The sequence below is a fragment of the Saccostrea cucullata genome, unplaced genomic scaffold, assembly GCF_032062105.1.
Source record: "Saccostrea cucullata isolate Sc308-1 unplaced genomic scaffold, CSIRO_AGI_Scuc_v1 ctg356, whole genome shotgun sequence".
Classification (NCBI taxonomy): domain Eukaryota; kingdom Metazoa; phylum Mollusca; class Bivalvia; order Ostreida; family Ostreidae; genus Saccostrea; species Saccostrea cuccullata.
This window is the reverse complement of record NW_026918279.1, coordinates 388,195-460,283: the sequence shown is the minus strand read 5'-3', so window position 1 is coordinate 460,283 and position 72,089 is coordinate 388,195. Positions and strand designations below refer to the sequence as shown.

The window sequence follows — 72,089 nt, the reverse complement described above, 5'->3', positions numbered from 1 at the left end:
TCAAGAAAATTCAAAGAAGAATTGTCCTTGTTTACGAACATTTACTCACATATTAAAATGATTCAAAAGTATTATAAAATCAGCGGTGACTTCATAGGGAGTTTTCAAGTCCCTTTTTCATATCAATTTATTTCGCTTCCATAAAAGAAATATAAGTTTTTGTTGAGATTAAAACATTGCCATATAATATAAATGTTGATGACATCATTGAGTAATACAGAAATGTATTCCTCAGTGTTCTAAAATTAAACAAAATGTTAATAAAAATAACCTTTATTAAGTATTGATTTTGATATAGGACCTAAATCTATTACTTATGCAAATGATTTCATATTTAAGAACTCTTTCATATAAATAATTAAGCAATCATTTTCATTCTGAATTTACAACCAATTTCCCGATAGACTCGATCGTGACGAAGGGTCTACGGCTGGTGTGACTTGTTGACAGGGAATGGTTACTCCTCCATGGCACCTAATCCCCCTTATGATTTCAGGAGTTTACTCTACTCATATTAGTTTATTGAGCAAGTTCACTGTTTGTTGTATTCACTTTCACAAAGTTACTCACTTAGAATTTTTACTGCAGATATTGAAAAATATTTTGTGATATTTTCAGGATGAGAAAAATCAAATTTTGACGACAAACTGTTGGTTAAATCAGGTAAGTTGATACATCGCATGCAATACTGCTATCATTTTAAAGTATTAAATCCCATTCTACATATGAAGTGCTGAAGTGTTAAGTTGCTAAGCGCCAAATAAAGTAACAAAAAGCAATAACAGGATCCATAAATAATGGTTAGAGATGATTAAATTTTCATCTCCTATGTCGATCCCATAAACCAGTACAGTCTGGATATATATCAAATAGACATGCTTACCAAGTGCTCCAGGTTAACATTTCATTCCACATCAATGTTAACAATTTTAACCGAGATGCCCATTCATATAAATACTTCTTTAATGTAAAAGGTGTGCTGTTAATTCTTGTGCTTTCAATTCTATGAATCATATTACCGGTAAATAAAATGCTTAGGATTGTTGCGACGTCTAAAAATCTAAAGATTGCCTATGATAGGACAGGAAATCTTTGGTAGATAAGTAAATGATTCAAGGAAAACAGTAGGGGGTAGCCATTCAAAGTAATTTTGAATATAATTGCATTCATAAAAAAGTAATATTACACCAAATATCGTCTCACATTTTAATTTTTTCGATGAATGTTTGCTCCTCATATATTTTATTATCTTTTGTATAAGTAGATGTGGACAGACTACGGTTTGAGGTGGAATCCAAAGGACTATGGTGGCATTAAGGTTGTTCGTCTTCCGTATGACTCTATTTGGAGACCGGACATTTTTCTTTATAATAAGTAAGCACTATCTGGGGGAATAATTTGAATATTTCAAAAGCAAGAGCTCTCACAGGTAATTAGAATATGGTTCATGATGATGAACGATGGTATGCAGAATGGCTTTTTAAAATAATACAAGATGTATTTTTACTGAAATAGAAGAGTTCAAACAGTATATTCTTCAATGTTGCATTACTCTGCACTATATGATTTGAATTAAAATCTTTTTTTCAGTGCCGATGTATCAACGTACTTTTCGTCTATAAGTTCAAACGTCATTTTGACGTCACAAGGCAATGTAACATGGCTCTCCATGGTGATATTCAAAAGTTCATGCTCCATAAACGTTCGCTTCTTTCCATTTGATGAGCAGAATTGTTCTATGACTTTTGCCTCGTGGACCTACGATGGGTACCAACTTAATCTGGTTCTCAACACTGACGAGGGAGACTTATCTAATTACAAATCTAACAGTGAATGGCATCTTCACAGACTTTATGTCCAGAAAAATGTTGTATACTACTCCTGCTGTGCCGAGCCTTATCCGGATATAACATTTTACATCCATATCCAAAGAAGACCTCTATTTTATATCTTTAACATGGTTATGCCTTGCGTTATGATTACACTAGTTGCCCTTCTTGGATTCTACATACCATCTGATTCAGGTATACTATACACCTTAACTTTAATGGATACCATGTGATTCATGTATGTCATACTCTTTCATTTTGACATATACCAATTCAGGTATGAAATACTCTTTTTTCTTCAACATTTTCGTCCGATTGGACTTTAAATGGTATCCCGTGTCAAGGATTACAACCCCCTTAGCACGTATAAGATCGTTTTTTTTTCTGGTTTATAATTCGGAAAAGGGTAGGCTCAGTGGGGTTGACTAGAGAAACCAATACAACCTAAGAAAATCCAAACATATGTATATACTTAATTTTTCGCCGAAATATTGCCAACTTAGCATTAAACACTCATCAATAAATGAATCAATATTTACCGTCTGTTTCACGTTGGTCATACTTTTTCACTTTAACAAATGCCATTTAAGGGTACTAAACACAAACAAAAAAGGATGCATGGATTGATATAATTATATATATATATATATATATATATATATATATATATATATATATATATATATATATATATATATATATATATATATATATATATATTTTACTGATTCAGATTTGAAATGACATAAATATTAAATCGCTTTCTTTGTAACATTTATATAAACCACCTGATCCAGGTATGTAATACTCTTATTTTCGGTATACATGTACTTTCTGATACAGTATGTGTATCAGAAAGTATATCGAAAATAAGAGTATTACATACCTGGATCAGGTGGTTAATATAACTACTTGTATTACTTGACTGTATACTTTTGCAGCAAAGTAAATGAGCCAATTATTTTCAATACTGTAGATTTCTTATTTTTCGCGTGTACTTTTTATTCCAATTGGGCTCTTCAATGTCAAATCTAGAGAAAAATAATTCGCAAATGGACGGTTAAACAGGAGATTTTACATAGATTTCATCACAATAAAAAGACGAGTAATTATTTATTTCACGTGTGGTTTTTCTTGCGCAATTACGAGATTCATTCCACGCGTATATTTCGGAATTTACAGTATGTTTTGGTACATCATACCGGTAATTGCTACATAAGGTTGTCTGTAATTATGATGATGCATTTTAACCACCTTCATACCCCATGACGTGTTAATGTTAAAAATGAATGTAAAAAGGAATCATTAAGTCAAATGCTGACTGACATTTTTCATACTAATTGTTATAGGCCATTATTTGCACACTGAATTTTTTTAGTTTTCCCGATTATAACAAGGAACACACGGTGGATGTGACCGATCGCCAGGAGATGCTCACTCCTCCATGGCACGTGCGTTTTGCTACGCTCCCCACATGCAATGAACTTTGATCTTTTACTTTACTGTACCTTCATATTTCATTCATTTGAAAACAGAAATGTAAACTAGAATTTCATTTATCAATAAAGGCATTAAAACAGCAGCCATTAGTACAAAACACAAATCATCTGATTTTCATTTCATACGAACGTTTTGCATGATTGTTAACATCATTATGAATCTGCTTATTGAAGAAACTTACAAAGGCATAGTCGATAATGTTACTAATTTCTTGAGGTTGTAAGAATTGATAACACTTCACATACTAGGTCAGTTATGGCATCAACCAGAATTGGAACTCACCTATTTTGTTTGATAATTGCTATCTAAATGGCTTGGATAAAGAATGGTTATAAATGAACTTCTAGTTCTCTGAAAAGGAAAATAATTGGCCTTAAAGTCGCGTTACATATATACAAGATTGGCAGATATGGTCAAAAGATGAACCCTTTCATTTGCCAAGAATAATTTTATAGAAACATGAAACGGTCTGCTGTAAAAGTTATCTGTCTGCGTGTCAATATAAATGTAGATCATGTGTAAATGAATTGAATATATATTTCTTTTCCCTGTGTTGTTAAGCATTATCGGTTCAGTCTTACAACCTTATCATCAATAAATTAGCTATTACGCCGTGGTATCTAAGCACTATAATGCACAGTAGTAAATATAGATACTTTCCTTTTTATCAAAATGGGTCGGCTATTCTTTATCCTTCTTTCTGTAATTATGTTATTTAATCATATCATTAAATAATTTCGTCTATAAATGTACAAGTATATATTAGGATATTATTTAAAGGTACACGGACAAGGATTTGAAATTAATAAACTTAAATATTTCCATGAAAATCCTTAACGTATTGACATACTGAAAAAAAGGTTAAGACCTTTGTATTATAAAAAAAAAAACCTTGTTTTCAACCTTATCTCGAAAAACAGCGATCTTTTTTTAACTTTTTTGATGACCATATATATAACTGCATCTGGAGGCATTAAAATTTTGAAGGAAAGGTTTGGATATTAAAATATTGATAAAGAAAACTTTAAAAAAAATAAGAAAGTAAAGGAAACCTAAAAAATAACGTAGATCATATAACAGGTGTTTGATTATGTTTTGAAAAAATATTCCACTGTTATTGATTCAAAAGAATATTCAATAGCTAGTCATAAGATGAAAGAAGAAAAGAGAGAATTAATTCAAAAATACAGATACATGTACAGTGGTTATACATGCTTATCTAATTTTTGCAGTCATTTCCTTCAATTTGGAGGCCTTGTATAAACAAATGAGTCAATTCGTAGAGTTTTTTGTTGATTATTAACATGTTTGAAGTAGATAGGATCAGATTTCAATTGCTTACATTAATTTTCATATTCTTTAAGACCATGTATTTGTAAATAACTATAATTTTTTTTATACGATTTTCTCAAAGAGAAAATGTATTTTGCATTTTCTTGTATGAAGAAAGAGGAGAAAATCAATTATCCTTTGTTTGCTGAAAGAATTTATTCAGATTTTTCTTTCATTAAGAACATAATAAAATATGGAGATAGCAAAGAATATTCAAGCTCCATTTAACAATACAAATAAGGTGAAGAGCAAACCTCAAAAACATTATATGTGGGATGAGTTGCCATGAAGTACAAGTATTATGCATACCCTGACAACCGGTCTCACCTGACATACACTGTATGCTCCTTGTTATGATAGGGAAAACGGACAATATCCGTGGGTTAATAATGGCCTGACACTGATAGATACATTTTGTTAAAGTCAAAAAGGTTTTCAAAAGGTTATTGCATCATTTTATTACATAAATAGGGTACTTATAGGATAGAATTACTCTTTAAAACAATTACAGATAATTATATTCGAGGTGAAAGAATATTTGAAAACAAAACATCCAGAAGTACGTTATACGTGTAGTATGTTAAATTCATTTGATTTTTATACTGGTATTCGGAACCTTTCTACGAATTTCTTTTTTTTTTTTAATTCTTTTGTTTATGGAAATAGTCAAAACTTGAATATCGTCACGGTGTAATTTTTTGCCTTTATCTCTACATGTATCTGATTTTCTGTTTATAAAAACGGCTGAGTTTCCTCTTGAATTTCTCTTTGAAACCTAAATAAAGTTCCTATCTCTGGAGGCTATCTGATTAATATCCATCATAGAGGGCTAATATTGGCTTTGTCTGCTGCCCAATCCCATTCACTTTTGTGTATAAAATTTTGTATGAAAAAAAAAATATCCATTACGGAACGCTTGCATGGTTTTTTTCTTGGTATTACATGTACGAGAAGTGACTTTGGTGAGGGAATGTTATGGTGTCGCCTATTGTTGAATATTACATAACTGATTGATTCTAACATCATTCACAAGGGATATAATAAAACCCCTTTTTTGAACAAACGCCTCCTTTTATCAGAAATTAAGTAATGATGAATTTTAAAAATTAAATCAACAGAATATTACTGCAGATGTGCAGCGTAAAAAATGTGTTAGTTATGATAGATCTCAGACAGACATCAAAGTTATGTTAAAGTACAAATGGGTATGTAGACAGATTTCTTCAAAAACAATGCACAATAAACTGTAAGATAGTTGCAAAATATTAAAAATGAGAATTTCCAACAAGGATATGGGTCTGTAACCTGTTTTAAGGACAAATGATACAAACATAAATACGGTGCTTGATTAGGTACATGATTATATTTTTAATATACTTATTTTGATTGTAAATTATTTATTATTCGTATATCATTAATTTCTTAAATATGAAATAAAGGTTGTGACTGTTCCTTCATCAAGGCTCGGCACTAGAAGTGAAAGTTATGGGTCTTTCCGATATGACCTTAAAAACGTAGGTCCCGTGTCACGGTAGGTGTTGGCACGGTAACGAACCCTCACTGCTCAATGGCCCTGAGTGCCGAGTATAAGTCTAAATTTGAAGCCCTTCAACGGCATACGGTGACGTCTCCATATGAGTGAAAAATTCTCGAGAGGGACGTTAAACAATATACAATCAATCTTAAATATGAAAAAAGTATATTGTAAATTTTCGTCGATTAAAAAATTTCACCTTCATGAGCATTTCCTTATTAAATTTTTCGTCATTCAAGATGTAATTATATTGTGACACTTCAAATAAAAAATAATAATTTCAGCGTTAAACAAATCATTTTATTTATATATACATAATTTTAATCGTTATTTTTAAGATTTTTAAATTAAAGTTTGCATCATTTGTCCTTTGGGTACACGAGTTCTTTATCTTATTTCAGGTGAGCAAATGAGTTTAGATTTATTTTAATTTAAGTCTTCTGTATTACAGGTGAAAAAGTAACAATGGGAATCACCACACTCCTGTCTATGACGGTGTTTATGATGTTAGTTGCAGAGAACATGCCTCCAACCTCCAATGTCTTACCTTTAATAGGTTTGTTTGTTCCTTAGTTCGATGTTTTATTGTCCCTCTTACTCTAAAGTATTTTTCACTCATATAGAGACGCCACCACTTGCTGGTGGAGAGTTGCCAATTTAGACCTCGGCACTTAGAGCCTTTGAGCATTAATGTCTTTTGTCTTCTTCATACCATCACCTACTGAGACACGGGCGGTAGGTTTATTCGGTCTCGTGCGAATAACCAGTCTCCACGTCCCACAGTGAGAATCGAACCTGCAACTTAACTTACGAGTATTCAGATAAAACCTAATGAGGCAATTATTAGTATAATATTGTTTAACACACGTTTGAATGTATAAAAAATTCAGTTAAGAAAACCTAACTCTATTCTACCAAATTAAATACTGAGGATTTGGAAACCATGTAAGAGTGACATGTATTTGAAGATCGGCAAAAAGTAACTTGTTTTTAGACATAGTATTAAAACCATCATTCTACTTCCGGTTTAGGCATCTATTATGGAATAACGATAATTATCGTCTCCTTGGCGACAGCAATGACAGTATTTACACTAAACATCCATCATAAAGGTCACAGGGGGCATCCCATATCTCCAGTACTCAAGAAAATTTTCTTTGGAGTGTTCGCCAAGTTGATGTGTGTGAAAATGGACACTTACGGGAAAGGATCTAAAGTCACGGTGAGTTCTACGAAGTATAGGTCAAAAATATGTTTTGTATACTTCAGTATGGTATCAAAAAGTATTCATTATTGTCATTCTAAATTTATTTTAAAGCGGCATGGACACAGTTTCAAATGAATTTCTTTTTTACCAATTTTAATGTTTGCAATTCCTAACTAAGGCAATTCTAATGATCAGCAAAAATTTGAACATCATTTGTTGATTTACAAAGGAGATACAGAACTTAGAATTCTTCATATTGTAAACAAGGCTCGTACCTTGTTTTTGTTTATGTATAGAAAATATCATGTTTATAACAAAACGCGATACAGCACATCACTAGACACTGTCGAATTGTATTTAGAATAAACTTCTTTATTGAAAAAATCTGATTTGAACTAACATACATCAGCATGTTTAACCTATGTAAGCAAAACATAGCACGGGCCTTGTTACATAACAAAGGTTTGATGCTGTAAATCTCTCTTATATCTCGACATCTGGAATTCAAAATTTTGATGATCATAAGAAATACCATAGTTAAGTATTTTTAAACATAAAAAATGGAGTGAAAGTTTTTGGCTGAAACTGTTTCCATGCCTCTTTAATATGTGTATACGTAATAAGTAATCTTACATGGTATATTGCCCAAATGCCTAAAGAACCATAATTTTTATGAGGAACTTGTTGCAGTATCTATACTATAATGATAAATACTTGAAACAAATATTATATTTTCGAGGAACGTATTGTTTTAATTCAAAGAAACATATTTGTAAGTTGTCGTAAGCAATCCTTAGAATTTTGAAAGATAATTTTAAAAGATCATATCATTCAGGGTTTAGTTCCAATATCATAGAATCAAGGCTAGAAACACAAAAGAACTCTGTACGTGTACATTTGTATACATTGTTTAAAGATTTTATTTAATTTCCCCTTCCTACATTTTCCAATCATTAGAGAAAATCAAATTCACATTATTTTAAACTATATATATCAAAGTTTAAAAAGTATAATAAGTTTAATCTCCGTATATATCGTACAAACCAGAACTAAGACATACCTATGCAAAGGTAATCAAAATGATATGATAATTTTTTTTTCCAGTTTACCCCAGATTTTACAACCAACATGACTAATAACTATTCACCAGTATCAAAAATATCTGAAGTAGAGAGGACTAAACTGCTAGAGGTATAAAATAGATTATATATATTTATACATTGTATCTTACATTTAATTCGTAGTCCTCAGATTGAATTATCTTAGAAGACTGATTTGTACAAAAAAGAAAAAAGAAAACTTGTATATTAAATTTTTCATGAGAATTTTTTGCAATTGTCAAGAAGTCTGCTAAAATCGGAAAGTTTTGCCACTTTTTAAAGTTCATTACTGAATTTGCTTATTTGAACCCATGTTTGAAAAAACTTTTACATTGTTATAACACTGAATACAAGTTTTAATTACATGTTTGTCAGCAGTTAATCTGAATTGCCTACATTTCATTTTGGTTATTCAGAGAAAAAAAAACTAAAAAATTGTTTAATTTGTTAATTTTCATTTGTGTGTTGTAGGATGGTGCTCGACCATGTTGTTGTCATAGTGAGAGACAAACGGTGAAGCATAGCTATGAAATGAAACCAGAAAACAACGCCCGTAAAAACCACACGCCCGATCTCCACAATAATCAAACGTTCGCTACTCCGAGCAGTGAGGCGACTAGTACATTAGAACTCAATTTCTCCAAAGTGCTTAGCAAGGTTTGCCATACTATTGACAACAACGAGTCTCGTCAGCGAGAACAGGATGTGCGAGATTCTGTGAGATATGAATGGCAACAGCTTGCTCTTGTTGTGGACCGAATGCTTTTGACGGTGTTTATGCTTGTGACTTTAATTATGACCTCTGCAATCATGATGCAAGGTCCTTTAAATCAGGCATGAATAAGTGATAATTAATTTTTTCTCGGCGCACACTGTGAACTGGATTTCGCCACTGTTCACCAAATGTTTGAAAATATTGAACTCTTTGTACAACCCATGTCATATCGAAAAAATGTTATCCTTTCCTTGTGTATATTGCTGGAGAGAGAAAGTTACATTTTAGAAATAATTGTGCTGAACTGACCACGAAAAATTTAAAGCCAAAAATTAATGGTGCAGAAACTGTTGCTTCTCTGAACAGTGAACTTTTTTGTGATCAAGATTTTGTGTACAAAGTTTGAAAACATTAAACGGAATGATTTATTTGTTCTTAACATTCTCCTTCTAGAATTTTTCACTTATTTCGACGTCACAACTTCCTGGCAAAGGGCTGCAAATTTATACTGTACTCGCCACTTGTGGCTTTTGATCATCCAAGGAACTTTTAGTATGTACACCATAACATATGCTTTTTTCGCTTCCAAACTTATTTGACACTCAAAAGAATCTAAGAACGAGAAAAATGTTTAAACCGAGACAGGCTACTGACAGGCAAGTTGATGACACAGTGATCTCAATAACCTCGTTCATGGTCAGCATATAGGAATTCTATGGCCGTTATAATGACCTTGTTTGCAAACATAACCTATCATCTGTTGTAATTTTGGCTGACTGGTTTCATACCAATTGTTACTATTTGTTGGACTCATGGCGGATGGGACCACTAGACCTAGACTGATTAATCCTTCTAAACATCTGATATTAGTAGTGTTGAACTGTGGTTTGGGGCTTTTTATGCCCTGTTCGCAGATAGTACATTGTTTGTTGATATTTTTAATGATCGATCGGTCACTATATTCGTTAGGTTAACCGTTTTCATTATCTTAAAAATTCACACAACGTCTTTTTAAAAGTGAGCAATTCTCGAATGGGACCTTAAAAAGCATACAGTCTATCAATCAATCATATCTTTTCAATATGCATTTTTGTACTAACTTTATCTTTTCTAAGTGTTACAACCAATGTAGATGTTTCGATATTTTTTTTCAATTAGAAAATTGAAATTTTTTATTTTCTTAATTTTTTTTAAATTATGCATTTTAAACAGAGTAAAATGTCAACTTCCGTAGCTAAATTGTGATTCAATTTGTAGATGATCTAATTCTTTTTTTTCAAATGTTTAATAATAAACAATGTACAAAGAAACAACGTGGATTAACCAGATCACTCTAAATGCAGATGTGTCACAATATTCTATCCATACATTAATTGTTACATGTGCCGGCCTGACATCTGGAAATAATTCATCAGAAATAAATGTTGACATTCATTACAGGAAATTGTTTAGATACACTGCACTTGCACAGATTTAGTTATAATATTTACTATAGAATGTGGTAACATTAAATATTCAATGCAAACACGCATTTTATGGATTATTATAAATTTCCGGCAATCTTGACATAGAGCTGTGATTGTTTTCTATATTCATTATTTGCTCAGCAGATTCATTTGATTTAATCTGTTTCGTATTTGGATGGTTTACTTGAAAAAGACATGAAAGGTAATCTAACAACCAAGCTCTTTGATAAACATGATGACTTTATTTTTTTCTATCTCAACTCCCCTTACCTATTCAGCAATATACATGTACCTTCATCACCTGCATACGGAGTTTATATATCTCAGTTGATTCGATGAGCAAGAGCATGTTCTACGTATGAACAATTTCTAAAACGAGGTAAAATATTGACATACAAGTTGATGAAACAAGAATATCAGCAGTATCGTTTAAAGTCATCATTTCGTAAGTTCTATGGTCGATACAATGACATTGTCAGCAAATACATTAAAATAAATACACAGCAAATTCGTTATCTCTGTATGTTTCATTCCTCAAGCTTGTTTTTTTCTGGAGGTCGTTTGGACTTGACGCTGTGTTTCTTTCATTCCATGATGATGCAGGATTTTCAGATCGCACTATATTATTTTTATCAGTATTTTTTCTATAAATGGAATAGACTATCCAACTTAACGAGGAATGATCAAGAAGTTTGCGAACTTTCACGTATTTACACGACCGGAACTCAAGTAAGAGTAAATTATTTGGCATACATATAATCATTAACTGATATATTAATTACATTGTAGCACGTGTTTAGAAATATTTTGCTCCATGTTTTGACGTCACAATGTGAAAGTGGCTTCATAATGTGGAGCCTGTCTTATAACGAAAGATGATTGACTCCAACGTTGTCAACCTTGAAGAACTGCTGTAAAATTTCTTGGAAAATCCTTTTCAGTAATGACAAGCTTTATGAAGAAACAAGCCTAGGACATGCCAAAAGTTCAATTGGTGATTGAAATGAATGTTTTAATATAAACATTACTGAATTCTTTCCCCAGTAAGTTTCTTTTCAAAAAAGAAAAAGTTCATGTTCTCATGAACTTACGTGGGATAAGTATGACTATTTCCTATATATGTCCTATGTTATGTTTTTTTTATAACTAAAGTAAAATGTATAGTGCAAGCTTTTTTTTTAAATGATCGTTGAATGAGAGAAATATGTGGCAAATCTTCAGAAAATAAATGTAAATATAAGAAATGAATGATTTTTTGAGGATTCAAGAGGAATATGTACTACAACGCTTCACGTTTGAATATTTATCATGAAGCGGTAACTCATTCATGAAATAGACAGGCACGAAGCCTCGTAGTTCAGTCGTGAAGCGTCGAAGTTCATATGTCCTCATGAATTCTTAAGAAAAATTAAATTCATTTCTTAAGTGAAGGAAGGGAGGTAGTTATAAGTTAAAAAAAAGTTACTTTCGTTCTTGGCTTGCCGGTTTTCTTCGTTAAAGACTTGGATGATTCTGTAGTTGAGGATCTGTAATAAAAGATTGTTAAAAGTTGGTTTGATATGATACCTCGATCCATGTAAACATGGTAAATGCTGGGATTCAAAAAATCACTCAAACCTGAGATTTCGCAATTTTTAACGAATGTGCTGTTCCTTTAATAAAGATGAATTGCTTGGTAAAAATATAAGACACGGAAAAATCTATGGGTTGTGAACAGAACGCTTCGGAGAGCCTGGACCACGTGATTTGCGCATTATCATAACAATATCATGCAAGTTATAAAACCGGAGGAACTTGCTTTGATAAACTATAAACACCGAAACCAAGTTTTATCTCTTTCATGAAATACTGTAGACGTACTTTTTTCCACGGGGTCATAATTCCGCGGAATCTCAATTTCTGTTTAATCCGCGGGTAGAAAATTACGCGGATATTCTAGATTGTCACTATATGCCTTACATTTATATTAAGTACACTTGGACAAATTTCCGCGGAAAATTTCTGACCGCGTACATAGCGTAAATTAATACCACGCGGAAAAAAGTACTTCTACAGTACATTCAAGAAGTTTCCGAGCATATTTTGATCACCCATCGTATAAAAAGACAATTATCTAGTAGACCAGGCCAGAATTTTTTTACGTAATGTTTTATTTATGGATTAAATACAGGGGATAGAATACTACAATTAATCGAAAGCTTCAAGATTAATGTGACCTGTGCCCAAAACGCTCAAAGCACCAACACATAGTCTTCCGTAATTAATCATTTTGAATTACTTTTATTAGAATCTAGATGAAAATCGTTCTGGCATTGACAATCTAGGTCTTTTTAAATTAATTACAGTCTGAAAAACTGACTTCAGCACAAAGGTCGAAACTGGTACGATCTATCATTGAGTATGGTCCATGGTTTGATCAGTGAATGAAGAAAATGTCGTTGAGTACCGATAGAGAATTTAGTAGAAAGTTCTGTTGCAGAAAATAAAAGGATTTATAAATACTGAAACTTATTATTTGTATTGCAGATTGAGGTGTTCCCCCGCAATGGGGAATGTTTTATTTTCTTTTTTTATTCGGATAAGGTATGAGACTAAATAAGAAAATAGTGAATCAGACATTGGTTCGGTGAGGTAGAACATACAATGAGTTATCTACTACCAAGCTTTATGATAAACGTGATGACTTGAACATTTCAATCATCAACTCCCCTTAATTATGCAGCAATATACCTTTGTCACCTGCATACGGAGTTTATATATTTCACATTTGATTCAATTTGCAAGAGCACGCTCTACGTACGAACAATTCCTAAAACGAGTTGAATTATTGACAAACAAATTGCTGAATCAAAAATATCAGCAGTCTCGTTTAAATTCATCATGTCGTAAGTTCTTTGGTTGATTCAATGATTTTGTCAGCAAAAAATATTATCATAAGTCAAATACCGACTGATGTTTTTTTATACTTATTGTTAGGCAATTATATACACCGAATTGCAGACGAATGTTTCCTTTATTTCATGACAAGGAGCACACGGCGGGTGTGACCGGTCAACAGAGGATGCTCACTCCTCCATGGCACCTGATCCCATCTCTGATTTTTTAAGGTCTGTTTGCTCTGCTCAAATTTTGTATTGTTTGATGGACTTTTGAGCTAGAATACTGTTCGTTACTTTTTTTATTCTTTCTTTAGAGAGTATGCTAGCATCATATAACATTATAAATTTATAACATATAAATATTCAAAACAATGTATACATGTATCATAAGTGTTTGATCCATACTCACTCCAATTAAGGCATATTTAGCTAATGATTTACATGTATGCTTTAGAACATTCTTGAAATAATATGCCCACTTTGTATACAAGAATAATTTTTTTTATGTGTAGTCACTGATATTTTAGAGGCCTTTATTTTTTCTTGAACATTTTGAGACGAGAACTTTAATGACGTCTGATGATTGCATATTTATCTTCTAAAAAATAAAATTTGTCTTAACGTAGAGGAAATGCACATCAAAGAATCAATTATTAAAAGCTAGCATGTAATTAATTCATGCCATAAAGACGTTATTGCAAACAGAATTTTAAAAAAATAGTTTTTCCACGTTAACCTGGGCCAATAAGATTAAATAAATCGCGTGTTAGAAAAAAAATCATAAATATACATGTATTCTTTTTGCAAATGTTCGAATAAATTTTATGATCACAGCAATAATTGGATCTCATTATGGAATCTGCATCCTTTTTGCTCAACATAACACATCCTTTCGGTTTGAACACTAAAATCAGATTAAAAAATAATTAAGCCAAATGATGCTTCAGCTTTAAATGCATCAAGATCATCTTTGGTATACTTCATTTCTTCAAACAAGCATGCATGTTATGATGCATGTGAACCATGCATAAACTTGGAGGGGCCTTGATTTTAAAAATCTCATCAAGTCATTAATCTAGCTCACCATTTTCTGATTTTTATCAAATCCTGCTGAAATATCTTTCAAACAGCAAATAAACTTAATTACAATTTTCCATTAGTATCCATATCACAGGAAAATATGTCGCCCCCTGTATCATTAAATAGCCCTAGGACATTGCACCCCTAATCTATTTTAAAACTCTTGTTATACATAACTTAATGTACATAATAGTAGTACATTCAACGACTTTTCTCAAAGTCAACGATGATCACACACGCACTAGAAACAGTGGTAAATTACAATTCAATTAGAAACAGAAACATCTAAAATCTATATGCCAAAAGCTTTTTAATGCCGTAGTCACGGATCTTATAATTCTTACGACTGATCCAGTGTGAACTAGATCTCTAAATATATTTGGTAAATAATTCGCGAATGATTAAGGACCATTCAACAGCTTGGCTGGCGCAGTAGTTAAAACGTTTGATTAGTGTTGCAGAGTAAGGAATGGATCCTTCCATCGTGGGTTCGGACCCCAATGCAGACTTGGGGAGTGGATACGAGCTCTGCAAGTGAGACCGTATAAACCGAGGTGCTATGTCGCAGAGGGTAAAGGGTAAAAGACGAATTGAACTGTTTGATAAAATGCATATAACATAGTTTTTGCACCAAATCCAACGCTTAAAATATGCTTTTACCTTTTGAATTTTTATAACATACGCATGATGGAAAATCAGAAACTCCCAACACCTCAATGTTTCAGTAAATAATAAAGTTAGAGAATTTTTTTTTTCAAAATTTGATCTAAATTGTATACTAGTAATCAAAATCATCTGGCTAAGAGTAAATATTTTGTGGACAATTCCTTGACATGTACAGAAATGTATATATTCGAATTCAGGATGGTCATTTTTCATTGGACGTGTCCTCTATTCAACGTTGTCAACTGTTGTTAACATGCTGAGGGAAGTGAAATAGAAGTATGAAGGGGGGTGCATGGTAATTGAAAAATAAAAGAAACATTTTTTTTGGAAACTAAAGAATTTCATATATGGAAAAATATTGTTAAAATTTAGATTAATATTTCAGGTGAAATACTTGTTGAAAAGCACTAAAACAAATTAACCTGAGAACAATTTATGTTTCAAAAAAGAAATCAGGCCCAAGACCATAAACTGTATAACTGGAAACAATTTTGATAACAAAACAAACTTTTTACCCTATGTTTAAAATAGAATATTCCAACCGGTAAAATTTTTGTAACGTATATATTATAAAAGACAAGCTATTCAAATAAAAATTTTGACTTTTAAAAGTTTGATCTCAATTTATGGTCCCCAGGCCTGGAATCCCAACCCACTCCATGGCGATCTCTAGCTACTTCTCCTTTGTGATTCAATCTAATTCTTCTTCACTGAATCTAAGTACACGCTACGCTAATTACAGGAACATCTGTCTGGAGATAATTGTAATGGATATAATTAAGACCTCTTATGTAAAGAGAAGTACTTTATGTTATACAACAAAGTTCATTCTTAACATTTTCTCTAAAACCCAGACCTATTGTCCTTTTGTAAAAGTGCGTGATATTGATTCATTACAAGACTGTGTTTCTGTGGCCCTTTTCACATAAAAATTCTTACGACTAAAACTAAAAATTTCACCACGACGTATTTTATTTTTATTTTAAAAAGATATATTTTCTAAATATAACTAGATACAATATAATCATCAAAAATTAAAAAAAATGTTATAAAAAATAGGATTTTTGCAGCTTAAGGATGAATTCTTCTGATCAATTTACCCCAAGTAGGTCTTCGTACTTAGACATGTCGTAAAATTCAAACTGATAACAATAGATAGTTTTCGATTGACCAAGAGTTACTTCCCGTTGGCCGCCATACTGGAGGTCCAAATGCTCATATTCCTTCATTGTTCAACCAATTAAAAATTTTTATATTTGCTATTTTGAATTAGAAATCATTATTTTTCTGAAGTATATAAATTTTTGGAAGCCTCCTTTATTTAAAAAAAATTATTTGGTAAAGATTTTCCACCAAATATTTCTGCTATATTTTCTTAAACTTGGTAAGACAAAGAGGGAAAATCACTGAGTCGACCTCCAATATGGCCGCCAACGGGAAATAACTTTCGCTAAATTCAGGCCTATCGAAAACTATCTATTTACAAAGAAGTTTTTAAAGTTTTTATGATTTATATGTTTAACTATATTTATTTTTAAATAAAAATTCTTTCTATGTTCTATAAATGACCAACACGTGTGCAAAATTACGATATTTACGACATAGGCCTAAGAAAGTCGACAAGTGAAATCGACATCGAGAGGGGAAGACTCAAGAAGACGGGATCGCCCGTTTCAAAGCGACAGGAATGCCGAATGGCACTCCATTAAAAGAGCCAACCGACAGAAATTTTAAAACATTAAAAAAATTGTCGAGATCATAATTAAGCATACAGGAACATTCTCGAAAGCGGTACCCAAACATGCCAGCCAAGAGCGCCGAAGTGTGTTGACGCAGTGGAAAAGCGAAAATGTAGGTTAACAATGCTTTCAAACTGATTGAAAATAGCAATGTTTATGTGTTATAGATACAAAGGTTTCAAAATACATAGTATACTGTCACACCGCAAACTCAATCATAGCATATTACATGTTACATGTACGTATCGTTAGGCCTAAGGTCTCCAGAGGCGTGCAGACGACAACATTCGTATTATCTTTTTTATTACAACTTTAGCTTTTAGTATATGATAAATTACCTTTGATATTGTAAATGCAGAATCTCTATCTCAAATTTATAGACATACCGTAAGAAAATAATAAGATAACTTCTATAATTTTTAGCTGTTTACATTCGGTAAGAAACTAGGTCGCTTCATTCTATGGCGGCCTATGCGGATTAAAAAAATGGAATATTTCTGAAACATCATGGAACATGTAGAAATTATTTTAGTCTAAACTACAGGCCTGGGTTCATAAAAACAAAGTCAGATAGACAAAACAATGATTTTCCATTTTTTGAATAATGATATTACCAGTAAATTATAATCTAATTTTTTTCTAAAAAAAATTTTTACAGGTAAGTCTTGTTTTCACAAGAATCACTAATGAAGGCTTTTAGAAGAGAGCAGGGTTTAAGAACCACTAAAATCAGATGGAGAAAACCATAAAAATCAGATTGAGAAAGTGGGACTGGATTTGACTAATCCCTGTGAAGCTACCATCCAACACCAAAAACCAGGACCCAATCTGGAACCCCCAAGCCAAGAGAAAGAGAGGACATCCAACAGACTATTGTGAAGTTTAATGTGTTAATTGCTTACTTTTTGTTCTTAAAAATCTTTTCCTAACAAAATTATAAATATTACCTGAAATTATAACACTAATTTTGAATATTTGGTGAATAAAACACATACTTTGATGCCTAAATGCTTGATTTATTTTCATTAAATGCTGAAAAAGAAACATGGGGTGGGGATATAAAAAATATCAAAACTTTCTTATATGTGCACTAACCCCTACTTTTCATGCTATGAAAAGAAGCCATAATACCTAAAGAAACTGTACAACAATTTTCTTAAAAAGTTTAATTGTAGAAATATGTTTTTCTTTGGTTTTTCGAGCAATTTTATAGGGAAAAATGTGCCTAATTTTGACATGGGTGAACAACATTTTTGGGTACAAGTTATCTAATTGGTATTTATTTGCTCATATTTTGTTTAAAAAATCAACTTTGCAATACTTTCAAGTAAATTTAAGCCAAATTAAGTTTTAATTCACTGTATTTATAAGTTTTATGAGGTATTTTATTGTCTAGTAGCATTTTTAAGGAAATTTCCCATGCTCTATTTTGGCCTATGTTCAAAGGGTTGAACCTCTCTTAGATGAACACTAACATACACTTTTCTTGTCTTTAAATTATTCCTTGGATATTACACTTTCAGAAAAATATAAGCATTTGAAAAGTTTAATGCACGTTTTTTTCCGCGTATCATAAGAATACATCCTTAAGGTAAGTCACTCGTCAGCTTTTTAGAAAAGTTCACGCAGAAGCTTTTACTTCAAAACTACTTATTAAAATTCAATTTTTATAACATATTTAAATTCAACAATGTAAATTTTTTAACATTCAGTGAAAAAACTGCTCAAAAATCTACAAAGAAGCAAGATTTATGAGGGACTATTTCTTTTGGTGGAAGGATATTTAGCAGAAAATTCTGCAAATCTGCACATTTATAAAATTTAATGTAATGGAAATTTAGCCTCACATACTTTTACTCGGAGAATATTTTCTGTTTTGATATTGCTAAAAATATTTAATATAGGTCTTAATTTATATTTTTAGACTAAGTTTTACACCTTCCCTCAACAAACTTTTCCAAAAAATGAAAATATATTGAAGAAGTCAAGGTCAAATTTGCACCATTTTTTGCCTGAAAATCACATATTTTGACAAATATTTCAAAATTAACATCACTGACCCTACCTTTTTCTTTCATTATTTTAAACTACTCGATACTTATGACTAATCAGCACTCAAGTCGTAAAAAGTTTGATATAAGAAAATTTTTTATTGCCTATTAAGTTTTTTAATACCCCAAATATGTTATTTTTTAGTGCAAAAAGGTCACACAATAATTTACGCTCATTAATTTGCAAGATTTATATATTATTATTATTTAAATATTATTCAAACTATTTTACGTAAAATAAGAATATATTTATTGGCATGCTTACATCTAATCAAATTTAATAAGGGTAAAAGTAATTAACCAAAGAGATGAAATTTAAGTGCAAAAAGGTCAACTTAAATGTACCGTAGATTAGTAGGATGCACACTGACCCCCTATTTTCTTTGCGATTTTGTGTTACACTTTATGAGTACTTATCCAAAATATACTTCTCAAAAAATCCTTGATATAACAAATTTCAGGAGTGACTTACCTTAAATAATGTGTTGTAGAATGCCATTAATTCCAAATCTACTTTTTCAAGTAGAAACACATGGCGGGTGTGACCGGTTGGCAAGGGATGCTCACTTCTCCATGGCACCTGATCCACCTTCTGATGTTTTGGAGGTTCGTGTTTGCTCTGTCCGTTTTTTGTATTGTTTTATGGACTTTTGATAAGCTAAAATTTATTCATTATCCCCAAATATTTTAACTGTATTAATAACATGCTATTTAATTACCTTATTGAAACATTTCAGAAGAAATTATGCTTTTAGTAATACCGCTGACTTATGTGATAAATCAATACAGAAAGACCTCTACGAAGTGTTTCTTTTCACCAAAATGATGTGCATTCAATCAACATGTGTCCATCAACAATATTTGTCAGCTGTTTCTTCAGGGTTGACACCAGGCTTTATACGCTGTAATATAAGCAAATTGTTAGATCTCCTTTGGCAATCATGGATGCATGTTCCCATCGATTTAGCTCTTTGAAATACATACTGTTTAGTTTCGTGCCAATATGTCCTGACGATGAATGTTCTCTCTCTTTATCTCTCTCTATTTTTTACGTTTATCTACTGTAGTATGCATGTTTTGAAAATATGTATTATTTTTCTTTAACTCTTAGAACGATTTTGACTACTATATTTTTGTTTTTTTTCTAAAAGCATTTTCAATCCTCTATTTTAGGATTGTTTCCTAATTCAATTCCGATGTGTAAATACAATCTCTTTTTCATCGTAAAGTAGAATAACATCTAAGTAAATCAACATGAAGACCGAAATAAAATCAGGAGACGCCATTATTAATACTTTTTAACTTCATAATAGAATTTAGGAATAGTATTCCTCTGCTCAATATTCTATAAAGATATTTATCAAATGTTAATTACATGTATAGCAGGAATTCATATATTCATTCATTTGAGGACACCATAATTAGTTTTATGGTTGACAAAATTTGCTTGCATATTGTTTCTTACACTAGTCCAAGCATTATGATTTTTTAAAATCATAATTTAATATTAAAATTCATTAACTGGACCACGTATGACTTTTTTTTTAACACTTTGCACACCATTCCTCATGGTAAATGTTGACATCATACGAGACCATTACGTTTTCAAAAGAAATGGAATTCGGAAATTTTCATTTCTTGTCATTATTTTCTTTTTTTGTTTTTCAAAAAAACTAATTCCGATTCTACACAAAATCACTCTGAAATTGATACATATGGAATGTTTGAATTTCTTATTTATAACATTTATGTAATCTTTGAAAACCAAGTTTTCCAAAGGGTTGTAGGAATTTTTCAATTGGCACAAAAATTGTGTCTTTATCCGCCGGTCCTTTTTAAAAAACCTATAAGAAGTAGAAGTTCTAAAAAAAAATATATTTGAAAAGAAAGACCTATCTATTGTGGCACTCGACTTAACATGCGGATCATATTGACGACGATTTCAGCAACCTCGTCTAAGGAATTTCCTAGGATTTTTGTTCTGTGAACTGATCATGAGCACATATTGTTTTACAGCCCTTTTTATTGATCGTTTTCGTTGTTTTAGCCTTTTTTATTCCATATATTTTTCTTAATGAAGTTTCTAATGGTCATAAAATTAAAATCTTAAAATTGAAAATCGTTCTTTCTGATGCAGAATTGCAATTAATGTTTAATGCAAACATTATGTTTACAGAAAAATCTGAATGGCAATTTTCTAGACCTCAATAGTGAACTTCTTTGTCTTGTTTAATACTGTATATCAAAGTTCATAACAGATTAATATATAATATGATTTTTTTAAATATTTATGAAAAAGCTGTAAATGTGCTTTTATTACTTTATGTATTTTGCTTTGAATATGTGTATTTCTCGTCCTAATCAGCAAAGCATATGACATCTGAAAGAAATTGAATATCTCTTTAAATCTGACAGTAATCGATATCAACAATTGGAAATAATACAGAAACAATATATTAAATAAAATTATCCCGGACAACGCACTTGTTTACTGTTGAGTGAACTTGCACTTAACACGTCTAGTTGGACAAATTCCCATGTCTCACATTTCACCGGTCAGGAAACCCAAACTCCATACAGTGTCAATTCTCCGGGACTACTTTTCCTACGAATAATGGAGTTGTAGCGTAACGTAATACATGTACTGTGCTGTCTGGAGCTTGCAGAAAACCGTATACTTAGCACGTCACTTGGAACTACTCACTCAGGCTGGTCCCCTGTCTCACATTTCACGGGACAGCAAACCACGCGTGATATTTTTTTTCAGATTCGGACGTTCTCTAGTTTTTTTTTTCGTGACAAAGTTTCAGTTCTGGATCACAATCACATTTAACACTGTTTAAGGTACTAGTTATATATGTATGAAGACTGTAGATACTAAAGAATCGGTCCTTCAAACGATTTAAATAATCACGTATTTAACCAGTCTTACCACCTTGAAAAGTAAATTCTATACCTATTCATAATAAAGAGACAAGTCTTAACCTTGGAAAAAAATATTTGACTGTCTGTATCAATTTTATGATGTTCATTTGTATCAAAAATGTTTGTTTTTTTTTAATGTGTTAGAGATGCAGCTGGGTCTTATCTGTCCTTTGGGTATAGGATTTTATAGGATCCATCGAAGTCAGAAGTAAAACAAAATAAAGAGATTTTTTTTACAATAGTAAGTCAGTCCTATCCAGGGAGCACAGAACACTTAATCCAGAGATCAAGAATTTCACAGAGCAGGTAAAAACATCCTTCCTCGTTGCAACGTTTACTCTGTTTGCCTCCTAGCTTCAGAAAAGAAAAGAATTTCAAAATACTAGTGCTGTTTTGCTAGAAACTATAGTGATCAATAAAGTCAAGATCAGCGACCCACCGTAATTAATACCAACATCGCTGACCCTAATGTTGAATCCAACAAGATATTGGTTGTTTTAGCACATTTAATTAATATCATCCCTTTATTGTGCAATCTTAACGTCCAAATTTCTATCTGTATGCATATGTAAAGGCAGGATAGATTGAATTTTCATTTTGGGATTGTTGCAGAATTTTAACATTTCAAAATAATTTTCTCGCAATGTGTATATTACAATGTAATGCAGGGTGATTGAATTTTCATTTTTGGATTGTGGCAACATCTTTACATTTTAAAATTATTTTCTCATAATGATTCAAGTTTAGGTTACTCAGGTGGAACTTCACAAAATTAAATCAAGACATAATTTACTTGAAATCAGTCAATTTCCTAAGAACAAGACAAAACAAATTGCGATATATCAGAGTTGGAGAATTTTGATTTAGTCTAGTATGTTAGTGATGCATCAGATACCAAACAACGATGTGTTCAATTAATCAATTCATTGGTCGGATAATTCATTAACCGATTTATGGTTGAAACAATCGATCAACAGTGACATTTATTAACAATTTTATGGTTGTATGCATTGTTTTTTCACGCAACATAATTGAATAAAATACCTGGACAATTTGCTTCTCTTTTATTTATTCACCAAACAATTTCTGAACATTCTACGTTGCTTTTATTGTAGTCTTAAACAATAAACTGGTATTTATATTGGAAACCTCTAACATCACGTGTGTTTGATAAAAATTCAAAAAAAATTTTAAAAAATATGTTTTATTCTACATGTCACACTCTACAAATACCGGTATTGTCAAAGCTATGAAGAAAGCTCTAAACTCTAACGAGGTGTTTTTAGACTTGGAGAAAAATACGAGGGTCTTTCAATAAGTAAATAATGTAATGCATAGTATTTTATAATAAATTTTGAGAAATTTGATTTTATTTTTTCATATTTAAAAAATTCTACTAAAAAGCTCATAAACATAGAAAGCCCCAAGAATTTTCATATTGTCTGCGCAAAGAAATTCATTTTTAAAGTAAGCATGGTCACTACACTGAGATGAAAACTCTTTATAAATGAAGCCAGGAAGATGAAATTAAGGATAAATAACACAAACAAACTTTTTTCAGAAATCATCGTTATTTCACATAGATTTACATTTGAATTGGTAACCTGAATAATGTTTTCCAAGTAGAGTGGGAGAATTATAAAAGATTTTGTCATAAAGTTAAAATATTGTGCAAAATTTTGTATGGAATTATATAGAAGGCAAAACAAAATCTTATATCTAAGCACCAAGGAAAACCTACGATTTCTTTATAATTCAGGGATTTATTATTTATGTCATTTCAAATCAAAATCAGTCAAAAAATATATATCAACCCGTGCATCCATTTTTTGTTTGTGGTAAGTACCCTTAAGAGCGTATCTGAGATTGTGCTTTTTACACATATATTGCCGAAAACCTCATAATTAAGATACAGTTTTTATATGTAGAAAAAATTATCTTTAACGCTGTATACTTTTAGATAGATTCAATAATTCAGAAGAAACAAAACGAGAGTTCAAATATAGCAGTCAATGTGGTCAACTGAAATTTGTGGGGACACCAAAAAATATCGACCCTATACGCAACATGAAATTTGAAATGCTAATAAATTTAGATGGACAGACATTGTTAAAATACTAAACATTTAACCGTCACAGCATTTTGAATAATTCTGACAATGGAAAAAACATATAACAATAGGTGCCTTATTTTCTCTCAAATGCCCAAGAGAGAACATTCGTTAAATGTGCCTTAAAAACAAATGTTTAATCAAAATAGATTTCAATTGATAAACTTGCTTAATGTATGACGAAACATGGGTGCACTTTTTATAGCCGTAAAAGAAGATTAATGATAAAAAAAAATGTGGAATCAAAGAAATGGGTGTCATTTAACTATGATTAAGAGAAGCAATGGCTCCATACATGTTTTATTAGTTTTCATGTATTTAAACAGCCCTATGAAATATGTTCATACATCCAAATAAAGGACTAGCAATGGTAAGTTTTATCTTCATTTCACAAAGGTAAGTTAATTGAACAGAAGTCCAAAATTCGGTTACCAGGGTATTTTTATTGTGCCTGACAACGCAGCTGCATTATACGCTTAGAGAAATAAATAAAATTTTGAAGAAAAGAATGTATACAGGACTTTTCAATCACCCATATAAGCTTGATCGCAGCCACTGTGAGTTCTTTTCATTCCCAAAACATATGAAAACAATCAAAGGAAGATTGTACAAGGTCATAGGAAATAATATTCATCAGTGACTTCGGAGCATCCCTAAAGATGAGTATGCCGAGGATATCTGTTCATGGAGATCATATTAAGGTTTGCATATTGAGACTAAATATTACGTTCATTTTCAACATAGGATGTACCTGTCTAATTTCTGCAGTAAAAATGTTCAAAGACAATGGACTACATGTATTTGTGAACAGAAATCACTGTTGTTTATTTAAATTGGGTAAATTAATGAAAATTTCATTATTACTTATTCTTCGTCTCATACCCCGGTATAATGTGAGTATCTAAATCCAACATAAATTGTGTATTTAACTGTAAATAACTTTTTTCCCATCCTACTTCTAAGGGCAGTTCACTCTAATGGCATAAATTTAAAACTATGCTACAAATAGAAGTCTTTAAAATAGCGTGCTGTGTTTAGGGCTTCCTTAATTAAAAGAAAGAACATATAAAAATGTGAAGACACTTCAAATCAGTTGATTTTATCATGATTGACTATATTTGACTTATTATAGACAAATATAGCTTACAGTAATTAAGGCACCACATAGATCGTAACTTTTCTTTGTTATTTAAAGTCGCTTTCAGGGATTTTTCACTCATATATAATAAAGAAGCCACTACTTGCCAGTAAAAAGCTGCAAATTTGACCTATAGTCGGCACTCAGATCCATTGAGCAAGGAGGAGTCTTTCGTGCAAGCATCTACTGCGACACAGGATCACGAATAATCCGATCTCTACGTCCCACAGTGGGATTCGATCAAGCGAGGTAAGAATCAACCCCTTACTGCGTGACTCTAGATCACACTGCTGGTAAAGTGCGAATCGAGAAAATCTTGGTTTCGGACACCAGCTACTATTGGTTTACATCAATGAGGCAGTTTATATCAACTAAACGATCAGAAATAATATAATATTTGATTAAGACGTAATTATTAATGTTCAGTATGATTTTATGCAGTAGAATTGCTTGTTAGTTGAATACATGTAAGTTGCAATCCAGTAACTGCTTCGGATTACACCCGTTCAATGTATTTCACTGGATCTTTTCATATTTTCTTTTTCAGGTCTGGGCGGCCTCCGTTTTTGGAGGATAGCTAGATTCAATATGGCAGCCAAATTTTTTACCATATATGGAAATCGCAATGCAATGTCGGATAGTTTATCTTCTGATTTCAGAGGATAGCACAGGTAATTTTCAAACGCCGCATGCCTACCTTTAATCAAAAAGTGCAAGCACCAGAGTACAATTAAATAAAAGATCAGACATTAAACTATCAATTGTATGTGGCGATTTGAGATTCTATGTCTAGAATTTTTACAATACGCTTTCAAAGTTGGCACTTCTTGTGCTTCATTTCTACTTAATATTTCTTGTTATTTTGTTTAATTTTTATGTTTTTTCCCTATCAGGACAAATAAAAAGGCACTTAATGCTCAAACAATACATAAATAACATTACTTTCATATTTCTTTTAATTAAAGCTTAGAGGAAAAGGAAACACAAAAGAAAACGTACTGTAAAGACAAAATACACTCTGCCTGATAATTTAAGCAAAGATAAAATAAATATTATTTAGAGAAAATAAGAAAAAAAATCCCACTTTTTAGCTGTGCAGCATCTAAACTTCCGCTAGAGTTCTTAGATGAGGCCTCGACGGGGACCATGCATTCGCAGTATATATATTTCCACGGACAACGTAAGTTTCAGTCAGATTAGTTTTGACAACGGGTAGACGCAATTGAATTTAAGTCAGTCTTAACTGAAAAGGGGGACGGTCTAACCTTGCTGTAGATGGAGATTGGTCCTAATTTATTTTAGGGGTCTATTATTTCAGTTTTATTAGATGTATACAACAGTATAGAAGACTAATACAGAACGGAAAGTAGCTCCGCCCACTGTAGTCCCGTGCAGAAGAGCAAACTTCAAAGAAAAATTCCTCTACCGTCTTATTAAATGAAATAATAATGAAACTGAATTTTTCAAAAATATGTTTTTTAAAAATTTTATGGTGTTAACACATAATTATGGTACCGGAAAATGAGGTTGGCTATAATTAATTTTCAGACAGGAAAGGGTCTTTAACAAAGCTTTCAAATGAATAATTTATTGACAGCAAATTACCAAAATTTGTTAAAATGATTTAAATACCTATATTTAACCATCATCGTATGAAATTTAACCTTTTATTTGTTTTGGTTGAAAAATCAGAGTACGGTACATAAACTGGGACTTGAGATGCAAGAGTTGCTGTTATTTGTTTGGTTTAGACTGCCCTTTGTTTTGAAAAGCCCGGTAGGTGGCGACACCCCGATCCTCTGTTTCTAGAGGATAAAATCTATCCTCCAAAAACAGAGGCCGCCTAGACCTGTTTTTACATGTTAAACACGATTTACACTGCGTTATTCGTGTTAAAAATGATAAGAATATGTATTGTATGAGTCATTAATCATTTCCCATGCCTTTAATGTTTCACAAGATTAAAACTTTTGATGCAATATAAAGTTTTCTGATATACAGCGCGAGTATGGTTGCTGTATGTGCGACTTTCGGCACCTGTAATTGCTACGTTTGGCTTCTGTTCTGTTTCATAAGGCGCGACGTTTTACTGCTGTATCATTGTTTTCCTAGTAAAGCATCTAAAGACTTTATTTTCGAACATTAGATAGCGCAACGTCCTTGAATACGTCCCAAAAACATATACCTCCAGTCCTTGACTAGTTGTTTCATAAATAAAGCTTCTGTCAAATATTTAATGTGTATTGCATATAAACCCCCCCCCCCCATAAATTGTTCGATTATGTGATTAAAGTTAAAGGATAAAAAATGCAGAAATCACTCTGTTTAGTATACATTGGATATCATTCTTCAAAAATAATCTTTTTCACTAAAATATGTTATATGTCCATTAAAGTTCTATCCCATAGTTCAATTTTAATAATTCCACTTTCATCTTGTTCGTAATCTTCAAATGACTACCTATGTTTTAAGGGTTACTAACTTTCAATGTAGAAGAAACGAAAAAAAGACCTTGGAATCCCCCCCCCGGAATAAGAAATAAGAGATATATATAAGTATTAGAAGGAAATAGACGTTGAAACATGAAAGTGTGTTATAAATTTTATATAAACCTCCTGAATAATTTTTTAACCTTTGACTTGGAAATATTGCATGCTCAGGTATTAAGTATGTCCGATATTCAACTTGTATGGAATATTTTATTATTTCAACAAAATATTCTCATACTTGAATGACATAAATATACCTATCTATTTATTAAACAAGCAGACCAGTGAATTTTTTTAAATGTATATGGAAGACGAATGAGAGTCGCAGGTGATTGACAAGCCAACAAAAATAAACAGCCCAATCTCGGAAGAACAAATCAGCAGAACGGAAGTGTTATGGTTTTACGTTTTAATCCTTGACTATCAAGACCAATAAAACCATAACGCTACATACAGTTCTGCAGCTAGGAAGAACAGTCTATTACTTGGTGTGTGAGAGACCTTTTCCAAATATTCCATTTTCCCTAACGGCTGGATTTGCCAGAGCTCAACCTTACGGTTAGCTGCAGAACTGTAGCTCTCCAAAAAAAATATATTGACAGACGGGCGAGCTGCAGTACCACCAACTGGAATAAAAGTGTATGTTTATTGGGCATAAAAATGAACTGTTTCTCGGTTTCAAACTGTCATATTCTTAGCTGCAGATCTGTAGCTCTCCGAAAAAATATATTGATAGACCGGAGAGCTACAGTGCCACCCATTGAAAAAACTGTATATTTATTGCGCACAAAAAAGTGCGCTGGGTTCTCGATTTATTTCACCATGTTTTTAAAACTGTGATCTCAAAATATTACTAACCGTGTGTTCCTTACATATTCTTTCGCTGTTTTCACAACCAAACATTCCTCATAACTGTTGTTAATAGTCCTCCTGACCCTGATATTGTAATCATCGAACATTTCGCTTATTTATACTGCCATTTTGGTTTCAAAGATAATTCGGTCCAACATTCTTCGTTCAGATGTCAACTACAAGAGTACTTGATCGAGGATAAAGGAATTTTATGAAATCTTTCCTTTTTGCAATTGAGGTAAGAATTTGGAAGAATTAATCAAGAACCGAGCGCACTTTTTTGTGCGCAATAAATATACAGTTTTTTCAATGGGTGGCACTGTAGCTCTCCGGTCTATCAATATATTTTTTCGGAGAGCTACAGATCTGCAGCTATCATATTCTCAAACTATTTCTAATTGGATGTTCCAAATACAAGTAAATTCCTTTACAATATCCACTTACTATTTCCACAACTGTTGTAAATAACCCTCCTTGACATGAAATTGAGACCATCGAATTTCGCATTTTTACTTCCATTTTTAAAGAAAAATCATTTCAGTTGCAACGCGATTCGTGAACAAGTCAACTACAGGAGTTGTTGCTAGAGGTCTTAGGATTATATTTTTTAGTTTTTGTGCAGTTGAGATAAGAATCTGGAGGAATTAACTTAGCACCAAGCACAGCTTTTGTGCGTAATAATTTTTTTTAAAACAGATTTTTGTATGAGTGGCATTTTGGTCGTCTATCTCATTTTTTTTTCCAGCCCAGCGAGTTACAGGAAGGCAGCTACTTTACGATTACTAAAAAAAGGGGGGGGGCAAGCATATCTGCATAAAAAAATCATGAACATGAATTAAAAGAAAATCAAAAGACTATTTTCAGAAAAAAGTACACCTCAACTTGCATACTACGGACCTGAGATGTTACTGGATAAATTTAGACTATATGCAACTCAACTCTATAGATACTCACATCGTGTTTTGAATAAACATATACTGCAAGGAAAATATTTCCATTGCTTTAAAAAGCTTGTTCGCTTGGTCACAACATTCGTATATGTATACCTGGTGCAGTTTTGGATTATTTGGTGTCATCATCTTACTCATTCACACCATATCACTCTATTTAAAAGTAGCAAAATAATTTAACCAAAAACACAATATCCGTAAAAAGAATTGATGGAACACTATGTATTGATTCAATCAATAGTCAAAAATTACTATAAACTATAAAAACAGTTATTCTTTTCATGTAAATTTTAATAATTTCATATTATTCACGTTAAGTAACATAAACCAACAGTCTCAGAGACGTAAACCAGTTGTCGCATTTACACAAATCAAAAGTCGCCTGTGTCAAAATTTAACAGAAACCAATTGTAGCACCTATAAAATGAATTTGCTAGTTATTGGCAAATCCCATGGAAATAATTCATTTAAAGCACATTGTTTGTGTCCATGGCATAGAAAAACGTTGTATTAAAGTTAAATTTATCAACTTAACTGTCCAATTAGTCCTGTAGTACTTTATGTACTTTGCAAATGCGAGTACGTGAAAAACACGATGTAAACAGTCATTTACAAGTAATATTTCGATATGAGCACTTTTCGGGTATAAATGTGACTGTACAACAGGTGAGGGGATGCTTACTCCTCCTTGGCACCTGATCCCACTTCTAGAAGATGAATTTTTTTAAAGACCTGTCACTGTTCGTTATCTTTATCTTTTTCATTCCAAAATGTCACGTGTATTCTGATGTAAATGAGAATTTAAAAATAAATTTGAAATTAAATCAGTCTCTTAATTGTTTTTGGGTATGAAATTGGCATATGATTTTAGCAACCTACTGTTCCCTTTGAACTCCGAAACGAAAACTTCATTTTTATGTACCCTGTATAAAATATGCCATGTTAAATCTTAAATGCAAGTCTGCACCTTGATGCATTGAAGTGTGCACCTTTGCTTGTTTCAGTTCACAACTACTATAAATGATGTGTTTATACAAAAGATTGTTTACATTTTAAGAATATATTTTTCTCACGAATAATGATTCAATTATAGGACATTCAGGTGGAACTTTAATCAAGACAATGTTTATTTAAAGTCAGCCTCTTCCTAAAAATACAAATACAACTTCCGCCGTATTAAAGATAGAGGGAAGATAGGATATTGATTTAGTCACGTTTGTTAGTGATGTATAAGATACCAAACTACGATGCACTGAATGGAGTCTATTTATTGGAGGGATAATTCATTAACCGATTTATTATTGAAACAACTGATAAACAGTGACATTTATTTTCAGTTTAATGGTTACATACATTTTTTGGCATCATAATTGAATAAAATACCTAGACTGTTTCTTTTACCATTTCTTCAAATAATGGATAGATATTTCTATACGTAAATTTTATAGGAGTCCTAAACAATGATCTGTTACTAGTATGATTTACTTTGATATTAATAAACAGTAAATTGTTACATGCTAATAAACATGAAATGAAAAAGGAAAGTAAAATTCTGTACCTATTTTTGCTCGATAAACATTAAGTACCCAATAAATTATATTTGTTTTTATTGTTATGTTATTTTTTTCGATGTTGTTCTAAGCAGTGTAAGTAAAAACTGAAATGAAAATTGATTAGAACCTGTATTCCACTAACCATTAAAGAGTTAACATGAGAAGTGCCCTATCATCTTTTTCGAATCTTTAATTGTCAAGGTGACCTTAAAGGTACATGGACACTGTTTCGGTAAGAAAAACAAATTCAAATTTTTTTTTCCATATATTTTACTAAGGTCTTCCTAATGATCAAAAAATTTAACTCCATTTGTCGGGGACAAGACAGATTTTGAGTTCCAAGGGTCCGCGTCATGTTTTTGTTTACATAGGTTAATATACAAATATATGTTCGTTCGAAGCAGATGATTTCAATAAAGGAGTACGAAATACGATTAAATAGTACTAGTATACAGTGATTTGTTGAATTTCATTCTGTTATAAATATGAAATTATCTAATATGTAAACAAAAAGGCACAAGTCTTGTTTATATTATGAAGAACTTAAAGTTCTGTAACTCGTATGTTAATCAACAAATGATGTTCAAATTTTTGCTGATCATTAGATGATGTCTTAGTTAGGAATTGTAAACATCAAAATTGGTTTTAAAAATTCAGTTGAAACTGTCCATTTAAAGTTTATATGCCACATTGAAACTACTAGGTATAATACATACAACATCGTATAGAATGAATTTAGACCATAAATTAAAAGCGTAAATTCATTAAATTGGCGTAATAGATCATAACTTTGTGGAAAAAAGCAGAAGAATTACACCAAAAGTAACATGCTTTCTGCATTAGATCTTGAGAAAGAACTTTATTCGGTTAATAACCAATATTTGCCCCCAAAATCAATCTTTGACGGAGAAAAATTTAATTATGTTCTTGAACAGGTTGATATATATATATATATGCTGACTTCAAAGCACTGAATATTTTCATAAGCAATGACGTCATATGTTGAAATGGCACCACGAAAATGACGTAAATTAAAAATGTCCATGACTTCTTCAGAAAAAGGTATATATTACGTCGATATTTTGAGTAAAATCACCGAGCGCAGGTCTGATCAGGCTCAATAATTTGATATAATGTGTAGAATGATAATATCAATGAAATATATAAATATTGTTCCTGAGCAAACTTGCGCTCTATAAATTCTAAAGCTAAAATTTTTGAAATTTTGTCCATTTTGTCCTCTTTCTAAAAAATAATACAAAATCGGAATACTTTGTGACGTAATAAAAACAAAAATCTTCAATAAACTACTTTGAAACTATAATATGTTCTGTAAATTTATATTTCTTATACAATTCATAGAATTCAGCACATTTCAAGAATTTTTCAAAATTTGACATTTGTGGGGGCAAAGATATGCAGTATACCGCATATAGTTCTTTTTTAAATACTGTGTATACCGATACACCACTGTAAACTTTTTGCTGACTAAATCAAAGCAAAATTGGTAATACTGAAAAGAAGATGGGCGCATTTGGCATGTGATCTGCAGGAATCATTTGTACGAAACATTTATGGTTTAAATGTCCATGATTTGGTTGGCTGAACATAGCTTATTTGTCAGAGTTTACAAACATATTCTAGAGAGGGACGTTAAACAGTATACAATCAATCAATCAATCATAGCCTTTTTTCAATTAGTTTGGAAGTGTGAGATTGTAACATTTTTGTCCGTTTTTCCTAGGCAGTACTATAACATAGTAATGTTTCATAAACAAGAGGCCCATGGGCCACATCGCTCACCTGAGCACTGTGGCTAGGAAAAAGCAGAATTGGTTTACACTTGAAAAGCTTAAATCCAAAAGTAGTCCCAAGACCAATCATGGCTTTGCTATTCTTGAGAAGAAGATTTTTAAAGAATTTTCCTATACATTTCTATGTAAAACTTTGGTCGGCCATTTTGGCCCCGCCCTACCCCTGGGGGTCATGATTTGAACAAACTTGAATCTACACTACCTGAGGATGCTTCCATATAAATATGATCAATACGCCAGTTTCGAGATTGTAACTCTCCTACGATAGAGGCGCAAAAAGTACCCATTTCAGCATTGAGGTGGGACAGGTTGTCTCTGTATACAAACATGCATAAATAAAAGAACGATATTTATGGTTCTTAAAATTTACTAAATGTTATAGAAAGATAATAATGTTCAGCAGTGATGCATTTGATGATTTATCAAGCTCAACTATGCATATTTACAAATCTACTATTAATTTTCGGGTACTTGAAAACGAAAGAAACGTCGTAGTTTTTATAAAAAGTAACCGAATTTCTTGATTGTATGAACATTTTCTAAAAAGTTAGTGTTTTTAAAGTCATAATAAGGAAAAGAATCAATATGTCATTAAGATTCCCGACGTAATCAGATGCATGTGCACCGTATTTATCAGAGGTCCATATCTCTTCCCTCGTCCGAAAAGTCTCACATCCACTGATATTTTCTTTTTTGTTTCGATTTTTTTGCTTCAAAAATGATGCCTTTACTTTAATTAGGTTATTCTCAAGTTGTAGAGTGCATCCTGACAATTGTGTAGTAATGATAAACCGGTATATCAATGATGCAATGTATCCAACATACACAGTATCAAATATATGTCCCACCTTTTTGTTTACGCGGCATCGAAACTCCCCTCCTCAACGAAAGAGCGCACCAAGGGAGATAATCTCGAAACTTGCGTATTAGGACTTTGCTATTCTTGAGAAGAAGATTTTTAAAGAATTTTCCTATATATATATTTCTATGTAAAACTTTGGTCGGCCATTTTGGCCCCGCCCTACCCCCGGGGGTCATGATTTGAACAAACTTGAATCTACACTACCTGAGGATGCTTCCATATAAATATGATCAATTATGCCTTTGCTATTCTTGAGAGGAAGATTTTTAAAGAATTTTCCTATACATTTCTATGTAAAAATTTGGTCGGCCATTTTGGCCCCGCCCTACCCCTGGGGGTCATGATTTGAACAAACTTGAATCTACACTACCTGAGGATGATTCCATATAAATATGATCAATTATGGCTTTGCTATTCTTGAGAAGAAGATTTTTAAAGAATTTTCCTATATATTTCTATGTAAAACTTTGGTCGGCCATTTTGGCCCCGCCCTACCCCTGGGGGTCATGATTTGAACAAACTTGAATCTACACTACCTGAGGATGCTTCCATATAAGAATTGGTAAGTATGGCTTTGTTATTCTTGAGGAGAAGATTTTTAAAGAAATTTCCTATACATTTCTATGTAAAACTTTAATCAGTCATTTTGGCCCCGCCCTACCCCTGGGGGTTATGATTTGAACAAACTTGAATCTACACTACCTGAGGATGCTTCCATAAAAATATGATCAATTATGGCTTTGCTATTCTTGAGAAGAAGATTTTTAAAGAATTTTCCTATATATTTCTATTTAACTTTGGTCGACCATTTTGGCCTCGCCCTACCCCTGGGGGTCATGATTTGAACAAACTTGAATCTACACTACCTGAGGATGCTTCCATATAAATATGATCAATTATGGCTTTGTTGTTCTTGAGGAGAAGATTTTTAAAGAAATTTCCTATATATTTCTATGTAAAACTTTGGTCGGCCAATTTGGCCCCGCCCTACCCCCGGGGGTCATGATTTGAATAAACTTGAATCTACACTACCTGAGGATGTTTCCCCATAAGTTTCATCTTTCCTGGCACAGTGGTTCTTGAGAGGAAGATTTTTAAAACATGCCACCAAATTTTCATTAATTCCCAATTATCTCCCCTTGAATGAGAGCGTGACCCTTCATTTCCCCTTTACCCAAGGATACTTTGTGGCAAGTTTGGTTGAAATTGGCCCAGCAGTTCTTGAGAAGAAGTCGAAAATGTGAAAAGTTTACAGACAGACGGACAGACAGACGGATGCCGGACAAAATGTGATCAGAAAAGCTCACTTGAGCCTTTGGCTCAGGTGAGCTAAAAATAAACACCTAAAATATCTAATGCATATAGATGCATGATACGTGTACATGTACATTATATAGAATAGAAGATTAGAATTGATTTTGCTCGAGAACCAAACTGAACCAAAATTAATCTAACTTAAAATTTTAATATATCAGTACATAAAACAAAACTTACAGATAAATGGTTGTTTGCATGAAAAAAAAATAATTTACGCCCCATCCCAGGCTCGAACCAAAAACTTTTCAATTCCAGTGCACTGAACAGGTAGCCCAACTTACTGAACTATCACCGCTACATATATAAAGATGATTTCAAAAGGATGAAGAAGCATTCACACATTTAGATTTTTTGGGGAAAAGTTCGTTTTTCGTGGTCTCTGGGTCTTCTCTCCATTTTTTAAAAAAGTGTATTCATTTCTTTGATTTAAAATATATACAAATAACGTTTCCAAATCATGGAGAGAAGACCCAGAGATAGAAAAATTTTAGAAAAATGTGTTTAAAAATGTACCATTTTGTACCAAATGTCTGATCTGGCCAATTTTCAAGTTATTTTTTAGCAAATCAAAGCTCAATTTCGGGAAAATATTTTTCTTTCCTGTTGCACAGGAAGCCAATAAATAAAAAAATGTTAATATTTAATGTGACATGTTGATAAAATTTTCACTTTTCAATTATGCCCAGATTCCTGCCAAATGCCAATCAAAAGCGCCCTCGTTCTTTGGAACTTCACTGGTGTTGGCAAGTATGACACAGTCTATATGACAGTACTACTGTAGACGTACTTTTTTTCACGGGGTCATAATTCCGCTTAATCTCAATTTCTGTTGAATCCGCGTGTAGAAAATTACGTGGATTTCTTAGACAGTCATTGTATGCCTTACATTTATATTGAGTACGCTTTGACAAATTTCCGCGGAAAATTTGTGACTGCGTACATAGTGTAAATTAATACCACGCGGAAAAAAATACTTCTACAGTAATTATCAATTTAACTCTATGCCAAATTGGTTTATCTTTATTTTTAAGCGCCCTAGGTCTGATTGATAGATCAGGGGCGTATACATGTGTATTGTTTTTGTAATGTCCGTCTGTTGTCAACTTTAACCTTCGCCATAACTTTTGAACAGTAGGTAATAGATACTTCATATTTGATATGCATGCTTCACTAATTAAGCTCTTTCAAATGACACCAAGGACAATGACCTTGTGACCTTGACTGTAACCTATATGCTAAAAATAGCTTTTTCAAACTTTGTTGTTGCCAGGCGCATAGCGTTTCACAAATACATCTTGCTTCATATGGTTTCTTTGCATTCACAAAGATACATAAAGACATGCTGACAATTTTAAGAAGTCAAATATCTTTTTATTCTTAAAATAGTAAAAGATTTTGCAGTGGTTGAATATGAATCTTGTGTTAACTTTTTAGACATGTTCATTTATAGAATATAATAGAAGATATCAACTGAAAAAAGAATTCTATACTCAAACACATGTGTATGACACAAATTACACCACTGAATAAAAAACTAAAACACTATAAAAGAGTTGATTTCACTAACACATGTTTACACAACAAGATTAGTTTACAAGCACGCAATAACAATGACACATTCTCATCTACTACACGTAAACAAAATGTCTTCATTCAAGACCTGTTCTTTTATCATTCAATCATTCCCTCTAATACTGTATTATTAATTGATTTTCTACACTGAAGTGAAAGTATTTCCCATTCATTTGATCTACATGTATACCTATTTGTTTTTATCTCCCGATTGGTTTTTTCTCTCTTTTTTTTGTAATTTAACCTCATGGTATGACTAATGTTGTACAGTATATTCAGAAAACTCCAGTAGTGTTCAGGGTCAACAATGGTACTGTCAGGGTAAGACAGTGGTTTTCAGGGGACTACAGTGGTGGCCCTACGTAAAGCCAAACACCCTGAGACTACGTCACTCGTCATCATTCTAATCCGGGAAAATTCCTCTCCTGTAGCATACCGCAGTTTTGTCTCTGGATCTGTATAGTAAGCCTAAATAACAATAATATATATTCTAAGTTAAACCAATAAAGTTTTGTTAACATATGTGTAACAAATTAAAATCATGTTTAAAAAACTATGGTGCTCCTCTTTTCTTGAATCTTTTCTCTTCATCATCATGGCAATATTTTCAAGGTATTTGTTCAATAGCCTTGCACAAAGCAATTGTAAAGAAACTTATATGATCCGAGATAGCTGCAGATCTGTAGTGTTATGGTTTTATATATTTGTCTTTGACCATAACGCTACAGATCCCGTAATGCAAAAGAGGTGCAATTTATGGCACATTTTTTGCGCACTTTTGGGGAGAATTTCTCCACTTTCCAGCATACCTTTCACTCCCTAATTCTTGGCACATTATTTAACTTATCTGTATATTTTATCCATCGCCAAACTCTTTATAAACGTCTCCACAAGTGATAAACTCACTTGATTAAAATTATTTGTTAGATTGCTGGAAATTCACTTCAAGCGAGTTTACTGCCTGTAGAGACAACTACAAATGGTTGGGAGGTGGATAAAATATACATATTGGCTACAGAATGTGTCTAGAATTAGGGAGTGAAAGGTAGTTGATTGACCAATGCTAGAAAGTGGAGAAATTCTCCCCAAAAGTGCGCAAAAAATATTGCGCTGTAAATTGCACCTTTTTTGCATTACGGGATCTGTAGCGTTATGGTCAAAGACAAATATATAAAACCATAATGCTACAGATCTGCAGCTAGATCTGAGACTAAGCAATATTAAAGAGCCACTTACGGGGAGTCCTGATATGTCTGAATATTTTTTGGCAGGTTTAAAGGAAGGTGGTGCATCAATGGAGCCATCTGTAGAAAATAAATAGTGCCAGCATCATATAGGCTATTTATTTATGTGGTATGGCTTACTTTATTGAGCCAAATTGAAATAAACTAAATATGTCTCATTTTTATTCTTCAGTTATATACAAGTCTGACTATTAACAACAAAATACTTCTTTCTGTCATTTGATCTAAAGGTTACATTATTTACTGTACCACGATAATCAATGATCATAGTTGAATAGCAAAATGGAATTACTTCTCTAAGTAGAAAATGGATTTAATAAAACACCTTGTAATTTTGTTTTCTGAGTTTCTTCATGAATGTTAATTTAAACTTGGACTTGGTATAATTTTGTCTTCCATCTGACATCATTAAAGTAAATTTAAACCCCATATAATTTGGTCTTACATGTAACATCATCAGGTTTCCATGGTAACATTTTCTCTGCTGTTACAATTTGTTTCAGATTCTTCCAAACTCTCGTTTTCTTACTCCCTGCATTTCCTTTGGTTGAATGCTAAAAAAAATGAAATCAGACTGATAGTTAAACATGATTATACAGCAGATCTGAATTGTGTTCTTATTCAACTATACATTATTAAACTTTGCCTTGACATCATGCTTTTGTTTTTATAACTGTATTAATGTTTACTTTTAGCAGGGACTTATATGCTATTATTAACCCCAAAATGGTCTTTAGTAAATGGAAAGGTATAAATTCGAGTAATATTCCTTTTATCAATATTAACAATACATATGTAATTCATTTTCCTTTAAATTTCACAATAAAAAAGAAAACATTGAAGACAAAACATCAAAATTTTTCTACAAAATTTTATTGCAACACAAGTCTCAAAGGCCGATTATGGAAACTATATGGTCAAAAGAATTTGATATCAACTGCTCAAATCAATGGCAAAAAGTACGAGGGGTTATCAAAAAGTTCGTGGACTGAGGCTATAAAATAATTACTATGAAGTATACGCTTTCAAATTTTATAAGAAACACAAAACAACAAAAAATAAAGAAATGTTGAAAATTTTAGCTTGATACGTTCATTATTACCCAAATTATTATAAAATAAAAACGACATTATATCATCACCCGGCGCCGTCGCCTTTTAGTTTTATGATGTGCGACAACGTCATTGTTTCTCAATGTCTGCTTCTTCTACCTCATACACTTATTTTGATGAGATTCCCTGGAGGTAAGTTAGGATTCAATCCGTCTTGTTTATGTGACTTTACAATACCATGAACAGCGGCTTTCAATACATATACTACTGCAAATGAATTTATACCATGGCAGAGATACTCGCTTGATTGTGCCAGCATATTTTGCCTTTTTGGAGTTCAATATCTACAACACACGATCAACGTCATTTTTTGACGTGATTAATTTTTCACACCTTGACGACAAATCGACATAAACTGTGCATTCCTTTTCTCTCTGAATCTATTTTGGCATTAAAAAACAAGTAATCTGGATGCATATTATTTCCCCTTAGCCAGTTTAAACATTTCCTAGGTGTATACCAGTTTTACCAGGGGCAAAACTTTATAGAATGTTGAAAAAGGAAACCCCTCCCCCCTTTTGACGTCATTTTCAAGGCAACATTTGTGCGGATACTCCATGTAAAATTTACGATTAAAATTTCATAGAACTTCCAAAATGAGGTAAAAAATTAATATTTTATGGAACAATAGTGTCCCAACACATCCCTGAATTAACGGGATTTCTGGATGTCAAATGTTTTTATCACAATAGTTTTTCTTAGTTACACTTAAGTCGAAAAAAAACGTCATTTTCGAGGTTGCGCCGCATGGACATACCATTGCTTACAAAAACATTACTATTTTATTAAAAAATAAAATTTATGATTTGTGATTTATTCTATTGATAGAAAAGATGATGATAATTAGATATTTTAAAATTCATTCATGTACCTAAAGCAGTTTTAATTTTATGGTGCTAGTCCACGAACTTTTTGATAGCCCCTCGTATATGAGGAAAAAATTAGAAAAATTCTTGAAAGATATTGATAAATACTGTCCAGTTTGTCCCAGTGAAGAGAATTCTAAACATCTGATCTTTGATTGCATTCAAGTTAAATCAATATGGAACAAAATCTCTGAAATCATAGGTATAGATATTAGTTGGAGAAATATTGTTGTTGGTTTTAGTCATGGTATCAACCAAAATACTTTTGTTTTGAATAATGTCTTATCATTTATTGCTTGTAAAATATTTGAATATAAAATGAAATGTAGAATTATGAAAAATAACATTACCAGTGAAGATATGTTAATTTTTTTGAAAAATGCTCTCATGAAATTCTATCTTGTGACTAAACGATCCCAAAGCATCTCATACAATTTTCACATTTTGAGATCTTTGGCATTAAACTTGTAATTATTGTTATAATATAATCTTTATGTGAGGTATATGAGGGTGACCTAACCCTCTATACATGTTGCTCAGGGATGTGTTGGACAGTGTTTTGTGTTCCCCTAGCAACATAAGGGTATCATTTTCTCTCTATATCTATACTTTGTCAATATACAAATTGATTACTTCATTTACTCTCTTGATTCAAATATTGTTACATTTTTCAAATACATATATTTTGCTATCCAATCTAGGGAGCCCCTGACACCCCTAGTGAGGGTTATTATAGGGGGACATCTGCGGATGTCATTGCCCCAAAGTTATCTTGTTATCATGTTTTCATTGAATAAAGTATTTTTTAAAAAAATTAAAAAATAAAAAAAAAACCAATATGGATTTTATTTTATATAATTTTTCACAAGACATCATTCAAAGATAGATCCCTGCTTTTAGCATCCCAAAACAATAACTGCTAGTCCAGTAATATATTATCTGACTGCAGTGATAAATTAGAGGGTGATAAGAAAATAACTTGTACAATGGAATAAATGTTAAATTTTTTTAGAGATTAAGATAAGAGTGTTCCAAGGACCCCCCCCTCCACACTTTATCATCATGGAAGACATAAAATTAAAATTAAATGTGTTATTAGTAAAGTTTGTGCTTTTCTTTCAAAAATTAATATAATGGTTCAAGCAAAAAAAAAAATCCACTTGTGAAATGGAAATAGGATCCTTCAAACCTCAAAGCTTTAATGATGAATGCATTTAATACCAAAACAGCCCTTCATTCAACTGATGTATATAATGTACCTTACTAATATTTACATGGAGAATAAAAAGAAAAGAAAACTTACAACAAATGTGGGGTCTTTAAAGATTGGTATCTTGTCCTGAGTCTCCGCAGACAATTTATCTTGACTCTCGATGATCACTTCCTCTGTCTCCACGGCAACAACGACTGTTTCCTCCCTCACCTCGACCTTCACAGGGGTGTGTACCTCTGGAGTTTTCTACAGATTAATTATGCACTTATTATGTCTCCTTATAAGATTGCTAGAACTTAACTATATTATTATATTATGTAAGACTTTTATTTCCATTCTTTATTCAAATAGAGAAATGGTTCTACATTATTGTAAAAGTGCTCTACAATATATATGACGTCTGTTTATTTCAATTACAAATATTTCAAACTTTTTGATTTACAAGTACAATTGTTGGCTATTTTACATTTGGAAATTTATATTATATCATGTATATATACTCGATTCTCATTATATCATGGGTTCCATTGTATCGCGGTATATTCCAAAAAATCAGATACAAAGCCCATAGCATTTTTGTGGATAAATTTAAACTATCTGTCAGTCCTCTGAATGTAAATTTTTGTGATGATAAAAAGAATGGAACATGCATCAGAAAAGTTTTTATTCAAATAAAACGTAATTTTTCAGATTCCCATTCCCGTTTTTATTTTATTTAGACCACTAAATTTATAATCTAGTAAAATCCATAATAAAGTTCACGTTTTGAAAGTCTTTAATTTGTATAAGGTCAGATAAAATTAATCTTTAGATTCTCATCCTTATAATTTGCTAAAAAATTGGGGCGGGTGGGCGGATTTTATTTCGAATTTTTATAATTGAAAATATCAAGAAATTTAGATGGACTTTTCGTACACAATTTTTCCTTATGTTAATGCCTATATGAATAGATTTGTGTGACTTCTCATAGGCCTTTCCCCCAAATACATTTTTAGTTTTGCCAACAAATCCTTCTGTTTAAAAATTTGTGTAAAATATCACAGATTTCCACCTTTCTCAAAATTTGATTGTTCTTGGGATTCTACATGTTTGACATTGAAGTAGGTCATATTTGCAAACTCTATAAAATATTTTACTGAAAAGCCTAGGCTTGAATAGTTTTAAAATTTAACATTTTCTTAACACTAATTATTCTCTAAATTCTGCCAACGATATTTTATTTATATATTTCTTTTATACAAAATCACATACAGTGCAGATCATTAAAACTTGACCAGGTGCATTTCCCTCATCAATTTTTACCTAGTAGTTTAAAGTCTCTTCAAAAACTTGCTTAAATCAAGATGTGTTTATGCTATTTTTTCTTCTCTGCCTTCTCTATGCTGACACATTATCTTTCCCTTTCATATCTTAACTGCTTTTATTGCCGATATTTCTCCATTCTTCACATGGCTCTTTTGCTATAAATAGTGACACACGACTTTTGATACAAACGGGAGATAACTCTTAAACTTTGATCCAAATTCTTACTGAATAAAAAGACATAAAAATATACTTTAAACTTACTCCCAAAAATCAAAATAAAAAACACCGGGGCGGGTAACTTTGAGAGGGGCGGGCGGGGATGAGAATCTAAAGATTAATTTATCCTGGCCTACTTTTGTTTACTTTTATGTAGAATTACATTGTAAAATTAAAAATAAGAATTGAAGTCCTTGTCAACCGCAAGTTTCCATGTTTTCCCATACCGCGATACTATGAGATTCTCCAATTTAGGAGGTAGACAAGACTTCCTGTTTTAAAAATAGACTACAAATTAAACGATGCAAGCTTGGGAAATAATTTGACACTAAAAAGTTAGGCCATAGTTTGGTTTATGAATATCATTTGATGAGAGTTAAAGAAAAAAATTGGAATTACACTTTTTATGCAAAAGTTTTAAGTACCGCGATATAATGAGACACCAGTATAAAAGTAACTGCATTTTGTAGTGCATGTTGGTTGTTACTGGACGAAAAAGGCCTCCGATCCATGCTGTACATGATAAAAAGCAAAAGCCATACCTTTGCTGCATGTTCACTGGACACTGAAGATGCCTTCTTTCGCTTTGTTGGGGTTGTTTCAGGACTGATATTTCTAGGAGGTTTAATCACTCTTTTACTTCGATTTGCAGCAGCACTCATTTTTTTAACAGGAAATCAAATTTGCACTATAAATATCTATTTCTTTTGTACGGAATAATTTTTTCCGCATTTTGCGGTGTATGATCAAATCGCCCCTTTTGTTATTCCAGACTTCCAGTTCCATTCAATGTATCATTGATATTTTTCCCGTCACAAGTATGCATGAAATGATCTACAGACAGTAGTTTATATCTTAGAAGTTCTGTGGGGCTTATTAACCATTGTTTACCTTCATTGAGAGAGAGAGAGAGAGAGAGAGAGAGAGAGAGAGAGAGAGAGAGAGAGAGAGAGAGAGAGAGAGATTTTATTAATTCTTCCATATGGCCGCGAATTAAAATTCGTTCGAATAAAAAATAACATGATAAAAAAAAATGAACACAATTAAATTTTAGACATGAATTTTTACACTCTCTACCATCGGCTCATACATTCACCTCTGTCATTGGCTCGCGTATATCACAGTGATAAACACGAGAAATAGTGCGTTTATTTTAATTCATTATAATTCAATTTCTATCCTTATGTCCGAGTTTTGAGATAGATATTTACTAAATAAATTCAGAACTATTAATTTAATTTGAAATAATCCTGCAAATATCACGTTTTATACGTTATGTCAAAAATCTTGACGTGAGCCCATTGCAGAGGTGTCGGAGAGAGGAACGTGAGCCCATTGCAGAGGTGTCGGAGAGAGGAACGAACGACAACTCTGCATGGGAGATTGGAATTTTTAAAGTAAAAATTGTGTGATTGAAGTAAACCAAGAAAAACAATTTAAATGATCGATTTATATAGTGACCGTGTTAAATCGGTAAATTTATTCTTTTGAACTGTATGGAAACATAACAAGAATTCTGTGAGCGGATGCTCATAAGTAATAAATTCTCGCTCTGATATGTGAAAACAGGAAATTTGTTACGCACAGATGCTCGGATAAACAGGAAATCAGATTCGTACAAAAAATGAATCACACCATATGGCTGGCCTTCACAAACTTAATAGAGTGTGCTAAAATTGCAGAACTTTTCATTTACATAAATTATGTATCTGCGATGAGCACTTGCGGAGAAAATGAAATTGCGACGAAAATTGCAATGGACAGACACATAGACATACATGTAAAGACAGCTAAACACACAAAGGAAAACAGAATACCCCCTCTCCCTCGTAGCGGGGTATATAATGACCAGAATTTTACAGCTAATAAAAATAGTATAGAATGAAACATGGAGATAACGAGCAGTATTCAAAATCAAAAGTTCATAAAACAATACAAAATAGGAGTAGAGCAAACACGGACCTCCAAAACATCAGAGGTGGGATCAGATGCCATTGAGGAGTGAGCATCCGGTCACACCCGCCGTGTGCTCCTCGTCATGATCGGGAAATATCGGAAAAAAATAATTATCTTAAAAACTATTTAACAGTTGATCAGTTTAACATTTTATCTGTATTTGATTTTTCACTCCTTCTTGATAAAATTCATACAACCTCCTATCTGAAATGACCCTTAATTACTTAATTGGACAGATCAGGGACTTTTTGTTTCAATTTTCCTGTCATTTTACGCCAAGAAAATCTGAACTTGCAAAATTGTCACCTGGAAATGACGCATGGAAGACGCCCTTCTACTAAAAACAGTTAGTCATTAAACTCGACATTGTCCAGATTCTTTACTTCCATTTCTATTTTGTGATATCCAAAATATTTTTATTTTACTCTGGTGGGATTTCTTAGCAGTACAGGGATTCCAGAGTCTCGTGTTGAACTCACAAACATCTCTTTTCTTTTTGAATATATGAAATCCTTCAAAACTCAAAGTCCCATGGGAGAATTATGGGATTTTCAGTCCCATCAACTATTCAACCTTTCTCCCATGGGAGAAAAAAATGTCAGATGCGATATTTTCTCCTTGTTCAAATGGGAAAAATCCCACGAATATTGACAATGAATCATTTTCACCAATAAATTGTACATCTTTAATAATTAAACGTAGAAATATATGATGAGTGATTTGTCATTGTCATTATTTATGAGACATGTTTCACAATGTATAGGAGAAAATGTCTGGTTGTCAATATTCGTGGGATTTATCCCTGTAATTGATGATGGGACTGAAAATCCAACCATTCTCCAATGGGATCTTAATTTTAGGATTTCATATCTTTAGAAGAGGAGATGTTTGTGAGTTCAACATGAGACTTTCGGTTACTAGTACTACTAAGAAATCCCAACATTTAGTGATATAAAAGTATTTTAGATATCACAATCAGAAAATGTGAGTAAAAGAGGCATAAAATCTCGAAAGTCAGTCTCTGCCTCATAGACGCAATGACTTTACCAATTCCTGCTAGATTCCATATCCATATATTGTATATTCCTGGCTAAATTCAGACAGACTGTAGTCATTTACCCCAGTAGAAGTTATCTCTCTTATCAGAGGGTTCAACCTGGGGCCCGTTTTACAAAAGAACTTACGACCAAAAACTTCAGGTTGTTGTACAATTCTGCAAAATCAATATTTTTATTTGAAAACGGTTGTGTAAAAATTTCTTACCACTTTCCTTTTAAAAAGTTTAAAATAATATACGATGTAATGTTAATTAAAAATTGTATGAAGAATTAAATTTGGTCTTAACGAGGCTCGGGGGAGGCAGCCATTTTTAGACTATTTTAATCTCCTTTAAAAGGAGAGCTCTATATAAAGATATAGAAATTGATCAAATTTTAAAACTAGAATCTTTGAATTTTTTCTTTGTCAAATGATAGTTCACAGCTAAAGATACCGTATCTTAAAAAATGAATTAAATCTGTTGGTTAATTTGGGATTTATTTGTTGACCCTCCAGCCTCCTTAAGTCGTAAGTCCTTTTTGTTAAACAGGCCCCAGGCAAAACTAAGCACTTTTATCAGAGGAATCTTATTAAAGGCTTAATTTTTAAATTTGCTGTACATGAATTGCAATAGCCAAGAATAAAAAATGAAAGATAATACTTTTTTTAGCTGACAATTATTGAGATATTTATTTATTGAGATTATTGACATAAATCCTTTTAAAAAAAGGGGGGGTAGTTTAGAATGCTTTTACATGTAAGTAATTCACATGTACTTGCTATAATGTAACAATTACACATTAACATGTACTATAAAGTAAAAATTCCTTTGCTTGAAACACAATTATATGGACAGATGGAACACCCTAAGGCTTAGAAAGGTCTTCAAATTTGCTTGAAGCCTGTATCAGCAATACATAAACTCAATACCCTAATTAAATATTGTTTTAATTTATATGTGTACAATGCATGCATATAGGCCTCAGCACCACAGATTTTTTTTTAGTTACAAAGCATTATATTTCCTTAATATTAAACTACTAGTTCACATAAACAATTATATAAATATTACAACATATTTAATGCTTCTTGTGAATATTACATATATTAATTTTCCTTTTATCTTCCTAAAATAAAAAAGAATTAAAAAAGAGTTTTTTTTATGAAAATCATTTTTTAGAGATAATTTTGAGTTAAGAAAAATGTCATGAATATATACATTTTGCCTTGCTTAGAATTTCTTTTATAACTACAAAAGAAGAGAAATAAGGGAGGTATAAGTATGGTAATGTAATACAAGTTCATTTTATAAAATAAACAATGACACTGTCGAATATATTATTATGCATTTCCAAAAGTTGAATTGTTATATGAATTGCCCCTTATATATGGGGGTTTCATTGAGTTTTGGGTTAATTGCCAGATGAAACAAGATGTGTTTGTGAAACACTATGCGCCCGGCAGCAACAAAGTTTAAAAAAGATATTATTAGCATATAAGTCACTGTCAAGGTCACAAGGTCATTGCCATTTTAATTTCAAAGAACTTAATTCGTGGAGTATGCATAACAAAAATGAAGTCTCTATCTCTCGTGATTCAAAAGTTATGGTGAAGGTTCAAAAAAGCTATTTTTATCATATAGGTCACAGTCAAAGTCACAAGGTCATTGACCTTGGTGTCATTTGAAAGAGATTCATTATTGGAGTAAGCATACCAAATATAAAGTCTGTAACTTTCATGTTTTAAAAGTTATGGTGAAGGTTAAAATTGGAAGACAAAAAAGCTATTTTTAGCATGTAGGTCATAGTCATGGTCACAAGGTCATTGACATTGGTATCATTGGATAGAACTTAATTAGTAAAGTACGCATACCAACTATGAAGTTTCTATCCTTAATGATTCAAAAGTTACGGTGAAGGTTAAAGTTTGCAGACAAACAAACAGACAGACAGACAGGACAAAAACAATAAACGCCCCGGATCTACTGATCCGGGCGCATAAAAAGATACTGTAGTTTATTATATACCTAATGTGTATCACTCAATTTTACTGTTGATTTTATGCAATCACGTGACGTCGTGATCCGACTTTCCGGATCACCATACTTTGGTTTTCTGAATCCATATCACCACTCTCTGAAACTGATGACGTAGTACGCAGAAATGTGACGTTATTTTTCTAGCGAGTTAACAGGTCCCTTGTTATTATGCTTTGTGCAATGGATTAATATTATACCATTGATCCCTAAAGTTTTTTTTAAATATATTTGGCCAGTTATAAGGGGGTATATAATAAATTTATCATTATAACAGTAACTTGATCCGAAGAGCCGCATCACGTCTCGTTGACAGCGCGGATCATCAGATCAAACTCGACGCTTCGCGTCTCTCGTTAGATATGATCCGCGCCTGTCAACTCGATGATACGACTTTCGGATCATGTTACTATTATAATAATAATAATAATATATATATATATATATATATATATATATATATATATATATATATATATATATATATATATATATATATATAAGTTCAATAAATTAGCATTCGTTCACAGCAAAACTTCTCTAAGTAATTCTTTTATTCGTACCTTATATGTACATAAATAAGCAAACAAGATGCAACACTACAATGCTAACATTAGATTAAGTACAGACTGTATATTAATTATTCAGTTATATAAATTTGATTAATTACATTATTTATAGAAAGACTATATATTTAATATTTTTATTAGATTTATATTCGGAAGTTAACTAAATATTTTTCAAAATAAAACCTGTCAATGTATCATTCCGTTTTTTCTGGTCAATCAAAAAAAGGGTGAACAACAAAAATTGTAACCTAGGCCCTAAAAACATTAATACTGTAAATTTCTCGAAGATAATAATATTAAGTACAACATGTGTGCTTTAGCAAGAATTCATTTTATACAATCAATTCATATTTGAAATGAGACAATGGACTTGCATCTACTTGATATCAACTTAAATTTTTAACTTCTATTTCACAAACTTTTTATCTAGATTTGAGCGTACACTTTAGTAATTAGTAGCTTTCAATATTATTCTAAACATTGGCACCCAAAGTCAGTCCACAAACGTACACATTAACGTATAGTCACAACTATATTTTTTGGAATTATTTCTCTCGGACGTCTTTTTAGTGCAGGTTTTTTCTCTTAAAAAATTTCTTGGTTTCAATTTCTTACTGTAAATAGAAAAAAAAAATATATCCACAGAGTATAGTGATATCATAATAAATGTATACACTGTATTCATTGTAAACATTTGTTGAAAATCATAACTTACATTTGGTACAGGACAACACCCATATCCTCCACTGGAAAGTTTACAGCAAGTCTGTCCAGTTTTACATTCATGTTGACCATCAGGACAAACCACACTCTCTGATATCAAAAGAGCAGGTTGTTTCTTAACCCAGTCCGTGACTTGACTGGACCCTCCTCTTGTACAGTATCCATAAGAGGTGCAGGTATATCCATCAGGACAGCAGTTTTTACCATCACTACAGCACACAGCCTGACAAAAAATTATTCACAGCATTTCATAGACGAGAATTTTTGTCTCAAATCTTCATATTTCATCGGGTAGTTTGATTTATTGAATGTTGTTTAACATCCTTCTCGAGCTTTTCTCACTGATGTGGAGACGCCATCATTTGCTGTTGAAGAGCTACAAACCATCAATCAGAAAGGGATCTTTTCGTGCCAAAAGATACTGTCACACGGGACCTCACAATTTATACGGTCTCATCCAAAGTAACGGCCTAGCTCTACCTCCAACAGTGGGATTCGAACCAACAACGTAAGGATCAACACCTTACTTCGCGACTCTAGATCAGACGCTCTAAAAACTCCGCCACACGGGCAACATCAGGTATACTGTGAAATCACTAATTTTCGTTGGGGTTTAATTTTCCTTGTTTTCAAGTATGGAGAGACACGAATTCATGATCACCACCAAATATAAAATTTCATATGCATTACTCGTAACATTTCTCCAACCATGAAATCAAATCCCAACAAACCAATAGCTTTTTTCTCAAACCTCGACAATTCAACCCCATGAAAATATGTGATTTTACAGTATTGAAAAATAAATGCTACATATGTTGCCACAGAAAAATGCTCTTTGGAAGTATGTCATCTTCTAATGTTATAGAGTTTAATTATTCTTTTATTTTCTATTCGAGACCAAAAGGTACATGGACACAGTTTCACCTGTTTTTTTTAAAACAATTTAAAGAGGCTGGGCGGTTGTTGCCATTTTTAGAACATATTGACCTCCATTAGAAGAAGAGCTACATATGAAGATATAAAAAATGATCAAATTTTAAAACTAGAATTTTCGCAATTTTCCTTTGCCAAATAATAGTTGACAGCTTAAGATATCATATCTGAAAAAATAAATTAAATCTGGTGGTTAATTTGTGCTTAGTTTGTTGACCCCCCAGCATCCTTAATGTTTACATTTTCTAATTGAGGCAATTGAAATGATCAGCAAAGATTTCAACATCTGGTTTGTTCATTTACAAAGAAGTTACAAAACTTTAAATTCTTCATATTGTTAACAAGGCTGGTGTCTTGTTTTTGTTTACATATTCAAATGTCATACTTATAACAAAACAAGATGCAGTAGATCACAAGAAACTGTCTAATGGTATTTAGAATTAATTTAAATTGAAAATTCTGCTTTGAACGAATATGTATAAGTATTATGTAACCTATGAAAAGAAAAAAAAAATATATGACACGGGTCTTGTTTAAATAAAGGTTTGGAGCTTTTAATCTGTCTTGTATCCAAACAGCTAAAATTGAAACTTTTGATAACATTTAAAATTAAGTATTTGCAAACATACAAAAGGAAAAATAGATTTGAAAATTTTCAGCTGAAACCCTGTCCATGTCCATTTAATTCAGCCAATTTGCAAAATCAGTATTGGAATGTGCAATAGAAATTCCTGTTTGTACGTATTCATTATACACTTTAAATTTCTACAGACTAACCTTTGGGAAGGGACAGCATCCATACTGACCAGTGGATAGTTTACAGCAAGTTTGTCCAGAAGGGCACATGACTTGACCACCAGGACAAACCACATTCCCTGATGTCAACAGAGCAGGTTGTTTCTTAACCCAGTCCGTGACTTCACTGGACCCTCCTCTTGTACAGTATCCATAAGAGGTGCAGGTATATCCATCAGGACAGCAGTGTTTACCATCACTACAGCACACAGCCTGACAAAAAAATTATTCACAGCATTTCATAGACGAGAATTTTTGTCTCAAATCTTCATATTACATCGGGTAGTTTGATTGATTGAACGTTGTTTAACATCCTTCTCGAGGTTTTTTCACTGATGTGGAGACGCCATCATTTTCTGTTGGAGAGCTACAAACCATCAAGCAAAAAGGGATCTTTTCGTGCCAAAAGATACTGTCACAGGGGACCTCACAATTTATACGGTCTCATCCAAAGTAACGGCCTAGCTCTACCTCCAACAGTGGGATTCGAACCAACAACGTAAGGATTAACACCTTACTTCGCGACTCTAGGTCAGACGCTCTAAAAACTCCGCCACATGGGCAACATCGGATATACAGTGAAATCACTCATTTTCGTTGAGGTTTAATTTTCGTTGTTTTCGAGCTATAGAGAAACTCACGAATTCATGACCACCACGAAATGTAAAATTTTATATGCATTACTCGTAACACTTCTCCTACCACGAAATCAAATCCCAACAAACCAATAACTTTTTCTAAAACCTCGTAAATTCAACCCCATGAAAATATGTGATTTTACAGTATTGAAAAATAGATGCTACATACGTTGCCACCGAAAAATGCTCATTGGAAGTATGTCATCTTCTATTGTCAAAGAGTTTAATTATTCTTTTATTTTCCTTTTAAGACTTAAAAGTATAAGGAGACAGTTTCACCTGTTTTCTAAAACCGATTTTAATGTTTACATTTTCTTGTTTAAATAAAGGTTTGGAGCTTTTAATCTTTTTTGCATCTTAACAGCTAAAATTGAAACTTTTAATAATAATTAAAATTTAGTATTTGCAAACATAAAAAAGGAAAAATAGATTTGAACATTTTCAGCTGAAACCGTATCCATGTCCATTTAATTAAGCAAATTTGCAAAATCAGTATTGGAATGTGCATTATAAATTCCTGTTTGTACGTATTCATTATACACTTAATTTCTACAGACTAACCTTTGGTACGGGACAGCATCCATATTCACCAGTGAACAGTTTACAGCAAGTGGATCCAGAATAGCAACCGACTTGACCACCAGGACAAACCACATACTCTGATGTCAACAGAGCAGGTTGTTTCTCAACCCATTTCATGACTTGACTGGACCCTCCTTTAGTACATGCCCCAGGGATGCATGTATATCCATTAGGGCAGCAGTGTTTACCATCACTACAACACACAGCCTGACAAAAAATAAGTAACAGCATTTCATCCACGCGAATATTTTTACTCAAATCTTCATATCCCATTAGATAATTTGATTTCTTGTATGTTGTTTATCATCTTTCTCGAGCTTTTTTCACTCATGTGAAGACGCCACCACTTTCCGTTGAAGAGCTACAAACCATTGAGCAGTAAGGGATCTTTTCGTGCCTACAGGTACTGTCACACGGGACCTCGCGATTTATACGGTCTCATCCAAAGTAACGGCCTAGCTCTACCTCCAACAGTGGGATTTGAACAAGGAACGTAAGCATCAACACCTTACTTGGCGACTCTAGATCAGACGCTCTAAAAACTCCGCCACGCGGGCAACATCATATATAGAGTGAACTTCGGGTAAAGGTTTGGAGCTTTTAATCTGTCTTCCATCTTAACAGTTAACAAGAGGCCCACGGGCCTTATAGGTCACCTGAGCATTATGCAACAACTTTCCACTTATTGAATTTGATTCATGTTTTAAGCCAGATGCTATATGACAATCACAATTTTGAAAGAGGCACCATTGATCATCATAACAATACACTTAGCAGTTGCTTAGCTTGGTTACTAAATACCCATACACAGGGTAGGGGAATAAAAATGCATTCGAACTAATCAGTAGTGCCCCTAACACTGTGACAAAAACCCCTGACCCTAGGTCCACACATTGCACAAATTTTAAAAATGCACCCTTAATATCAAAAAATAAATAAATGTTTTATAAATACAAAAGAGCAGATTTCAAACAATAAATTCATTTTCAGTATATAAGTAGATCCCCGCCCCCACCCAGACCCTGGGGCCTTGAAATTCACAAGTATGCAAGATTACGGCCCTTGCTCATCATAACTATAAAGGTAGTTCATCTGCTTTATAACCAGAGACAGAGAATAAAATTTTCAAGATTTAATGTATTTTCACTATATAATCAATCGAGCCCCGCCCCCCTACCCCCAGAACCCCTGACGCTGGGGCCATAAAATTCACAATTTTAGTAGAAGCATTCTTGCTCATCATAACTATGTACTTAGTTTATTTAATACCTAGGAGCAGAGGAGAAGATTTTCAAAGAATTCATGTATTTTTACTATATAATCTATTATAATCTATAGAGCCCCGCCCTAACACCAGAACCCTTGACCCTGGGGCCATAAAATTCACAATTTTGGTTGAGGCACTTTTGCTCATCATAACTATGCACTTAGTTAGTTTTCTTAATACCTAGGAGCAGAGAAGAAGATTTTCAAAGAATTCATGTATTTTCACTATATAATCAATAGAGCCCCCCCCCTCCCCAACACCAGAACCCATGACCCTGGGGCCATAAAATTCACAATTTTGGTTGAGGCACTCTTGCTCATAATAACTATGCACTTAGTTAGTTTATTCAATACCTAGGAGCAGAGTAGAAGATTTTCAAAGAATTCATGTATTTTCACTATATAATTAATAGAACCCCCCCCCAACACCAGAACCCTTGACCCTGGGGCCATAAAATTCACAATTTTGGTAGAGGCACTCTTGCTCATCATAACTATGCACTTATTTAGTATATTTGATATCCAGGGGCAGAGAAGAAGATTTTCAAAGAAATCATGTATTTTCACTATATATAATCAATAGAGCCCCGCCCTAACAGCAGAACCCCTGACCCTGGGGCCATAAAATTCACAATTTTGGTAGAGGCACTCTTGCTCATCATAACTATGTACTTAGTTCATTTATTTAATACCCAGGAGTAGAGAAGAAGATTTTCAAAGAAATAATGCATTTTCACTATATACTTATTTAGCCCCGCCCTAGCACTAGAACCCCTGACCCCAGGGCCATGAATTTCACAATTTTGGTAGAGGACTCAATGCTGATTACAATCATGCAAACAGTTTGACTGCTTGATGTCCAGGAGTAAAGAAGAAGATTTTTAAAGATTGCATTAATTTTAGTGGTTTTGGCCCCACCCCTCAGGCCCCAGGGGGGCAGGGATCATGAAATTCATAATTTTTGTTCCCCTTCACCCATAGATGCTTTGTGCCAAATTTGGTTGAAATTGGTTCAGTGGTTGCAGAGAAGAAGCTGAAAATGTTCAAATGTTAACACACGACGGACGACGAACGACGGACGACGAACGACGAACGACGAACGACGGACGACGACGGACGAAAACGGATAGCAATAGGTCACCTGAGTTTACTCAGGTGACCTAAAAATTAAAACTTTTAATAATAATTAAAATTTAGTATTTGCAAACATAAAAAAGGAAAAATAGATTTGAAAATTTTCAGCTGAAACCGTATCCATGTCCATTTAATTAAGCAAATTTGCAAAATCAGTATTGGAATGTGCAATATAAATTCCTGTTTGTACGTATTCATTAATTATACACTTACAATTTCTACAGACTAACCTTTGGTAAGGGACAGCATCCATATTCACCAGTGAACAGTTTACAGCAAGTGGATCCAGAAGTGCACATTTTTTTACCACCAGGACAAACCACATTCTCTGATGTCAACAGAGCAGGTTGTTTCTCAACCCATTTCATGACTTGACTGGACCCTCCTTTAGTACATGCCCCAGGGATGCATGTATATCCATTAGGGCAGCAGTGTTTACCATCACTACAACACACAGCCTGACAAAAAAAATAATTAACAGCATTTCATACACGAGAATTTTTTTACTCAAATCTTCATATTCCATTAGGTAATTTGATTTCTTGTATGTTGTTTAACATCCTTCTCGAGCTTTTTTCACTCATGTGGAGACGCCACCACTTTCCGTTGAAGAGCTACAAACCATTGAGCAGTAAGGGATCTTTTCGTGCCAACAGATACTGTCACACGGGACCTCGTGATTTATACGGTCTCATCCAAAGTGTCGATCTAGCTCTACCTCCAACAGTGGTATTTGAACAAGGAACGAAAGCATCAACACCTTACTTGGCGACTCGAGATCAGACTCTCTAAAAATTCTGCCACGCGGGCAACATCGGATATACAGTGAAATCTCTCATTTTCATTGAGGTTTAATTTTCGTTGTTTTCGAGCTATAGAGAAACTCACGAATTCATGACCACCACGAAATGTAAAATTTTATATGCATTACTCGTAACACTTCTCCTACCACGAAATCAAATCCCAACAAACCAATAACTTTTTCTCAAACCTCGTAAATTCAACCCCATGAAAATATGTGATTTTACAGTATTGAAAAATAAATGCTACATATGTTGCCACCGAAAAATGCTCATTGGAAGTATGTCATCTTCTATTGTCAAAGAGTTTAATTATTCTTTTATTTTCTTTTTAAGACTTAAAAGTATAAGGAGACAGTTTCACCTGTTTTCTAAAACCGATTTTAATGTTTACATTTTCTTGTTTAAATAAAGGTGTGGAGCTTTTAATCTTTTTTGCATCTTAACAGCTAAAATTGAACATTTTAATAATAATTAATATTTAGTATTTGCAAACATAAAAAAAGGAAAAATAGATTTGAAAATTTTCAGCTGAAACCGTATCCATGTCCATTTAATTAAGCAAATTTGCAAAATCAGTATTGGAATGTGCATTATAAATTCCTGTTTGTACGTATTCATTATGCACTTAATTTCTACAGACTAACCTTTGGTACGGGACAGCATCCATATTCACCAGTGAACAGTTTACAGCAAGTGGATCCAGAATAGCAACCGACTTGACCACCAGGACAAACCACATACTCTGATGTCAACAGAGCAGGTTGTTTCTCAACCCATTTCATGACTTGACTGGACCCCCCTTTAGTACATGCCCCAGGGATGCATGTATATCCATTAGGGCAGCAGTGTTTACCATCACTACAACACACAGCCTGACAAAAAATAAGTAACAGCATTTCATCCACGAGAATATTTTTACTCAAATCTTCATATCCCATTAGATAATTTGATTTCTTGTATGTTGTTTATCATCTTTCTCGAGCTTTTTTCACTCATGTGAAGACGCCACCACTTTCCGTTGAAGAGCTACAAACCATTGAGCAGTAAGGGATCTTTTCGTGCCTACAGGTACTGTCACACGGGACCTCGCGATTTATACGGTCTCATCCAAAGTAACGGCCTAGCTCTACCTCCAACAGTGGTATTTGAACAAGGAACGTAAGCATCAACACCTTACTTGGCGACTCTAGATCAGACGCTCTAAAAACTCCGCCACGCGGGCAACATCATATATAGAGTGAACTTCGGGTAAAGGTTTGGAGCTTTTAATCTGTCTTCCATCTTAACAGTTAACAAGAGGCCCACGGGCCTTATAGGTCACCTGAGCATTATGCAACAACTTTCCACTTATTGAATTTGATTCATGTTTTAAGCCAGATGCTATATGACAATCACAATTTTGAAAGAGGCACCATTGATCATCATAACAATACACTTAGCAGTTGCTTAGCTTGGTTACTAAATACCCATACACAGGGTAGGGGAATAAAAATGCATTCGAACTAATCAGTAGTGCCCCTAACACTGTGACAAAAACCCCTGACCCTAGGTCCACACATTGCACAAATTTTAAAAATGCACCCTTAATATCAAAAAATAAATAAATGTTTTATAAATACAAAAGAGCAGATTTCAAACAATAAATTCATTTTCAGTATATAAGTAGATCCCCGCCCCCACCCAGACCCTGGGGCCTTGAAATTCACAAGTATGCAAGATTACGGCCCTTGCTCATCATAACTATAAAGGTAGTTCATCTGCTTTATAACCAGAGACAGAGAATAAAATTTTCAAGATTTAATGTATTTTCACTATATAATCAATCGAGCCCCGCCCCCCTAACACCAGAACCCCTGACCCTGGGGCCATAAAATTCATAATTCTAAAAGAGGCATTCTTGCTCATCATAACTATGTACTTAGTTTATTTAATACCTAGGAGCAGAGGAGAAGATTTTCAAAGAATTCATGTATTTTTACTATATAATCTATTATAATCTATAGAGCCCCGCCCTAACACCAGAACCCTTGACCCTGGGGCCATAAAATTCACAATTTTGGTGAAGGCACTCTTGCTCATCATAACTATGCACTTAGTTAGTTTATTTAATACCTACGAGCAGAGAAGAAGATTTTCAAAGATTCATGTATTTTTTCTATATAATCTATAGAGCCCAGCCCTAACACCAGAACCCTGGGGCCATAAAATTCACAATTTTGGTTGAGGCACTTTTGCTCATCATAACTATGCACTTAGTTAGTTTACTTAATACCTAGGAGCAGAGAAGAAGATTTTCAAAGAATTCATGTATTTTCACTATATAATCAATAGAGCCCCCCCCCCTCCCCAACACCAGAACCCTTGACCCTGGGGCCATAAAATTCACAATTTTGGTTGAGGCACTCTTGCTCATAATAACTATGCACTTAGTTAGTTTATTCAATACCTAGGAGCAGAGTAGAAGATTTTCAAATAATTCATTTATTTTAACTATTAATCAATAGAGCCCCCCCCCCCCAACACCAGAACCCTTGACCCTGGGGCCATAAAATTCACAATGTTGGTAGAGGCACTCTTGCTCATCATAACTATGCACTTATTTAGTATATTTGATATCCAGGGGCAGAGAAGAAGATTTTCAAAGAAATCATGTATTTTCACTATATATAATCAATAGAGCCCCGCCCTAACAGCAGAACCCCTGACCCTGGGGCCATAAAATTCACAATTTTGGTAGAGGCACTCTTGCTCATCATAACTATGTACTTAGTTCATTTATTTAATACCCAGGAGTAGAGAAGAAGATTTTCAAAGAAATAATGCATTTTCACTATATACTTATTTAGCCCCGCCCTAGCACTAGAACCCCTGACCCCAGGGCCATGAATTTCACAATTTTGGTAGAGGACTCAATGCTGATTACAATCATGCAAACAGTTTGACTGCTTGATGTCCAGGAGTAAAGAAGAAGATTTTTAAAGATTGCATTAATTTTAGTGGTTTTGGCCCCACCCCTCAGGCCCCAGGGGGGCAGGGATCATGAAATTCATATTTTTTGTTTCCCTACACCCATAGATGCTTTGTGCCAAATTTGGTTGAAATTGGTTCAGTGGTTGCAGAGAAGAAGCTGAAAATGTTCAAATGTTAACACACGACGGACGACGAACGACGGACGACGAACGACGAACGACGGACGACGACGGACGAAAACGGATAGCAATAGGTCACCTGAGTTTACTCAGGTGACCTAAAAATTAAAACTTTTAATAATAATTAAAATTTAGTATTTGCAAACATAAAAAAGGAAAAATAGATTTGAAAATTTTCAGCTGAAACCGTATCCATGTCCATTTAATTAAGCAAATTTGCAAAATCAGTATTGGAATGTGCAATAGAAATTCCTGTTTGTACGTATTCATTAATTATACACTTACAATTTCTACAGACTAACCTTTGGTAAGGGACAGCATCCATATTCACCAGTGAACAGTTTACAGCAAGTGGATCCAGAAGTGCACATTTTTTTACCACCAGGACAAACCACATTCTCTGATGTCAACAGAGCAGGTTGTTTCTCAACCCATTTCATGACTTGACTGGACCCCCCTTTAGTACATGCCCCAGGGATGCATGTATATCCATTAGGGCAGCAGTGTTTACCATCACTACAACACACAGCCTGACAAAAAATAATTAACAGCATTTCATCCACGAGAATTTTTTTACTCAAATCTTCATATTCCATTAGGTAATTTGATTTCTTGTATGTTGTTTAACATCCTTCTCGAGCTTTTTTCACTCATGTGGAGACGCCACCACTTTCTGTTGAAGAGCTACAAACCACTGAGCAGTAAGGGATCTTTTCGTGCCAACAGATACTGTCACACGGGACCTCGTGATTTATACGGTCTCATCCAAAGTGTCGATCTAGCTCTACCTCCAACAGTGGTATTTGAACAAGGAACGAAAGCATCAACACCTTACTTGGCGACTCGAGATCAGACTCTCTAAAAATTCTGCCACGCGGGCAACATCGGATATACAGTGAAATCACTCATTTTCGTTGAGGTTTAATTTTCGTTGTTTTCGAGCTATAGAGAAACTCACGAATTCATGACCACCACGAAATGTAAAATTTTATATGCATTACTCGTAACACTTCTCCTACCACGAAATCAAATCCCAACAAACCAATAACTTTTTCTCAAACCTCGTAAATTCAACCCCATGAAAATATGTGATTTTACAGTATTGAAAAATAAATGCTACATATGTTGCCACCGAAAAATGCTCATTGGAAGTATGTCATCTTCTATTGTCAAAGAGTTTAATTATTCTTTTATTTTCCTTTTAAGACTTAAAAGTATAAGGAGACAGTTTCACCTGTTTTCTAAAACCGATTTTAATGTTTACATTTTCTTGTTTAAATAAAGGTGTGGAGCTTTTAATCTTTTTTGCATCTTAACAGCTAAAATTGAACATTTTAATAATAATTAATATTTAGTATTTGCAAACATAAAAAAAGGAAAAATAGATTTGAAAATTTTCAGCTGAAACCGTATCCATGTCCATTTAATTAAGCAAATTTGCAAAATCAGTATTGGAATGTGCATTATAAATTCCTGTTTGTACGTATTCATTATGCACTTAATTTCTACAGACTAACCTTTGGTACGGGACAGCATCCATATTCACCAGTGAACAGTTTACAGCAAGTGGATCCAGAATAGCAACCGACTTGACCACCAGGACAAACCACATACTCTGATGTCAACAGAGCAGGTTGTTTCTCAACCCATTTTATGACTTGACTGGACCCCCCTTTAGTACATGCCCCAGGGATGCATGTATATCCATTAGGGCAGCAGTGTTTACCATCACTACAACACACAGCCTGACAAAAAAATAATTAACAGCATTTCATACACGAGAATTTTTTTACTCAAATCTTCATATTCCATTAGGTAATTTGATTTCTTGTATGTTGTTTAACATCCTTCTCGAGCTTTTTTCACTGATGTGGAGACGCCACCACTTTCCGTTGAAGAGCTACAAACCATTGAGCAGTAAAGGATCTTTTCGTGCCAACAGATACTGTCACACGGGACCTCGCGAATTATACGGTCTCATCCAAAGTGTCGGTCTAGCTCTACATCCAATAGTGGTATTTGAACAAGGAACGTAAGCATCAATACCTTACTTCGCGACTCTAGATCAGACGCTCTAAAAACTCCGCCACGCGGGCAACATCGGATATACAGTGAAATCACTCATTTTCGTTGGGGTTTAATTTTCCTTGTTTTCGAGGTATGGAGAGACTCACGAATTCATGATCACCACGAAATATAAAATTTCATATGCATTACTCGTAACATTTCTCCAACCATGAAATCAAATCCCAACAAACCAATAGCATTTTTCTCAAACCTCGAAAATTCAACCCCAAGAAAATAAGTGATTTTACAGTATTGAAAAATAAATGCTACATATGTTGCCACAGAAAAATGCTCTTTGGAAGTATGTCATCTTCTAATGTTACAGAGTTTAATTATTCTTTTATTTTCTATTTGAGACCAAAAGGTACATGGGCACAGTTTCACCTGTTTTTTTTAAACAATTTAAAGAGGTTGGGCGGTTGTTGCCATTTTTAGAACATATTGACCTCCTTTAGAAGAAGAGCTCCATATGAAGATATAAAAAATGATCAAATTTTAAAACTAGAATTTTCGCAATTTTCCTTTGCCAAATAATAGTTTACAGCTTAAGATATCATATCTGAAAAAATTAAATTAAATCTGGTGGTTAATTTGTGCTTAGTTTGTTGAACCCCCTCCCCCCCCCCAGCATCCTTAATGTTTACATTTTCTAATTGAGGCAATTGAAATGATCAGCAAAGATTTCAACATCTGGTTTGTTCATTTACAAAGAAGACACAGGACTTTAAATTCTTCATATTGTTAACAAGGCTGGTGTCTTGTTTTTGTTTACATATTCAAATATCATACTTATAACAAAACAAGATTCAGTAGATCACAAGAAACTGTCTAATGGTATTTAGAATTAATTTAAATTGAAAATTCTACTTTGAACGAATATGTATAAGTATTATGTAACCTATAAAAACAAAAAAAATATGTGACACGGGTCTTGTTTAAATAAAGGTTTGGAGCTTTTAATCTGTCTTGTATCTTAACAGCTAAAATTGAAACTTTTGATATCATTTAAAATGAAGTATTTGCAAACATATAAAAGGAGAAATAGATTTGAAAATTTTCAGCTGAAACCCTGTCCATGTCCATTTAATTAAGCCAATTTGCAAAATCAGTATTGGAATGTGCAATAGAAATTCCTGTTTGTACGTATTCATTATACACTTTAAATTTCTACAGACTAACCTTTGGTAAGGGACAGCATCCATACTGACCAGTGGATAGTTTACAGCAAGTGTTTCCAGAAGGGCACATGGCTTGACCACCAGGACAAACCACATTCCCTGATGTCAAGAGAGCAGGTTGTTTCTTAACCCAGTCCGTGACTTGACTGGACCCTCCTCTTGTACAGTATCCGTAAGAGGTGCAGGTATATCCATCAGGACAGCAGTTTTTACCATCACTACAGCACACAGCCTGACAAAAAATTATTCACAGCATTTCATAGACGAGAATTTTTGTCTCAAATCTTCATATTTCATCTGGTAGTTTGATTTATTGAATGTTGTTTAACATCCTTCTCGAGCTTTTTTCACTGATGTGGAGACGCCATCATTTTCTGTTGGAGAGCTACAAACCATCAAGCAAAAAGGGATCTTTTCGTGCCAACAGATACTGTCACAGGGGACCTCACAATTTATACGGTCTCATCCAAAGTAACGGCCTAGCTCTACCTCCAACAGTGGGATTCAAACCAACAACGTAAGGATCAACACCTTACTTTGCGACTCTAGATCAGACGCTCTAAAAACTCCGCCACACGGGCCACATCAGGTATACTGTGAAATCACTAATTTTCGTTGGGGTTTAATTTTCCTTGTTTTCAGGTATGGAGAGACTCACGAATTCATGATCACCACCAAATATAAAATTTCATATGCATTACTCGTAACATTTCTCCAACCATGAAATCAAATCCCAACAAACCAATAGCTTTTTTCTCAAACCTCGAAAATTCAACCCCATGAAAATACGTGATTTTACAGTATTGAAAAATAAATGCTACATATGTTGCCACAGAAAAATGCTCTTTGGAAGTATGTCATCTTCTAATGATATAGAGTTTAATTATTCTTTTATTTTCTATTTGAGACCAAAAGGTACATGGACACAGTTTCACCTGGGTTTTTTTAAACAATTTAAAGAGGTTGGGCGGTTGTTGCCATTTTTAGAACATATTGACCTCCTTTAGAAGAAGAGCTCCATATGAAGATATAAAAAATGATCAAATTTTAAAACTAGAATTTTCGCAATTTTCCTTTGCCAAATAATAGTTGACAGCTTAAGATATCATATCTGAAAAATTAAATTAAATCTGGTGGTTAATTTGTGCTTAGTTTGTTGACCCCCCCCCCTTCCCCCCCAGCATCCTTAATGTTTACATTTTCTAATTGAGGCAATTGAAATGATCAGCAAACATTTCAACATCTGGTTTGTTCATTTACAAAGAAGTTACAAAACTTTAAATTCTTCATATTGTTAACAAGGCTGGTGTCTTGTTTTTGTTTACATATTCAAATATCATACTTATAACAAAACAAGATTCAGTAGATCACAAGAAACTGTCTAATGGTATTTAGAATTAATTTAAATTGAAAATTCTGCTTTGAACGAATATGTATAAGTATTATGTAACCTATGAAAACAAAAAAAAATATATGACACGGGTCTTGTTTAAATAAAGGTTTGGAGCTTCTAATCTGTCTTGTATCCTAACAGCTAAAATTGAAACTTTTGATAACATTTAAAATTAAGTATTTGCAAACATATAAAAGGAAAAATAGATTTGAAAATTTTCAGCTGAAACCCTGTCCATGTCCATTTAATTCAGCAAATTTGCAAAATCAGTATTGGAATGTGCAATAGAAATTCCTGTTTGTACGTATTCATTATACACTTTAAATTTCTACAGACTAACCTTTGGGAAGGGACAGCATCCATACTGACCAGTGGATAGTTTACAGCAAGTTTGTCCAGACGGGCACATGACTTGACCACCAGGACAAACCACATTCTCTGATGTCAACAGAGCAGGTTGTTTCTTAACCCAGTCCGTGACTTCACTGGACCCTCCTCTTGTACAGTATCCATAAGAGGTGCATGTATATCCATCAGGACAGCAGTTTTTACCATCACTACAGCACACAGCCTGACAAAAAATTATTCACAGCATTTCATAGACGAGAATTTTTGTCTCAGATCTTCATATTTCATCGGGTAGTTTGATTGATTGAATGTTGTTTAATATCCTTCTCGAGCTTTTTTCACTGATGTGGAGACGCCATCATTTTCTGTTGAAGAGCTACAAACCATCAAGCAGTAAGGGATCTTTTCGTGCCAACAGATACTGTCACAGGGGACCTCACAATTTATACGTCTCATCCAAAGTAACGGCCTAGCTCTACCTCCAACAGTGGGATTCGAACCAACAACGTAAGGATCAACACCTTACTTCGCGACTCTAGATCAGACGCTCTAAAAACTCCGCCACACGGGCCACATCAGGTATACTGTGAAATCACTAATTTTCGTTGGGGTTTAATTTTCCTTGTTTTCAGGTCTGGAGAAACTCACGAATTCATGATCACCACCAAATATAAAATTTCATATGCATTACTCGTAACATTTCTCCAACCATGAAATCAAATCCCAACAAACCAATAGCTTTTTTCTCAAACCTCGAAAATTCAACCCCATGAAAATATGTGATTTTACAGTATTGAAAAATAAATGCTACATATGTTGCCACAGAAAAATGCTCATTGGAAGTATGTCATCTTCTAATGTTATAGAGTTTAATTATTCTTTTATTTTCTATTTGAGACCAAAAGGTATATGGACACAGTTTCACCTCTTTTTTTTTTAAACAATTTTAATGTTTACATTTTCTAATTGAGGCAATTCAAATGATCAGCAAAGATTTCAACATCTGGTTTGTTCGTTTACAAAGAAGATACAGGACTTTAAATTCTTCATATTGTTAACAAGGCTGGTGTCTTGTTTTTGTTTACAAATCAAATATCATACTTTCATGTATAACAAAACAAGATTCAGTAGATCACAAGAAACTGTCTAATGGTTTTTAGAATTAATTTTAAGTGAAAATTCTGCTTTGAACGAATATGTATAGGTATTATGTAACCTATGAAAACAAAAAAAAAATATGTGACACGGGTCTTGTTTAAATCAAGGTTTGGAGCTTCTAATCTGTCTTGTATCCTAACAGCTAAAATTGAAACTTTTGATAACATTTAAAATTAAGTATTTGCAAACATATAAAAGCAAAAATAGATTTGAAAATTTTTAGCTGAAACCCTGTCCATGTCCATTTAATTCAGCAAATTTGCAAAATCAGTATTGGAATGTGCAATAGAAATTCCTGTTTGTACGTATTCATTATACACTTTAAATTTCTACAGACTAACCTTTGGTAAGGGACAGCATCCATACTGACCAGTGGATAGTTTACAGCAAGTTTGTCCAGAAGGGCACATGGCTTGACCACCAGGACAAACCACATTCCCTGATGTCAACAGAGCAGGTTGTTTCTTAACCCAGTCTGTGACTTGACTGGACCCTCCTCTTGTACAGTATCCATAAGAGGTGCATGTATATCCATCAGGACAGCAGTTTATACCATCACTACAGCACACAGCCTGACAAAAAATAATTAACAGCATTGTACAGACGAGAATTTTTGTCTCAAATCTTCATATTTCATCAGGTACGATGGTATATTGATTTATTGTACAGGTATGTTGTTTAACGTCCTTCACTTTGAGATTTTTTCACTCATATGGAGACGCCACCACTTTCCAGTGGAGAGCAACAAATTCTGTCATATGCTCGGCACTAAAGACGATAAGGTATATTAAATAAATAAATTCTACATATGTTGTCACTGAAAATGCTTTTTAGATGTACATGTATGATTCTTCTTCGAATACGTAATACAATTTATTATTATTTTAATCTCTGACTTAATCAAACAAATTTGCACAATCAGTATCGGAATGTGCAATATAAATTCCTGTTTGTACGTATTCATTATACACTTTAAATTTCTACAGACTAACCTTTGGTAAGGGACAGCATCCATACTGACCAGTGGAAAGTTTACAGCAAGTGCTTCCAGAAATGCACGCTGACTGACCATCAGGACAAACTACACTTGCCGACTTCAGTAAAAGTTTCTATCAAATATATTAATTTTTTTATTGATAATAAAAGGAAAAAAATGAAAGATAAAAAAAACAACTTATTTCATTGTTTGCTGAGTTTTGGGTTTTTTGTATACACCAGAAAAAAACACGAAAATCTGTGAACATGATCGTTGTAGACCTTGTGCCACAATAAACCTGGAGATTTATCAAATCACTTTCTTTATTAAAACAAACAAACATAGCTACAATGATGTAGCCCTCTTTGATTTTGTTTGGGAGACGTCCTTTCTTGAAAAATGTCAGACCAAAACATTAGAAAGGGCTACAGTATTGCACCTTATACAAACACAATCATTTCCATTTAAAAGCTGGAGTCAAAAATACTGTGTAAAGAATGTAGATCGGGACACATATGTATAGTGATGAACACTGAAGGGATTTTATATTTCAATAAAATGTTTTGAGCTTTCTTTTGAATGGTGTAGTTTAAGTTTTTAAATTTTATGCCCATTTTTAGAAAGGTAAGTCTAATGGTTAATTGAATCCATTCTATAAATGAAAAAAGCTAATCAGATTGGCAGTGTACATGTACATAAACATCGAGCATACATGTGTTCTATTGACACTTGTTTTGTGATAATTGACTTTTAAAAATACATGGTAAATTCATAATAATGTTATTATTTGTTGTAATATGTAAATTTTGCAAAAGAAGGGAATCGCTCTATCATCTCTATGTCTCTCAAAATCATCATATAAGCAAAACTTATTTTACCTTTTTATTTAAAATTATTCTGTCTATGTAAAAATGGAACAAAAGCTATGTATAATATTTTGAATACAGAACACATAGTACCTTTTTTCAAAAGTAAAATGGTGTAAACATTTTGAAATTCAAGATCCCCTATTGGAAATGATATACTAAATTGCTTTTCAATGTACAAAAAGTTCTAAATTACAATGGCTAAAATTCAGAATAAATCAGCATATCTTCGTTACAATAAAACATTATATAAAATATGTTTGAAGGATACTAAATTATGTAGCTTCTGTCAGATATGTGAGGAAATAATTTTTCATATTATGTGGGAATGCCAGAAGGTTCAGGAGCTTTTAAATAGTTTTACCATTCTTTGTGAAGCTCATAATATAGAGTTTCCAAAAGATAGTTGTAATTTTATATTTGAAAATCCAAAACCCAACAATAATGAATTAAATACAATATTTTTTGTATTAAATCATTAAAATATAGAACTAAATGTCGGAATGAGGTTTTGAGATTACAAGCATTACGTGGAGATATTAAAACACTGCTATCTACGATGAAATATAGTGCAACAAAAAGCAATCAAACTAATGTATTAATAATAAATGGAAAGACTGGCTTTCACTCATGTAAGACCCTGAAACAAGAAACTAAAGACCTTTTTGCAATGCTTATACATACATATACCACTACTTTATTCCTGTGAACATGCTCTTCTTTCACCATTTCTCACCCCCCTCTATCTCTCTCTCTCTTTCTTTCTTTTTCTATCCCCCTCCCAAATTCACTATTATTGTTTTTGTATTTGTATATTATATGTATAAATGATGTATTGATGTTAATAAGATATTGTAAACATGTATAATGTGACAATTGATATTAATAAAAAAAATATATTTTGCTTCATGTACATGTAGTTATATAAAGAATGTGGTTTAAAGATGCATAGACACAGATTTAAAGTTAATAGTTTCTCAAATTTTCTGTATAATATCACGACTTATATATTGAAATAGCATTCCGCACGAAAATATAATAAATATCTTTTTTCATCTCAAAGTTAGTGAAACTTCGAATTTCTGGACAGCTTTGATTGACACATCCTTGCATTTTCACAAATTATATTACTCAAGAAAAGTGGCAATTTTGTCATGTACTCTTACATTAGCGAGAGGACAGCATCCATATTCCCCTGACTCCTGGATACAACAGGTGCTCCCGTCCAGACAGAAGGATTTCCCGTCCTGACACGGAGTCCCGGGAACGGCGGGATTCTCCCTGGGACGGAAATAAAGTGTATCACAGTGGACGACCGCCACAACCAATGGGAGGAGTAGAAAGCCTCGCATCTAAAAATATAAAGATAATTACAGGTACTAACAGGTGATAGTTTTTGAAGGAATGAAACACGATCCTGATCGACTTGTCTTCGTGCAGTCTCGACAATAGATTTCTAAGACACATAGACACGATAGAGCTAAAACTGAAACACGCTTATACATATTAACAACAACAAAATTAAGTAGACCCCGAAAACAGAAAAAAAAAATAAAACATGTAATACCAGTTTACACAATTGATATCAAAGTTCTTCCTCAATCTGTTTGAGTTATTTGTTTATTAAACAATGATAAAATCTATTCAAAAATAAAATTTTACAATAGCATGATAAAAACGTGAAGTTCAAAATACCTTGTAGTTGCTCAAAACTTCTTCAGAAATTAGTCTTGTGAACGTTTGAAGGATACGTATAAGGAGTCATGCAATCAGTTGACCTTACGAACCAATTTACAATCGTATAATAAAAATGTGAACTTCAAGATACCTTGTAGTTGCTCAAAATTTCCTCGGAAATTTAACCTTGTGAACTTTTGTAGGATATGTATAAGGATGTATAAGAGTCATTTAATCAATTGACTTTACTAACCTTTCTGCACTTTCACAATAGTATAATAAGAATGTGAACTTCAAGATACATGTACATGTACCTTAAAATAGATCAAAATTTGAAATTAACCTTGTGAACTTTTTAGGATATACGAGGGCTGTTCGAAAATTATTGAGACATTGTGTATATTGTGTATAGTATAATAGGAATGTGAACTTCAAGATACACGTACATGTACCTTAAAATAGATCAAAATTTGAAATTAACCTTGTGAACTTTTCTAGGATATACGAAGGCTGTTCGAAAATTATTGAGACATTATGTATATTTTGCTTTCTTATGAACGTCTTTCGGTGAAAATTTGCATATACGTTTGACATACACTAAGAATTAATAAAAGCAAAAAATATTTTACAAATAATAAATATTTTCTGTTCAATGGTATATGAATGCCTCATCAGTAGGGGTACCCGGAGCAGTCTCGAAATCAGATATTAAAAATATGTAACACCAACGTTCTAACTCTTCGTGAACCCATAATAAGAGCGAAAATAACTCTGTTAGAAATAACTTTGTTAGAATTTTGATCAGGAATACGGAGATCATAAAGAAATGAAGCGCGGTAGAGGAATCTGCTAAGAATGAAAAAATGGATTTTGACGTCAAGGGCGGAGCAGCGAACATACCTAAAATTTTGTGTAGGGCAATGTAGAACTCTTTTCTACGGAAGCCCATTTAGGACCTATCAAAAAATATTTTTGAATTCGTTATAACGATTTTTTAGAATTCGTTATAACGAATTAAATTTGTTATAACAGATTTATTGAATTCGTTATAACGAATCTAATTTATTTTAACAGATTTAATAAATTCGTAATATTCGTTATAACGAATTTAATTTGTTTTAACAGCCTTTTAGAATTCGTTATAACGAATTTAATTTGTTATTACAGCCTTTTAAAATACGTTATAACGAATTAAATTTGTTATTACAGATTATTGAATTCGTTATTACGAATTTAATCTGTTATTACAGATTTGTTGAATTCGTTATAACGAATTTAATCTGTTATTACAGATTTGTTGAATTCGTTATAACGAATTTAATCTGTTATTACAGATTTGTTGAATTCGTTATTGCCAAATTCGTTGAATTGGTTATAAAGAATTCAACAAATCTGTAATAACAGATTAAATTCGTTATAACGAATTCAATAAATCTGTAATAACAAATTCTGAAATTCGTTATAACGAAAAAATGAATCTGTAATAACAAATTTAATTCGTTATAACGTATTTTAAAAGGCTGTAATAACAAATTAAATTCGTTATAACGAATTCTAAAAGGCTGTTAAAACAAATTAAATTCGTTATAACGAATTCTAAAAATTTGTTATAACAAATTAAATTCGTTATAACGAATTCTAAAAATCGTTATAACGAATTCAAAAATATTTTTGATAGGTCCTAAATGGGCTTCCGTACTTTTCCAAACTCAATGAGCTGCTAAAATAATAACAAGGAGAAAAAACAATGTGTTAGGGTTTGTTATTTCATTGGTATACATCTTTTTTTTTACAATTAATTCAACCAGAGTAAAATCAAAAGCTCCGGACGACCATCAGGTATTAGGTACGGTATAAATATCGTTACGGTATTAAAGCCGCGTTATATATATATATATATATATATATATATATATATATATATATATATACATATATATATATATATATATATATATATATATATATATATATATATATATATTGATATATATATATATTATATGTAATTACAAAGAAGGAAAAGTATTAAACGCTTCCCGATCATTTTACATTCAAAACCATCTCCGACGTACGTGACGTTAAATGACGTAGTGATGCTGCTCCGGGTTGATAGGCATATGAATGTTTATCATTTCACCGAAACTTTTCTTATTATTATATACCCATCAATTTCCTTGTTTTTGTTACTGTTAATTTTACAGAGTTTGATCCGATTTTCCGGATCACCTCACTGTGGTTTTCTGAATCCATATCACCACTCTCTGAAACTGATGACGTAGTACGCAAAAACATGACGTTATTTTTCTTGCGCGTTAAAAAGTCCCTTTTTATTATGCTTTGTTTTATGGATAAATATTACACAATTGATCTCTAAAGTTTTATTCTGTTATATTTAGCTAGTTATAAGGGGGTATATAATAAATTTATCATTATAACAGTAACTTGATCCGAAGAGCCGTATCACGTCTCGTTGACAGGCGCGGATCATCAGATCAAACTCGACGCTTCGCGTCTCGTTAGCTCGACGTGATACGACCCTTCGGATCAAGTTACTGTTATAATAATATATATTTATCATAAGAATTAGAAATTTTGTGTAAGTGTTTTATTCGTCCTATATATATATATATATATATATATATATATATATATATATATATATATATATATATATATATATATATATATATATATATATATATATATATATATATATATATATATATATATATATAAGGATATATTAGAGACATGCAATCAGTTGACTTTATTAACTTTTATGCACTATAGTTAGGGCTAAGCAAAAATACATGTATCGATATTTCAGTATATTGCAATACAATGACAAAAAGTATTGTATTGCAATTATACATTTTTGTAGTATCGATATACCGACAAAATGCTGAAACTCAGGAATTCTACAATTATTATTAAGAAAAGTCAGAAAGGTATCTACGAAGGTTTGTGAGTAAGCAAAACATTAAGACAGAAGTTATTGTATGTGGTATTTCAGTATATAACTGTTATTAAATCAACTTGATTCTCTTCCCCTTAGGTTACTTTTCAAAGTATTGTTCATTCTATATATAAATTGAAATTAATATAATGAGAAAATGCCATATTTATAGTTGAAAATATTGCAATACATATTGCAATACAGTTAAAAATATCGCAATATATCACAATAATAATAATAATAATAATTGTTTTTATATAGCGCTTTTCTAGCATAAATGCTATTCAAAAAGCTTTACAATGCATTATTACCCCAGCACACCTTGATAATCCAGAATCTTTCTCAAAGCAAGCTGCCGTTATCAGCACTAGAACACCAACATTCTGACAATATCTTTCACTGTCTATAGCCAGGTACCCCTTTTACACTTGGATGGAGTGAGGAAATTCGTGTAAAGTGCCTTTCCGAAGGACACAACATCGGTTTGTCGTGGCCAGGATTCGAATTCGCAACTTTTCGGTTTGGAGTCCGGCACCTTAACCACTGGACTACCGACGCCACGAAATTTTTGGCCAATACCCGGTCCTAACTATATCTATCTGACTTAGGGACCAGGCAAATTTTATCACAATGATGGAACCAGTAGAAACATGTATGGGACAATGGATTTTTTCATCAAAAAAAGCCATTGTACAAAAACGTTTTAGCGATAAGTATCTATGAGACGCCTTTTTTAATAAAAAAAAAAAATGAGTTACAGCACTTACATGAAACTCAAGAGACACCTTCATTATATATTAAAACATTTATTTATACCCAAGAAAAAAATCAGAACTTTTCAAGTCAATCGAGGGATATATATTCCAACAAAAATCTTCAAATTAATAGGAAAAAATAAGAAAGTAAAAAAAAAATGTTAAAGATTTATGAAAATGAAAAAAAAAACTTTCATCGATGTTTGAAATTGCTGTAATCTGAAAGACTTCAGTCCTTCAGTAACCCATAGTTACCTTTTTGGCTATTTTGTTCCAATAATCCCACTAACATCAAGATACCATCTGACGCTAACTTTTTTTTAAAAGGTTAAAGGTATGGGGCAGTTTTTTTTTTTAAAATACGAAAGCCATGGGACACATAATTTTTTTTTTTTAAATAAGAATTTTATTTTGTACCGGTCCCATCACTGTGAAAAATTTTCAACTGAACAAAT

General features: G+C 32.8%; 3 protein-coding genes across 3 annotated transcripts in view; 1 reads left to right on the top strand and 2 right to left on the bottom strand.

The window, feature by feature from the left end:
* The window catches only part of LOC134261337 (neuronal acetylcholine receptor subunit alpha-10-like), a 21,194-nt gene extending 11,549 nt beyond the window's left edge, over positions 1-9,645 (top strand). The window contains exons 3-9 of the mRNA XM_062743775.1: positions 619-663; positions 1,265-1,374; positions 1,591-2,024; positions 6,647-6,751; positions 7,227-7,417; positions 8,507-8,593; positions 8,974-9,645. Coding sequence (XP_062599759.1) covers positions 619-663; positions 1,265-1,374; positions 1,591-2,024; positions 6,647-6,751; positions 7,227-7,417; positions 8,507-8,593; positions 8,974-9,342 — 1,341 coding nt within the window. The 3' untranslated portion in view covers positions 9,343-9,645. The remainder of the gene's footprint in view (positions 1-618; positions 664-1,264; positions 1,375-1,590; positions 2,025-6,646; positions 6,752-7,226; positions 7,418-8,506; positions 8,594-8,973) is intronic.
* A 26,833-nt stretch (positions 9,646-36,478) lies between these two features.
* On the bottom strand, positions 36,479-43,334 carry LOC134261326 (INO80 complex subunit C-like). Its single transcript, XM_062743768.1, has 5 exons — positions 43,179-43,334; positions 41,206-41,361; positions 38,370-38,478; positions 37,917-37,984; positions 36,479-37,148 (listed from the first exon to the last, which is right to left on the bottom strand). Exons 1-5 carry the CDS (start codon positions 43,296-43,298, stop codon positions 37,017-37,019), a joined length of 585 nt encoding a protein of 194 aa, XP_062599752.1. The 5' UTR covers positions 43,299-43,334; the 3' UTR covers positions 36,479-37,016.
* A 5,427-nt stretch (positions 43,335-48,761) lies between these two features.
* On the bottom strand, positions 48,762-71,670 carry LOC134261503 (progranulin-like). The gene is made up of 14 exons (XM_062743939.1): positions 71,647-71,670; positions 67,410-67,595; positions 65,394-65,510; positions 64,743-64,973; positions 63,236-63,466; positions 61,504-61,734; positions 59,775-60,002; positions 58,560-58,787; positions 55,753-55,980; positions 54,536-54,763; positions 51,885-52,112; positions 50,668-50,898; positions 48,950-49,180; positions 48,762-48,848 (listed from the first exon to the last, which is right to left on the bottom strand). The coding sequence occupies exons 1-14, from the start codon at positions 71,668-71,670 to the stop codon at positions 48,846-48,848; spliced, it is 2,625 nt and encodes an 874-aa protein (XP_062599923.1). The 3' UTR covers positions 48,762-48,845.
* Positions 71,671-72,089: the final 419 nt, after the last annotated feature.

What these genes read in the sequence shown, in the direction of transcription:
- LOC134261503 (XM_062743939.1), bottom strand. Translation starts at nt 71,670, where the DNA reads ATGAAGGTGTCTCTTGAGTTTCAT. An exon ending in GATGCTGTCCCTTACCAAAG is followed by an intron (nt 63,467 to 64,742) that starts GTTAGTCTGTAG and finishes ATTTTTTGTCAG; the next exon opens with GCTGTGTGCTGTAGTGATGG. An exon ending in GATGCTGTCCCTTACCAAAG is followed by an intron (nt 60,003 to 61,503) that starts GTTAGTCTGTAG and finishes TTTTTTTGTCAG; the next exon opens with GCTGTGTGTTGTAGTGATGG.
- LOC134261326 (XM_062743768.1), bottom strand. Translation starts at nt 43,298, where the DNA reads ATGAGTGCTGCTGCAAATCGAAGTAAAAGAGTGATTAAACCTCCTAGA. An exon ending in CCAGTGAACATGCAGCAAAG is followed by an intron (nt 41,362 to 43,178) that starts GTATGGCTTTTG and finishes ATTAATCTGTAG; the next exon opens with AAAACTCCAGAGGTACACAC. An exon ending in TTAAAGACCCCACATTTGTT is followed by an intron (nt 38,479 to 41,205) that starts GTAAGTTTTCTT and finishes CATTTTTTTTAG; the next exon opens with CATTCAACCAAAGGAAATGC.